This window comes from Lampris incognitus, chromosome 20, assembly GCF_029633865.1.
Source record: "Lampris incognitus isolate fLamInc1 chromosome 20, fLamInc1.hap2, whole genome shotgun sequence".
Classification (NCBI taxonomy): domain Eukaryota; kingdom Metazoa; phylum Chordata; class Actinopteri; order Lampriformes; family Lampridae; genus Lampris; species Lampris incognitus.
The window spans coordinates 14,497,546-14,567,896 of NC_079230.1; the positions used below are offsets into that span (position 1 = coordinate 14,497,546).

Genomic DNA, 70,351 nt, shown 5'->3' on the forward strand with positions numbered 1-70,351 from the left:
TATTTGCCTTAGATATCATTTCACCCAGTGGTGTGAGCAGTGAGCGTAAGAATTTTATCATTCGGTAATTCATTGGTACTGTTTTGATTTTGAACTCTGTACAAAAATACTTAGTATTTCCTGCTTCCTTCCCCTGCCCTCTTAATATTTAGACATTCTTTCCTCGAACTTGTATTTTTCTGTTGCCTGATGTCCCCTGTGTCTTTTTTTTTACCACAGCAACTCATACATCTTTTATGTATGTGGAAATAAAACTTGATCTTGAATTGAACGCTGGCCTTCTAGTTGAGAGACGGCGCCTCTCTGCCACCCTTCCACCACCAAAGACATTTCCGGGCACATCCGTTGCTGTGCGTATGTCTCCTGGGATCCCACCTGGTCGTGACGATGGTCCCCAGGTTGTGTATGGACTTCCTCAGTCCATCTGTCTCCATTACCAGATCCAGCTGGTCGTTCTCCTCCGGCTGACAAGGCAGACCTTGGCTGGCTAGCTCCCCCAGTTGCTCCCTGAGGTCCCGCTCGGCCTCCAAGCTCGCCACGCAGGTCTCCCCGGCCAGGGCCTCCTCCGTCTGGCCACAGCTGGTCGTGATTTCCCCCTGACCCCGCAGAAGGCTCTCCACCTGGGACTGTAGGACCTGGGGTTGGACATAGACATCTGATATGAATGCAGAAAGGGGTAGAGGTCCCAACTTGCTGCGATACATTAATGGTCATCTTCCAGACTCTGCTTGACATGGAGTTCAGAGGTCAGGGGTCATTTATGGTAAGTGCTTCTACACTTGCTCAAGAAAACCTCAGCACAGTGATTACTTTCTGGCGAAGACACAAACACTGGTGTGCCCTACATTGGACTTTTCAAGGGATTGTCACATTCTGCCTTATCAAAAATCTCGTTCTCAAGAACCTGGGACGGACCCAGTCCACCGGGGAAACACACACACACACACACACACACACACACACACACACACACACACACACACACACACACACACACACACCTTCTGTTTGAGTCCGTACGTGACCTCCAGCTCCATCAGCAGAACGCTCTTCCTGACGTCCAGCTGTTTGTGCAGATCCTCGAAACTCGACTGGATGTCCTCCTCGATGGACGTCCTCTGGTTGGTCAACTGCTGGAGTATCTCTTTAACAAAGGCCAGGGAGTCTGAGATCTGTGGGAGCCTGGAGAGAGCGGGAGGAAAGACAGGGGGCGAGAGAGAGAGAAAGGGTGAGATTAGGGAAGGATTTAAAATTTGAATCGAGACAAATAAGAGCGTGGCTTTATTTCTTTCAGCCAGTCATGTTCACACGAAGAGAAAAGAAATCCCGGCGAAACTCGGAGGCATCTTTGCTCCTGCTTATGTAGAACTGCACACAATGGAGGGTGTGTCTCCTTAAAACACAAACGGTCTCCGCTACGGGCCTTCAGCCATTACGCCACACAGGCTAAGGGGCTACAACAACCCCCCAAAACACACCCACCTGGTCATCGCAGCCCCCAACCTCTCCTGCAGAGCGTTGCGGTGCTGTTCCAGCGCCTGACTGAGGGGGGCGGTAGAGTGGTCCCCATGGGCCGCTGATAAACACTCCTCACACACGGCACCCTCACACACCAAACAGTAGAGCTCTGCCACCTGGGAATGGGAGGATGGAGAGAGAGAGGGGGGTGGGGGCGAGTGGATGGAGGGGTGACTAAAAAAAGTGAACAAGTGAGAAGTACCAGAATAGTGCTGCGCGTTTGTGAATGTGCGTGTTTGTGTTTTTACCCGCATAAACATTGATGTGTGTGTTTAAACAATTATAGTGCGTCTCAGGTTGTGCCTGTGTGCAAATGCATGTGCCTGTACTGTGTGTATGTGAGTGAGCAACTGAATGTGTACCCGTGGAGGATGTGTGTGTGTGCGTGTGTGTGCGTGCATGCATGTGTGTGTCACCGGGAAAGTGCAGGAGAGAAGAATGTATGAGGAGGTGTGTGTTTATAAGTTCATTCAGCGAGAGACGGTCGGTGCATGCAAGCATGGGTCCACATATGTGTGTGTGTGTGTGTGTGTGTGTGTGTGTGTGTGTGTGTGTGTGTGTGTGTGTTGTGTGTGTGTGAGCGGGTATTGACAGAGTGCTCCAGTTTATGTGCAGTGTGTGCAGAAGGTGTGGATGGATGCAAGTGTTGTCAGTGCTTACATGGCAGACCGACTTAACCACATTCTGCAAACAGCCACAGCTCCGCTGACGTTACACGTTTTACCTCGGCTGTGCTCCGTATCGACGCGGACACCCGCCTGGGGCCAAGCGCCGCCGCCGAAACGACATTTCTAACGCCTCATAGGTTCAAACGAACACTTGTTTCTCCTTGTTTGGATATTTAATCACGTTTACATGGCGGTGGTCACTGTGTCGTAGCTCGTTCTCCGTTGACTCCCTCGGCCTTCTTACTTTAGGTCTTCCTGGGCGCTGCTTGGCATCCTCCTCATCATGTTCTTCTTCTATCTCATAAGTCCATTATAATTCTGTTATCCTCTTACAGTGTTGTGTTCAGCTGCCCGTCCTGGGAGAGAGATCCCTCCTCGGTCGCTCTCCCTGGTTTCTTCCTATTTTGTCTCCCTGTTAAAAGGGTTTTTACGAGGGAGTTGTTCCTTATCCGATGGGAGGGTCTGACGACAGGATGTTGTGTTGCTGTAAAGCCCCCTGAGGCAAATTTGTAATACGTGATATCGGGCTACACAAATTGACTTTCTTTAAGATATGGGGGACATTATACCTCCTCTCTGGCTGAAGGTGTGTAGGTCAGTTACACTGGCAAAGGAAGACCTGTTGCCTGGGATGAAAATCCTGTGTCTCTTTGGTGCCGAACGATACAGGCCCCCTCACCACCGGGGTTAAAGTAGGGGTGAACAACTTCATGGGAATAGCGGCCTTAGAACATGTGTGTGTGTGTGTGTGTGTGTGTGCATGCACTATGTGTGCATGCACACACACACACACACACACGTGCATGCATGCACTATGTGTGCATGCATGTAAGTGTACATGTGTAGATGTTGTCGGCAGCCTGTGATGAATACATGTGTGCTTGCATACACCTGTGCATGGTAACGTCTTAACAAACGTGCACATCTTTCTTTTTGTGCGTTTGTTTCTTGCAGAAGGTCGTTATTCTGACGGGCTGCATGGATTCAAACATTTGTTTTTCTGCACGTGTGTGCTGATGTGTCTGCTTACGTATTACTGACAGTTCATGGCAGTGTTGTAGTCGCGTCACTGAACCTCGAGTCCGAGTCGAGTCTCGAGTGTTCAAGTCCGAGTCCGAGTCTGAGCCCCCAAAGAAGAGTCCGAGTCAAGTCCCCATTACCTGAGTCTGAGTCATCAAGGTTGAGTCTGAGTCGAGTTCCAAGATGGGCTCCAGGGCTCCACTCTGGCACCATAAAAAGAGCCATTGATCACCGGTGATCAATGTTAGGGTATTAATGTAGCTCTCAATAACTTATGCCACATTGTTAGGGCCTATTACAAAAACACTAACAAAAACAAAAAAACAGCCTTTATCAGTTAACAAGTCCGAGTCCTCATCTCCAACTTCCGAGTTCGAATGCAGTCAATGCTCGAGTCCAAGTCCGAGTCATCAGTGCTCAAGTCCAAGTCGAGTCCTGGACTCGAGTACTACAACACTAGTTCATGGTGTGCCTACTTTGTGTTTGTGTTGTTTTTTTTAAATTTTTTTTGGGATTTTTCTCCCCAATTGCGCTTGGCCAATTAACCCCACTCTTCCGGGCCGTCCCGGTCGCTGCTCCACCCCCTCTGCCGATCTGGGGAGGGCTGCAGACTACCACACGCCTCCTTCGATACACGTGGAGTCACCAGCTGCTTCTTTTCACCTGACAGTGAGGAGTTTCACCAGGGGGACGTAGTGCATGGGAGGATCACGCTATTCTCCCCCAGTTCCTCTGCCCCCCTGAACAGGTGCCCGACCGACCAGAGGAGGCGCTAGTGCAGCGACCAGGGCACATACCCACACCCGGCTTCCCACCTGCAGACACGGCCAATTGTGTCTGTAGGGACGCCCGACCAAGCCGGCGGTAACACGGGGATTCGTTGGTAGGCGACAGAGTAGACCGCGATGCCACCCGGACGCCGTGTGTGTGTGTTTTCATTTTCATGCCTGTTGGAGCCTTACCTTCCCTGCATGTTGCTGGCAGGAGTTTTTGCCTGGCGGGGCCTCCAGAACAGTACACTCCTCACTGCTGCTATCCGGGGAGTGTTGGTGGGTCTCCATCTGCGGCCAGCAGCCCTGCCGGAAAGGACCTAACCTCCAGTCACACCCCTTGCTCCTATCAGTAGCCAGGAGGAGGACTTTGAATATCCAGCCTCTGTTTTCTGTTCTGTCTCTGTTTTGAAAAATAGTCAAAGATTGAAAGTGGCTGGCTTCCACATGGGGGCCCGGTGGCACTTTAATCTCGGGAGACGCCCTTTATTCAGATACCATTCAGATGATCCGCTGTTCATGCACTGGAGTCAGTGCAGGAGGGAAAACCATCAAATTCCCATTTCTACACAGTCGCTGCTGAACAGTCACATACATGTCATGTTTTGAAGCTTTCTGGGAATTGTGTTTTTTTTTTTTAATGTGTCAGAGTTTCATCGTCTGATCCGTCTGCAGCTAAAAGGACGAAGTACGCTGTCGGACGAGCCCCTTCTTGCAGCCTGGAGTCGAGTGGAGAGGACAAATCCAGGAACCCTTCCTTTTTTTTGCCTTCAAGGGTAACAACATCCAAGATTTCCTAGATATTTTGTAAGTACGATTTCAGAATTTCCCAAAACCAAACATACTTCCGGCCTCTGAAAGTAACTCCTTCCTCGTCCCAGATTAAATGTGTTTGTTTTGGTTCAGGTTTTTTTTTTAAAGCTGTGGTTTATATCAGGGAAATTTCTGGACTCTGAAGAAGAAGAAGAAGAAGATGAATGAGTAGAGGAGAGGAGAGGGTTGTGGTCCAAGCCAGTCCTCCGTATGTAGGAGGAAGAGGCAATCTGTTGTTCGTGTAACTCCTCCGAGGCCCACTTCCTATGCAGAGTCAGCTGTGACCTGAGGTGAGGAGAGGGAAAATAGAAAATTGTAAAACAGAGAGAAGTATGGGCAGTAAAAATATGAATCTTTGATCTGCTTGATTGACCTTCCTTTTCCCCCAATTTTAGTTTTTATTCATTTTCAATACAATAATAAATACATAGTTATCATACCCCTGTTATGTAGCAGAGCTGCACAGGAAGACAAAATAAATGATGAGGCACGACTCAGCACGTGTGTGTGGTGGCCTCTTGCAGGTGTGCCCACAGGTGTGATCAGGTTGGGCATGGAGATCAGGGCTTGGCCTCCATCTCCTGGCCACATAGCCGTCCCTCCACCGGGTCATGGCTCCATATGTCACACCGGTATCACTTCTTTTACAACATGCGTTCCCAGACATCATGAAAACTGTTTGTGCATTCATCTAGCTTGGCTATTATTAATGCATGAGATGCATTAAGATGCATAAGTTGCGTGACCCCGAGCCAGTCGGATCCTTCCAGTTACAAGCTGTAATGAATCTAGTTAAAACCAATCTGGGAGATCCCTGGCAGGAAAACAGACCTTGTAATCTGACCTGGGGTAATTTTTGCAGGGGTTTCCTTAAACAACCTCCGAGTTCCCTCCAGAAGGGGAATACCAACTGGTGCTCCCAAAAAGCATGTGCAAACGTCCACTCAATGTCATGGTGTTTTCGCCCTCTTGTTGGGGTGCTCGGTTAACCAGGTGGCATTTAAGCAATTAATTTTGTTGCTTGAGCATGTGGCCTTCTGGTTCTGTGAAGGGACCGTTTGATGAACCTCTCAATTAAATCACATGATCCCGCCCCATGCTTCCATGCCCGGTGAACGAGCCCTCTGTTAACCACCAGGCCTTTCCTGACGCCCTTCACTCAAAACTCTAGTTTCAATCTCATCATCAACCACCTGTCTAATGTACATGATGATTATAATAACACAGGAAAACTTGCTCCATCTGTGGTGCACTGATCCGGGAAGGGAAGCTTGTTTTTTTTTCTGTCATTGCATATCCCAAACATTGTTGAATTGCGGCATGTTGTTCAATAATATCCAATTGCACTGGCTGGGTAGTTTATCGATGGGTAGTACTACCTACAGTAAGTATAGGCCGCTCATTCCTGCAAAGTAAACCAGGAAGTGGCTCAGCCATGTGCTCGCCCATTGATAATATTGGACATTTCGAGTGTCAACTTTTAACTTTCCCAAACATGTCTGATGCTCGTGGTCACACATCCAAAAAACGCTACGATGAAGCCCGGTGGGCACCATGATACCATAACCCTTCTTCTGGATCACCACCTTGCCATGGTGGACAAGCTTGCATGTACCAATGATCCCAAGAACTACGCCATCCAGAGCTTGGCTCCTGGTAGGGTCACCCAAGGCAGATAGGTCAAGGGGGAGGTTCCAGACAAAGTGCGATCCAACAAAGACCTCAATGGTGGAACTGGTGGAAGATTTCTCCGAGTCACAACGGCAGTGAAGGTGGATGAAGGCTGCAGCAGAGGGTGGTCCCCAATCGTCTTGGTTCTCCATGCCACTGGACTCTGGCCACCCCCTTGCCAAGGACCGTGCGGTGGCTGCAGGCGCATCGGCTACTGCACGTAAAAAGCTGTCACGCGCATGCGTCCTCCCATTATGCGGCTCCAGGATCAGCCTCTACACCCGCCTGAAGACCCAAAGGGAGGACAGTCATACTCGACCTCGGGCGACTGCCGATAATATCATAACCAATAGGTACAATGGCTAAAACTAAAAAAATGAAACCCAGTTTGTAAGAAACCAGAAATTCCCATAGCAGGTTTAAAATGTCTACCTCATTGCAGGTCTCGGCCGCTGCTCTGTAGGTAAAGGGTCGCCTACACAGTCTTCATGCTGACCGGCGGGCTGAAATGAACCTTATTTGGTGGTCACATTGCCCTGGAAGAGGTGCCACAATGTAAGATACTGAAAAACGAGACGGAGGGGGGGGGGGAAACCTTTCAAGACTGAATGTGGGTCACCGAAATAACTTCAGAGGGAGGTGGTGCAGGTTTCCATGGTAACAGACTGGAGGGGAGGGGTGACGCCGGCATGCAAAAAATGATTCATAAACCCCCCCCAACCCCCCCCCAAAAAACGAGGCAATCACATGCGACTTAATCCCACCAAATTTAGCTACAGCTAAGCGGCTCACGCTTTTCGCCTCCATTTTGTCTGCCTGCTTGTCTGTCTGTTCACCTGTCTGCCTTTCTGGGACAAACATGGCCTGCTTATTCGTCTCTCTGTCGTTTCGTTCGACTTCCTGCACCCTTTTTCCTCTGTCTCTTTTATTTACATATGTTGTATTTGTACTTAGCCCGTAAACCCCCTCCCGCCTGAAATTATAATTAATAATTAAATACTTAAATGAAATACTTTATTATTATATAACACTTCATTATATGGTATATATATATATATATATATATATATAATATTTACTGTATTTATGTAAATAGGAGACAGAGAGAAGTCATCTCTCTGTCTCCTTGTGAACCTCGGCCGTAGCACTGGGCAATAATTCAATATTATCGCTTATCGTCTTATGATGGCATCGTATCGGGAGTGTTGTTTGAAACCTAGATTTGTTTTGCTATTATACTTTACACCACCAAACAGCTCGATGGGTCGACTCTCGGTCGGATGCTTCAACACGGTATTTCTGCATGTGTAAGCAGATATTGTGACACGTATATGCTGGCGTCATGTTAAAATTTCCCAGCAACCATTGTGATTATAATATTTTGCATATCGCCCAACGCTACCCGACTGCCTGGTTGCTGGCCTGCCAATCTGTTTGCCTGTCTCTCTGCCTGATCATCTCACTAAGTGTAAGATAGCGAGTCCATGAAATAAAATGCCAAATTGACTGTGACTTAAAAGTGATCGTTCTTATGAATAATTCATGAGGTGGGAGGATTACGGATGTGAGAGGCCTGTGATCTTCTGCATAATTTGGATTCTAGCTCCTCCCCCCCAGCTTTGATGTTCGGCTCCAAGTTCTTTCCACTCAAGTTCTGTTAAGACTTTGAACGCTCCAGTAAACAGAACAACAACAACAGAAGCGTTGTGCCAGGGTGTATAAAACAGACAAGACGAACAATCATCGCAATACACAACACATAATCACAATAAACATGAGCTAAAATACACAAGCAGCCAAACAAAAGCCTACAACCAGAATGCACAGGCAGCAAGTACACACACACACACACACACACACACAACCTAGTACACAAAAATACATATGCTTCTGTTTATCCCCTTCTCTGTGATTCTCTGCAGTAGATGTACTATAGGATTGTGAGTTAGCAGTGAAAGGCTGTGTGTGTTTAGGTGAGTGTGTGTGTGTCTGTATGTGTATGTGTGTGTGTGTGTGGGGGGGGTCTTGTGACACTGTTGTGACTGTCTGTGACTGACACTTTGCACAGCGTGCCACAATTAAACTCTTTCTTTCTTTCTTTCTCTCTTTTTCTTTCTGTTCCTCTCCCATTTATACAACTCTCCCATTTATACAAACTGCACTTGTATTTCCCACACTTTTCTGTGCTTGTCTTTGTCAGCAACAGAGGCTTTTGTATCTTCTGCAGACATTTGCATGTGTGTGTGTGTGTGTGTGTGTGTGTGTGTGTGTGTGTGTGTGTGTGTATGTGTGTCTCAGTGTCTCATCTGAACAACGGCAACACACCATAGCCCCGCCCACTTGAAGGTCATCTAGAAGTCATCTCTTGTTTACTGAAACCTGATTTAACAAGGTCAAGACTGTGCAGACAGATGGCTGTGCCCTTTGCCCTGATCGGGACGTCTCGGGTTTAATACTACATGTCAGTAAATACTATATGTCAGTAAATACTATATGTCAGTAAATACTATATGTCAGTAATTGGATATCCTTATTCAGTCCTATCGCTCTGGACACAGGAGTCTGATGAAATGACTAAATTGTAAATGTGGAGACTGACACGTTGCGCCCCCGTCCCTCACGCTAAATCCACTGGCTATCATCTCCATCGCTGCTGTTCCCTGGCAGGTCGTTGATACGACGACTCGGATCCGTTTGCTGGAGTCCTGGCCAGGGGAGATGTGGGCAAATCGGCCGTTGCTAATTGGATCCAGGAACAGCAGCCTCCCGTGGGACTGAGCAGCCCAGTTACTTGATTTACTTTTCTTTTAGTGATACGCATTATTAATAAGGAATTACACTAATGCGCACCCCTGAAGTAGGTAGGGGGGTTGCAGACGTATGTTCTCAAGTCAAGTCAGGTCTTCAACTGCTCCACCGGCACCGCCGACAGATGTGAACCATGCAAGAGTCTTGACTCCAGGCAGATAATGAAAGTAGCGTTTTGCTTGCATGTGTGTGTGCATGCATGTGTATTTGTGTGTGTGTGTTTGTGTGACATTTACAGCCCCACAACAGTGAAGTGCTCCAGTGTAATGCTAACAGTATATCACAGTGCAATAAATTACTAAAGGCCTCAACTGTATATGATTTATATACCCTTTCTGTCTCTTATCCAGTAATTGACATATACATATTTTTCACTGTTTGCATCTATCTATCTATCTATCTATCTATCTATCTATCTATCTATCTATCTATCTATCTATCTATCTATCTATCTATCTATCTATCTATCTATCTATCTATCTATCTATCTATCTGCTTGTGTTTTGTCTTCATCTGTCTATCTCTTTGTGTCTTTCATGTACAACTGAAGGACAAAAAGTCCACAAAAAACACACACAAAAAGATTAAAATGCAACAAGCTATCTCTCTCTCTCTCTCTCTCTCTCTCTCTCTCTCTCTCTCTCTCTCTCTCTCTCTCTCTCTCTCTCTCTCTCCCTCCCTCTCAAACTGCTCTCCTGTTGATTTAAAACCTACTTACATCTCCGCTGTGAGCAGACCCGGCTCAGTCCATGACGTCCTTGTGAACGAGTCAACGTAAACGCAATTCAGTTCATTTCAATTCAGCCCAGTTCAGTCAGTGCAGGATGAGGATGTGCACATGCCAAAAAAGCGACTATTGGTCAAACCTGTTTCAAAAGAGCTTTTTATGCAGATCAACTGCATGACCGGTGCTGCAAGAGCATACAGACACTCAAGTACACACATGCACACACACACAGAGTGAAAGTGGCCTGTATTAGGCCCACATCCCATATGGAGGTAATCTGATCTTGTCCCCTTAACATATTCCTACGGGAATGCTCATATTCACTCCGTTTTTGTTGCTTTTCCCACTCCCTCCCTCTCCGTGTCCATCTCTCGGCCCCTTCCCTCACTTTTCTGTCTTTCCTTAGCTTGCCTGAAAGGCCGCCGTATCTTTAGTCGGAGAAGCTGTCCCGGTGGGCACGTGAATGATAAGTCCCTCATTAGCAATACTGTGCAAGAGACTAATTCCATTGGACATGCCGAGTGGTTTACATTACAGCCTCCAGGTGTGGGTTCCTCTCCATATCAGCTGTTGCTTGGTTAATGGGCTTGAATAAATGTAAAAAAAAATCCACTCGGTTCTTATTAAACTAACGATGGTTCGGTCTAAGCCAATTAGTCAGTTGCGGCTAATTATTATCACCATTGAGGTATTGTGATGTTTTTAAGTCAACCAGCCTTGTCGAATAAGTTGAATAACCCTGGTTGAATGTTGGCACAATGAAAATGGCACGATGTTTCCCTACAGGGCAATCGAACCTGCGACAGTGACTCGTGAAATACAGAGATCACTGTCCTGTGCTAGGAGCAGCCACTGTGTCTGGCATTACACTGCATCTAGAGAGAGAGAGAGAGAGAGAGAGAGAGAGAGAGAGAGAGAGAGAGAGAGAGAGAGAGAGAGAGAGAGAGAGAGAGAGAGAGAGAGAGAGAGAGAGAGAGAGAGGGAGAGAGAGAGAGAGAGAGAGAGAGAGAGAAGAGTGTCACCCTCCAGGTTCGATTAACCCTACAAACTGCACTCTGCTCCGCGATTTAAAAAGACTTGTGGTAAAAAAAATGAAGGACATTTCAAGAGAAACACTGTGACATGACAAAACATACATGTGCATACTACGTAAGCCGGAGTGCCGCCGACATTTTAGCTGTGCAACCAGGAGCAAAACCGGCATGAAAACAAGAACGGGTACAAGGGTCACCAACAGTAACTTCTGGAAACACTAGCGCCCGTGAACCTCGCGCCCAACGGAAGGGTCGGAGAGGTCGGTCCCGTACCTTCTGCCATGTGCGTTTGACGTCACACGAGTGGGCTGGACGATGAGTTTTCTGCCCCAGTGTCGTAAACACATTTTCCCGTGCAATTAATCTACTTAACGGGCGTCCGGGTGGCGTGGCGGTCTATTCCGTTGCCTATAAACACGGGGATCGCCGGTTCGAATCCCCGTGTTACCTCCGGCTTGGTCAGGCGTCCCTACAGACACAATTGGCCGTGTCTGCGGGTGGGAAGCCGGATGTGTGTATGTGTCCTGGTCGCTGCGCTAGCGCCTCCTCTGGTCGGTCGGGGCGCCTGTTCGAAGGGGGGGGGATAGATCCTCCCACGCGCCACGTCTCCCTGGCGAAACTCCTCACTGTCATGTAAAAAGAAGCGGCTGGCGACTCCACATGTATGGGAGAGGCATGTGGTAGTCTGCAGCCCTCCCCGGCTCGGCAGAGGGGGTGGAGCAGCGACTGGGACGGCTCGGAAGACTGGGGTAATTAGCATAGTACAAGGGGCATCCGGGTGGCGTAGCGGTCTATTCCGTTGCCCACCAACACGGGGATTGCCGGTTCGAATCCCCGTGTTACCTCTGGCTTGGTCAGGCGTCCCTACAGATACAGCTGGCCGTGTCTGTGGGTTGGAAGCCGGATGTGACTTAAAAAAAATGGTCAAGTACAACTGGGAGAAAAAAAGGGAAAAAAATCTACTTATCAAATTAAATGATATCAATTCTGACTGAGCAGGATAACATGAATATATGCACCAGCTGAGCCCTCGTTCAGCCCATAAAAATCCCCATGAACAAAGATTGCTCCAGGCAAGGACAAAAATGGCTTACAAACGCGCTGCTAAATCCCCACAGCCACAGCTGGACGAGGCTTACAGGTTGTTTTGCGATTATATTGAGCTCTCTGTTCCTTCTGCATGGTTTAAAAAAAACGACTAAATAGAAGCATCCCTTTTCTTTGCTTAAGTATTTACAACAATACTAATAATAACCCCCAATGCTGCCAACTGTCAGCATTGCAAAGTTAACACGTTTTACTATTGTACAGAGGGAATACAATACGTACAAATCAAGATGGCCAACACTATGACAGGCTGAGGGAAAACACCATTATATATTCACTGAAGATGCAGCGTCTCAAGGTGAAGATGGAGCCAGTGGACATGTACCCTGCTTTAAGTGTAAGTATTATTAGTCATTCCGCCTTTTCTCTGTTAGAACTTGTGACGTAGCTTTGGCCTAGCCTGCTAGCAATGGCAATGCTAACATGGAGCATGGAGGCCTGTACAGCATACACATACACAAACACATGCACACATACATACACACATACACACACACACACATATACACGCACACACTCAAAAACAATACAAGCCGATACACATGGACATGCTGAAAACAGCATCTACCTACACAAGTGCATCCGCCCACGCGCAGAAACCACGGGCACGCGCACGCGCGCACGCGCACACATATGCACTGACACTTAATGTGCGAATAAATACTAGCACATAACACACATGTACAGTATATGAAACACAAGCGGACCAGGACCAGTCTGTGCCATTTTCCATTAATCTTCCATCTCTCCCACCTTCCACAGCCCCTTCATCTGTTTATCTTCAGTTTGTCATCCCTCCATCTCCCATCCGTACATCCCCCTCTTCCACCCCTCGCCTCTCTCCCAGGAAAACACAGCGCCACAGATGCTGCTGTCATCCTCTCTCTCTCTCTCCCTCTCTCCACTCCCATCTCCTCTCCTCCCTTTCTCATCTATTCATCCCTCATTGCTCTCATCCGGAAAAAAAGGATAAAGGCTCACCATGTTTTCCTAAGATGCTGGTGTTGACGGTGTGTACGAATGCGTGCATGTGTGTGCGTGTTTCCATTTTCCCAGCACAGAGCTATCGTATCACAGCCGCGTCGTTTGCTCCCTGCGTGTGTGTGAGTGTGTGGGGGGGGGGTGGCGGTGGTGGAGGGGGTATTATCGTCACGGCAACACCAGCAGCTCGCAGCAGCACCAGACGGAGGAGAGAGGAGGGGCTTTCTGGAGGATGGACCAATGGGGGAAGGAAGGGACGCAGGAAGGAGAGGTGATTGGCTAATCTCTCTGTCTTCTGGATCTCTCTTAGTCTGGGGTGTTGGTTTCTCTCGCTCCCTGTCTCCGTCTGTCTGTTGCTCTCTCTCTCTCTCTCTCTCTCTCTCTCTCTCTCTCTCTCTCTCTCTCTCTCTCTCTCTCTCTCTCTCTAAATTCAAATTCAAAAGGACTTTACTGGCATGGGAAAACATACGTTTACAAATGCCCATACAATAACTAGAGATCTACGAATAAAAGAAATGTGTAAACAGAACGTGCCAAAACGTGTCTCATTGCAACATTGTAGGCAAATGTACGAATAGATAAAGGCAAATTAACTTAGAAATACAAACAGAAAAATTACAATTTCGCTGTTAAAAATATATACGCGCAAGTACAGATAGTTTGAAAAAAAATGTCAGGAAAAACATGGACATTGCGGTTAAAAAATATAAATACCCATCAGTGAGAACTGTGTCAAACACTGCAACATTTTCTGATCAAGTTAATTCAAGGAATCTGTCCTGCATGTGCAGTATGTCTGTGTACAGAGATCGGTACAGTGCACATGGTCAGTGCAGTAATACGCCGATGATTGACAGATGATTGACAGTCTTCACGGCGGTTGCGTTCTCTCTCTCTCTCTCTCTCTCTCTCTCTCTCTCTCTCTCTCTCTCTCTCTCTCTCTCTCTCTCTCTCTCTCTCTCTCTCTCTCTCTCTCTCTCTCTCTCATTGACAATGTCACTCTGCCACAGTGCCACTTATTTCCCCTCGTTTCTCTCTCTCAGCCTTCCTCTGACAATACGGTGATGTGGGGAAGGTCAGGGTCACAGTTAGGATTGCGCGCGCGCATTTAACTCGCAACTCTTTGGACACCGTTGCTTTGGTTCATTTTGCCCGCGGCCGTATTTCACAATAGGGTCTCCTTAAGTCGAAAGTGAAAAGGTTAACGCCCTACGGCACGAACGCTACTTCAAAATGCCGAAAATGGGCTATTTGTCAGATATACGAGACTGCTGACTTGCTTTCTGTAGTTTACAATCGTTAATCAAGTTTACGTAACTACTTCGTGGTAATGTTTTACGGACACTGGCCTTTACTATTCGAGGCTATGAAAACAGTAAAGCGGTAGGCAGCTCGTCTCCCGCAGCATGGCTCGACGTTTCCAGGGCTGCCTCACTGGTTTCATTATACGCCTCATTTGCACACCGTCTACCCATGGTAAGTCGGCGGCCCAACTCAGTCATTGTGAATCGTGTCGAGAAACTGTCGGCTGCATAGGCCTATAGGCTTTTTTTGGAACAGTGGTGTTGATCGTGTATTATTGTAAAGTTGGCCCACCGAACCCCCCCCCTCGCGTTTTGATCAATAACTCCCTCGAACGTGTGACGGAGGCAGTACCGTTAACAGGGCTATATTCTATTCTAAGAAGGTGACATAAGTCGACTGGATATCCGAAACGTGTTTTCGGTTTTTTTTTTTTTTGTCGTGCTGTTTGAGACATTGCGATCCCAACGTCAATTTCAGGTCATTTCTATGAACAACAACACAATATCGATCTTTATGTTCTCATACAGTTTAATTTCTCCATTACTCTCCGTTGCAAAAGTCTCCTTAGAAGGGTGTATAAGTGCAATGGCAAACTGGTAGAAAACAATATATTTGGGGGGAGGGGGGGGGGGGCAAAACAAAAGTTACTCCGGATGTGTGTCAGCATAGCGCCGAGACTGCCCCGATCTGGATGGCGAATGATTCCCTGTCGAGAGTACTGCTCCATTACTACAGGAAGTTGTGCGTTTGAGAATCGAGGTCCTGACATTCTCATTGAACGATTAAGAAATTGGGTTTGTGTCTCTGGGACTGCTTTGCCCTGTATCCTTATATCATATTATTACATTATTGCACAGTAAAAAACTGAGTGTTAATTTAACTCCGAGAGTGTCCATTTGTACACTCTCAGAGTTAAATTAACACACAGGAAGTTAAATTAACACTCAGGATTTTGCTGTGTGTATTGTATTTGACAGGTAGAACTTTTTGTCCGTGTCCATTCTGTGTCTTGTATGAGGCTTCGATTCCACAAGGCCTGATTCCAAGTCTGATCCTATTCTCCCTCCATATTCTATTATCTCTTGGTCAACTAACTGGGTGAAAAAGCACCTTTATCCATTATTTTTGTTTTTGTTTTGTCATTTAGGCAGAGTTGTAGCTCTAACTCAAGCCGAGCAATGTAAAGAAACTGGCCTCTCTGACAGCTGTTAAGAACCAGATGTTGACTGGATGTCAAAAAGTGGGTTGTTTTCTTTTAGTCACCATGACAGCAAATGCATGTTGCTGACTGGATGTTTGTGAACCCTTTAGAATTTTCTATATTCCTGCATAAATATGACCTAAAACATCATCAGATTTTCACACACGTCTTAAACAAATGAGAGAAAAATATTGTAGCGAATTTGGAGGGCAACGGTCACTTATTTATTGAGGAAAATGATCCAATATTACATATCTGTGGTGGCAAAAGTATTTGAACCTGTAGGATGCAGTTAATTTGAAGGTGAAATTAGAGTCAGGTGTTTTCAATCAATGGGATGACAGTCAGGTGTGAGCAGGGGCGGATCTACAGGGTGGCAAGGGGTGGCAGCTGCCACCTCTGGGACACAGTCTTGCCACCCCTTTGCCACCCCAGGAAAAAATCTCTAGATCCACCACTGGGTGTGAGTGGGCGCCCTGTTTTATTTAAAGAACAGGGATCTATCAAGATCTGGTCTTCACAACACATGTTTATGGAAGTGTATCGTGGCAAGAACAAAGGAGATTTTTGAGAACCTCAGAAAAAGTGTTGTTGATGCTCATCAAGCTGGAAAAGGTTACAAAACCATCTCTAAAGAGTTTGGACTCCACCAATCCACAGTCAGACAGATTGTGTACAAATGGAGGAAATTCAAGACCATTGTTACCCTGCCCAGGAGTGGTCAACCATCAAAGATCACTCCAAGAGCAAGGCGTTTAATAGTCAGCCAGGTCACAAAGGAACCCAAGGTAACTTTTAAGCAACTAAAGGCCTCACTCACATTGGCTAATGTTAATGTTTATGAGTCCACCATCAGGAGAACACTGAACAACAATGGTGTGCATGGCAGGGTTGCAAGGAGAAGACCACTGCTCTCCAAGAAGAACATTGCTGCCCGTCTACAGTTTGTTAAAGATCACGTGGACAAGCCAAAAGGCTATTGGAAAAATGTTTTGTGGACGGATAAGACCAAAATCGAACTTTTTGGTTTATATAAGTGTTATGTTTGGAGAAACGAAAACACTGCATGCCAGCATAAGAGCCTTATCCCATCTGTGAAACATGGTGGTGGTAGTAATTATGGTTTGGGCCTGTTTTGCTGCATCTGGGCCAGGACGGCTTGCCATCATTGATGGAACAATTAATTCTGAATTATACCAGCGAATTCTTAAGGAAAATGTCAGGACAACTGTCCGTGAACTGAATCTCAAGAGAACGTGGGTCATGCAGCAAGACAACGACCCAAAGCACACAAGTCGTTCTACCAAAGAATGGTTAAAGAAGAATAAAGTTAATGTTTTAGAATGGCCAAGTCAAAGTCCTGACCTTAATCCAATTGAAATGTTGTGGAAGGACTTGCAGCGAGCAGTTCATGTGAGCAAACTCACCAACATCCCTGAGTTGAAGCTATTCTGTACGAAGGAATGGGCTAAAATTCCTCCAAGCCGATGTGCAGGACTGATCAACAGTTACCAGAAATGTTTAGTTGCAGTTATTGCTGCACAAGGGAGGGGGGGGTGTCACACCAGATACTGAAAGCAAAGGTTCACATACTTTTGCCACTCACAGATATTTAATACTGGATCATTTTCTACAATAAATAAATGACCAAGTATAATATTTGTTAAATTGGGTTCTCTTTATCTGCTTTTAGGGACTTGTGTGAAAATCTGGTTATGTTTCAGGTCATATTTATGCAGAAATATAGAAAATTCCAAAGGGTTCACAATCTTTCAAGCACCACTGTAGTATGAAGCAGATCATTCTGGTCCTCAGCCTTGATTGGTTGAATCACATTTGAAGTTGTTGCAAAATACCCAGTATCTTAATAGTTTTGACCTATGACCGTCTCTCCAATTACAGCTCAAGTACAATATTTATTTCCATCAAGGTGAACATGGAGTCCATGGGCCCTCTCAGCCAATCATAGCACTAGCTGGTGAAGATGTGATCTTACCGTGTTACATGGACCCTACAGTGAATGCTGAACGGATGACGGTGGAGTGGACGAGGCCTGACCTGAAGCCTGAATACATTCATGTTTTACAGGAGGGACGCCTGGCTCTTTACAGCCAAAACCCCTCCTACAGGTCAGATTATTTGATTTCTTAAATATAGATTTTTTTTCTATAGTAGATCTTTTAGAATCAGTTAGTTTGATCTGTTGAATCTTTCATTAAATGACTGACTGACTGACTTATAAATAATGTTTGCTAGTCCTTTCAAGCCTCAGCCAGTGTGAAAACTACTATGTTTGGGCATTTACAAGCACCAATATCACTGTCAATAGAATAATGATTTACCATAGAAATATATGGTAGAGCATCATATTGCCAACATTCAGAATTGAACATCTTCAGATATCAGAACTATATCTGTGAACTTGGGCCTAAGACTTGTGTATTGCACATCTAGTTGGTGCTCTCTGGTTGATGCATCCATGCACACATGTACATGGTACATTGTGAAAGACATCCATCATAACTGGTCACTTAACCCCTTTTTTAGTCTTAAATATTATATTTTTGCAAGATATCTGCCTTAATTAAACTTTTTTTTTTCAAATGCAAGTTTCTCAGGTAATTTTTTCATGGTTGATTAATCAGTGGGTGGGCAGAATGATTAATAGAATAATAGGCATCTGTGTACACGTTCAAATGACAAGATACCGACAGGGGGCAGTGGGTATGAAGCAAATCTTTTTCAATCAATAAGTGAGCCAAACCAGACATGCTACGAGCTAGCCCCACTTACTGGAGATACACATTCTGACACATCCAGTCAGCGGACGGTTCATCCGTCCACAATTATCAAACCCTAACGCTAATCTTTTCAATGTGTACTATTATGACAATAGGCTATTTATAAAATGAAAGAAAGAAATCAACAATTATAGCACAAAAGTCAACTTCGGTCCCCAGAAATGATCAATCAGTTGTTCAATTATGACCCATCCCTACTTATTTCACAAATTCTCTGTAATTGCATCAATTTTCTTGATACCAGTGAAGAAATGTGCCCAATTCTGTCTTGTGTCTGTCACGGCCCTGGCCGTGCCTCCAATTATTCATTCATTCATTCTTTCTCTCTCTCTCTCTCTCTCTCTCTCTCTCTCTCTCTCTCTCTCTCTCTCTCTCTCTCTCTCTCTCTCTCTCTCTCTCTCTCTCTCTCTCTCTCTCTCTCTCTCTCTCGTCACCTTGTCATGGTGGAGACGCTTGCGTGGTCCTGAGATTCTGAGAGCAATGCCGTCTGGCGCTATGGTTCTGGTAGGGTCACCCATGGCAGCAAGGTCAAGGTGGAGTTGCCTGTCAAAGAGTAATCCAACCAAGACCTCAATGGTGGAACAGGTGGAGGATGATGGCTGAATTTAGGGAAGCATCACAACAGCTGGGAAAGTGGATGAAGGCTGCAGCAGAAATGGGCCCCAGTCATCTTGGACTCCATGCCACTGGATCCTGACCCAGATCTGTCAAGGACCGTGTGGTGGCTGTCTGTGCACCAGTCTACCCATGTTAAAACAAAGTCACGCACAGGTGTTCTCCATAAAGGGAATCCACCCTAACATCCCGGATTAAGTCCTAAGCTGACCGACAAGTGGCTACAGGGGCAGGAGTGTGAGACCTGGAAGCCCCTAGTAATAAGCCGGCACATCAGGCGGTGGTTGCTAGGTTCAGCTGCTGGGCTCTTGGAACGAGGTAGAAAGAGCCCTTCGGTTGCTGCACCCACGACTGAGTAACCCTCATTTGGATCCTCTCTGCTCACCCCACCTGGGGAAGGGGCTAGAAAAGGTGCCCTAAAAATAGCCTGCCTTAAACCTCCTGACTGGATTATCGCATCCAGAGGGATCACCACATGCAGTCAGAAACATAGAAACATGAACTTTGGAGCCTGGAATCTGCACACTGATGGATAGTGCAACCAGTGACAGACCGGAGAGGAGAAACGCAATCATCACTAGAGAACTGAAGAGATGCCGGATTGACATAGCTGCCCTTTCTGAAACCTGACAGGCAGACAAAGGACAACTGAAGGAGGAGAAGGATGGCTACACTTTCTTCTGGAAAGGAAAAGCTGCTGATTAGCCCAGGATCCATGGCGTTGGATTTGCATCAGGAACCAGATCATCAGCCACCTTTCTGAACTTCCTGTTGGGATCAGTGAGTGTCTCATGCTTTTCTAGTGCTTGCCAACAATCAGATGGCAACAGTGCCTATGCCTCTACTTTAGACTCTAAAGAGGAAGTAAAAGAGACCTTCTATGCCTGCTTAGACGAGGCCCTGTCAAGACTCCCCAAGGAGGATAAGATTATTCTCCTAGGAGACTTCAACACATTTGGAAGGGAACTATATGAAAGGAAGGCATCGGGAACATCAGCTCCAATGGCGTTCTGCTTCTTAGCAAATGTGCTCAGTACGACTTCACCATCACTAACTGTTTCGCCAGAATTTTTTTTTTAAGGCATCTTGGAGACACCCCCTCTCCAAACAGTGGCATCTCCTTGACTATGCCATTGTACGAACCAGGGACCGCCGTGATGTGAACATCACGAGGGCAATGATCGATGTAGATAACTGCTGGACAGATCACCGTCTCATCTGCTCTACGATGTTCGGCCACGGCCCCCAGTTTGAAAACCACTATGTAAACAACTGAAACAATTTCTCCAAGGAAACTATGGTAGATAAAAAAAAAGAAAAGCTAAGGTCAATGCTCAAGGCATTTCAATGCAAGAAAAACCATGGTATAGATGAAAAATATTGGTTTTATTCTGTATGTCTCTGAATGCTCTCATTCATCCAGGTCATGGTTATCCAAATGAGTTGAATCAAGTGCAACTGGACTTTTTATTCTGCATTTTATGATGCAAAGTGACAGACATGGTCAGTGACCAGTGTTTTGATGCATGCTCAATTATCGAGGTAAGAAAATCAAAGAAGGTTGAATCAGTTCATCTGGATACAATGTTTATCTTTTACTTTTATTAGTTTTTTGCTCTTTTTTTAACACTACAGAATGTGAGCAACATCTCATACTGCCACCTTAACCCTACTGTGCCCATCATCCGGCATTATTTGGATGAGACTGTTGACCTGCCCCTCAACCCTCGTCTCTCCCGCAAGTCAATTATTGCTCTCCAGTTAGATGATGGCCATGACTGGGCTAAGGGTATTGAAGTCCTTGTATTTCTGTTCTGGCTGGCACGTGCTGTATAGTCAAGTCAAGTCCATTTTATTGGTATAACCGAATATCACAAATTACAAATTTGTCTCAGGGGGTTTTACAGCAACACAACACCCTGTCCTTAGCAACACAAGGACAGTACACAGGAAATTTGACATCCCAAGGTCTACCATCTGTGACATCATTAATTGGGTCTGCAGGAAAATTCACAACGTCTTGGGATGGGTAATCCATTTTCCTAGTGCTGACCAGCTGGAAGGAAGAAGTGGGTGCTGGATTTGGTGAATTGGCTGGATATCCAGCATTCAATGTTGTGGTTGGCACTATTGATGGCTGCCATGTTAGAATCAAGCCACCAAATGCCAGTTCCCAATGCTGTATTAGGAAACTCTTTCACTCAGTCCAGCTGTAGGCAATTTGTGATCACCGGGGCAGTTCATAAACATGTTTGTTAGATTCCCTGGTTCAGTACATGATGCCTGTGTTCTGAAAAAAAAAGCCCTGTTTATGTCAAGCAGCTGTACCCACCAGAGGGAAGTGTCTTTTGGAAGATGGAGGATACCTTTCCCACATAGCAAAATTGCTGTGGCCCAGACCCTTCCCACACCCAACACTTCATCCGGCCCACATACCACGTGGAATGATGGCACTTGGGCGGCCTGCTCCTGTTTGCCAGATCTGGGCCAGAACCAAGCCATAGCAATGCCGCATGTGCCACATATTTGCCAAAGGTGCCCATATTTGTCTTGTGATATTTGGGCCATATTCACCATTTACCACACGGGCCACTTCAGGGTCACATCCAGATTATATATTGCTGAGAGCACTGCATCTTTGCCAAAAAAGGCCCACATTTGATTTGCCATAGTTGGGCCATATTTGCTATTATATGTGTGGGCCACTTCAGGCTCACATCCATTTTGTCAGGGCCAGAAGAAGGCCATCTGTCCTGCATCATTGCCTGAAGTGGCCCACATCCAGTCGCTATCTGGGTTGCCTGGCCAACCCCATCTGTCTGATCAACCCTTATCGTGAGCCTGTGCAGAAGAACCCTGCGCAGGCTCGGTTAAATCAGAAGCTGTCCCAGGTGCAGAACATCATCGAGCGAGCATTTGGGATGCTGAAAACCCGTTGGCGGTCCATTTTTTTAAAGCCCTTGAAGTGAGCCCCACATTTGCTGCAGAAGTCATTGTCTGTTGTGCAATCCTTCACAACATTTGTGTCGACAACAGCGATGGGGTCGAGGTTGACATATCAGAGCTTGCTGATGATGGTGGTGGCAAATAGCAACAGGAGATGCATTAAGGGACACACTTTCTGCAACTGTGTCATTTACTGAAGTTGTTGTGGTGCCCTGCAGGAGCACGACTATTTTTGAAAGGCCTTTTCTTGTCCTCCCTCTTGTAAAAGTACTAGCCCGTTTTAGACATTGTTTTGAATAGTTTCACATTTTTCTTTCTTATTTTTTTTTTAACATGTTCATGTAATGCTACCTGTCTATTCTCTCGTTAGGGTCCTGGCCTTTTTCAGTTTGTTGAGTTTAACAATGGTAGGTTTTGTAGTTTTTGACGTCAGAGGGGTTAAGTGATGGTTTCTTGAGAAGGTGGGTGACTCTAGCAGTCTTGAAGGCAGATGGAAAGCATCCTGCCAGGAGGGAGGTGTTGATGAGGTGGGTTAGATAGGGAAGGAGTTCAGGTGCTATAGACTGAGGAAGAGGGTGGGGGGACTGGGTCAAGGGAGCATGTGGTGGGGCGACGATGCGATGAGGTTTAGTGCCTTGACGGAGGAGAGGGGAGCGAGGCGGGATGGGTGGGATGTGGAGAGGTGAGGGAGGGTGTAGAGGGTGGGATAGTGCAAGCAGCACTAACCGGGTGGTGAGAGAAGGAGGATCTGATGTCGTTTACCTTCTTGTCAAAGAAGTTAGCGAAGTCATCAGGGAGAAGGGAGGAAGTAGGAGGAGGTGAGGGTTGAAGAAGTGTAGAGAAGGTTTTGAAGAGTTTCTTAGGATTAGAGGCAGAGGACAGAATTTTAGAGCAATAGAAGGCAGCCTTAGCAGCAGAAAGGGAGGAGGAGAAAGTGGAAAGAAGAGATTGGAAGTTGAGAAGGTCCTCTGGGAGTTTGCCTTTTCTCCATTTGCGCTCTGCCACTCTCAGGCTCCGTCTGTCAGTACATACTGAGTCGGTCAGCCAAGGGGCAGGTGGAGTTGGGCGTGCAGGCATGGAGGTTAGGGGACAGAGATTGTCCAGAGAAGAGGAGAGGGTAGAGAGAAGAAGATCAGTCGCAGTGTCAGGGGGTAGGAGAGAGAAAGATTCAGGTGTAGGGAGGATAGAGGTAACAGAGGAAGAAAGATCAGTGGCGAAGAGAGAGCGGAGGTGTCTACGGGTGGAAAGCATGTGGGTAGGGGAAGGGTCTGAGGAGGGTGAAGAGAGGGAGAGAGAGTAGGACATGAAATAGTGGTCAGAGAGCTGGAGGGGAGTAACAGATGGAAATAGGACAGTGTCTAGTAAAGATAAGGTCCAGCTGGTTGCCGGCCTTGTGGGTAGGAGGAGAGGGTGAGAGGTGAAGGTCAAAGGAGGAGAGGAAAGAGAGAATAGGATCTACCTTGTTAGTGTGGATGTTGAAGTCACTGAGAAGGATAAGTGCAGAGTCATCAACAGGGAAGTGTGAGGCAAGTGTGTTAAGCTCCTCCAGAAACTCACCAAGGGGGCCTGGTGGGAGGTACACAACCACAATGGTGAGTTTGACTGGATAGGAGACAGTAACAGCATGAAATTCAAAAGAGGGCAGAAAAAAATTGTGGAATGGAAACAAGAGAGTATTTCCATTTCAGGGAGATTAGCAGGTCAGTGAACCAGCAATTTAGAATCACTCCAGAAGTTAAAATGCACACAATGGGAGCAGGATAAACGGTTTGGATAATGGGTGGAAATGGGCTTCATTCAGACCTGGGCTGACATTATGTGCACTGCACCCACTGAGTCGACATTTTAGGTCTGATGGATGCACTTGAAAACTGTTTAAGTTCAACCTCTACCTCAGCTCCTTGGCATGGTTTGTCTTTCCTTACTCCACTTTTATTTCTATACAGTCCTTTTGCTCAACTAACATCTAAAAGAAATAATTTAAAAGCATCCCTCCTACAGGGGGAGGACCGCCTTATTCCCACCGGAACTGAAGAAGGGCAACATCTCGCTGAAACTCTCCAGTGTAAGAGTCTTCGACCAAGGAAAATACACATGTTTTGTTCCCTTACTGAACAACCAACGCAAAAACGCCATTGTTCATCTCATTGTTGGTAAGCATGTGAACCTGAAACATGACCAGATAAAGGCTCATTCAGCAGAATTCATCTGCGGGTTGATTTATTCACAAATCAGAGTCAGGGTTTTTTTTTTCCCCCTTTGTTCAAGGAATTTTTCTTGGTGGTTTGCTCACATAGATCACGTTAAACGTAGCACAGCAACAACATTACAAAACTAGTATCATACAATGCATGAGCAAAAAAGACGAAAGGAGATGACAGACGAGAGAAGAAAATGAGGAATGTTAGGAATGGACATTTAGTGGTTAGGCTGTCTTCAAACTCTAAATCCAAACCCGAGTTAAAGGGAGACGTGTAACGTGTAATGCAGTCACATGAACACATATCTGGTATACTGTCTGCAGCTATGCTACTGCACAACCCCATCTTTGTTAGGCAAAGGGTTCTGGGATAAGAAAAGACATATAAGTAGCTTTTCCAGTTCAGAATTAACTGAATCTGCTTCGTTAACCGTCAGACCATGGAGGTTGTTTTGTTTTTACAACTTGAGAAAAAAGAAAAATCACTGTTAACAAGAATATGGCAATTAAACTGTTTGTGTTGATGGAGTGGCTCGTGTTAAAACACATTAAAACATGTTAAAAACACATTTAAACACGTTTAAACACGTTTAATACGTTAAAAACACAAAACAGAAATTAGGAGTTCATTATGAATTTAACTCGATAGGACGATGATTTTAAACATGGAAAATAGGCTGTTTGTTACACTCATAATGCAACTTAATTCTAAATGGAGGTACGTTTTAACTTTTCAGATGTAACCGAACTGAACAAAATCAGACATTACAGCCAAAGCCAAACAACTCTATACCTGCTTAGCTTAAGTCTCTGTTTTGTGCACTGGATGTATAGGTGTGGTACATGGACCAGACCTTTCCATTATCACAGCTGAAAGTAGCAGAGTCACCCTGTATTGTGAATCCCATGGCTGGCCACTTGATCCCGAGGTAGGCTGTCTCAATACTATCTTACCAGGATTTCATTTACTGTGTCAATAAATGAGGGCATACATTTATCACAACTTGCATTAACACAACATCCATTGCATGTTGTCCGTCTTGGGGGAGGGATCCCTCCTCTGTTGCTCTCCTTGAAGTTTTTTTCCTATTTTTTCGTCCTGTTAAAGGTTTTTTTTTTTAGGGAGTTGTTCCTTATCCAGCGTGAGGGTCTAAGGGCAGGATGTTGTGTTGCTGTAAAACCCCTTGAGGCAAATTTGTAATTTGTGATATTGGGTTATACAAATAAAATTGACTTGGCTTGCAATCTAAGATGTCGTGGCTGGACAGCGATGGAAAGATCCTCATTGCCGGGGCCACGAAGACCGTCAAAGGTCCTGATGGCCTCTACACTCTCAACAGCACAGCAACTGTGGAGAAAACTGAAACCAACAGGTTCACCTGCAGAGTTCAACAGCAGGAGATGAACCGAATGAAGGAAAGACATATTTCTGTCCCAGGTGAGATTTGCTAACACACCTTATCCAAAATAAACTAAAATAATATAGAATATTTGATTTGGCAAAGATTTTATGCCGGATGCCCTTCCTGATGCAACCCTCCCCATTTATCCGGGCTTGGGACCGGCACTAAGAATGCACTGGCTTTTTCATCCTCAGTGGCTGGATTATGATGGTAGCAGATGTGATGAGATTAAAATCAATATCAATGACCATATGGGTTTGCGCAAACAAGGGATTTTACTTAAACAAAAGAACAATGACATAATGGGTAACACATTAAGAAGGTGTTAGAAAGAAAGTCAAGTGGCGAATTGAAGATCATAAACTGAAACTTGGGAAATAGGAGAACTTTCCTAAACATTACTGACATAACTGATTGCATGGAAAGGACACTGCCTTTATGTACCAGTAAGAGAAAACTAACCTCCGGGTGCCCCGGTTTCCTTCCACAGTCCAAAGACATGTAGGTCAGGTGAATCGACCATACTAAATTGTCGCTAGGTGTGACTGTGTCAGCCCTGTGATGGAATGGCAGCCTGTCCAGGGTGTCTCCCCACCTGCCGGCCCAATTACTGCTTGGAGAGGCAGTAATTGGAAGGCAGGTGAATTATTGCCTCTCCCAGCATCCCGCAACCCTACTTAGGATAAGCGGCTTGGATAATAAATATCTATCTATCTATCTATCTATCTATCTATCTATCTATCTATCTATCTATCTATCTATCTATCTATCTATCTATCTATCTATCTATCTATCTATCTATCTATCTATCTATCTATCGCTCTATCGATCTATCTATCTAGTCTGCCTGTCTATCTAATCTGTCTGCCTGTCTGTGTGTATGTCTTTGTGTTTCCTTAGGTAATTTGTTTGTCTCAGGGAAACCTGTACAGCAGTATTGCTGTCCTTTGGCAATTGGAAGTTTTGGTCTTCTTGCCCTGTTTGTGGGTGTGCTGTATTGCTTTCGAAATAAAATACTGGGAAGCATAAGAGGTAAGGATCAATATCAGTTGCTAGTCTTTGGTGTAGTCTTGCATTTACGTTGCACAAAATTGTTTATATCCCCCCCCCATGGGCTGCAGAAGTAATTGTTTTCGCATGAATAACTATTTATTACCTAGATCTAGGCCTTTGATGCCCCCCATAAACATACACACACACTGCATAATTAAATGTAGTTGATCTCTTCCCACCAGGGGTAAACAGTCAGAGCGAACCACTTCTGGACCCCAGCAGTCTGTACGATGAAATTCAGAATCTTTGTAACCAAGTGAATGCCCTGAAGAAGAACAATTTAGAACTGACTGATCAGTTAGCAGCCAAGGACACAGAATTAACCCAACTGAGGGACACAGGCAGGGGGTCTAAGCAGCGACCGACCCGCGTGCACTGGCATGATCACACAACCAACACAAGGTCCAGTGTTCTGGATCATGACTTTCCAGAGGTTAGTCCCAGCCATCGTTCTCCCAAACGTGAGATGAAGCAGAAAAAACGGCATCAGATGAAAAAATGTTCTTTATCAGCGCCCAATCTGCAGCTTTCAGCCAGTGCCAATGTCTATGATACGCTCAAGAATGACTAGCCACCCCGCACTTCCCAAGAAGCTGACCAGTGTCTCCCAATGAACACTAAAAGAAAGTAGAACAAAATTCGGACTCCTGTGAAGCCCGTATTTTGAAAATAGTTACTCATGGTTGACAGCTGGAGATGGAGAATAGTGATGTACCACACAGTATCAACCTGAGGGAGGTGTCCTCTGGCATCAGGAGGCTCAGGCAACATGCGGAAGAAGTGTCGCTGTTCTCCGATACTGAATTACTCAGCGATCACCTGGTATGAATGAAGGACTAAATCACATAACTCTCATTGTTGCTACATCAGGTCGGCCTAATAGCAAAATACATACAAAGTGTGTGCTCAAAATCTCAAAATGTGCTTCATTCATCTCTGTTGCCGCTACTCTTATTCTCAGCACAAGTCACTTCATCTCCTTTTCACGTCACCTGTTTCCTCATCTCACCAGTATATCACAGTGATGCATAACAGAATATGATTACACACAGCCATACAGACTTGCAAGCAAACACACACACACAAACACTCACTATGGCATACATTTGTTGTGTGTGCATGTTTACTATGTGGTGCTGATTCTACTAAACCTGTCAAGACTTAAAGAAAGAATCAAGTCCACAAGCAGCTACTGTAAGTGGTTATGTCTTACATCTTTACATTAAGTATGAACATGCACTAACATTACAGTTGTGTTTACTTTTACTCACTAAACAAACTATTTACAAACACTTTGTGCCTGCGGTATATATTGGTTGCTAAGTCATCTGTTATGAAGAATATCATTATTTTATGCAATTTTATGATACAATAAACATAAATCTATGGGAAAAAATGTAAATACTTTCTTAGTTAGCCCTGAACTGCAGTTTCAGTTCGAAACACATTCTTCTAAATTTTCAGGCCCATTGGCGGTGCTTGAGTTATAGCAATGAGTTCTGATATTCTGTCAGATTATTAACAGTGGCTAGTGGCTACTGCCAGCTGTGTTATAAAACCAGATCATTGGTTTACAATGACTTGATTGGTTTACAATATCTTTGGTAACATCATTTTAAAATGTATTGCTTTTTAATATCTGGATCTGTAAATTTTTTTTGCCACTCTAACATAAATTGTTTGTCTTATCATTGAATATATTCATTATTTTAAAGTTGATATACCTTGAACTTAAAAGAAAACAGAAAACCAGAAGGTTTACAATGACATCGACATTGATAACATCTATGTTTTTATGTTTGAGTGCTTGTAAGAAATGTTTGGCACTGTAATAGACATTGTCTATATCATCATTAAATATATACATGAATTTAAACTTGATATCTTGGACTCTGTAAAGTAAATCGGGTGACAGTAAGTCATCACAAAAGACTTTTACTTTGACAAATGCTTATATTAAAATAGGAAGTTGCACAAATTCGTGTGATTGGCTGGAATTTTGGAAGTTTGGGAAAAGACGTCGGAGACGGCACACGAAATTAGAAATGGCAATGAAGACACGAGAGGATTTGAAAATAACCAAAGGAGGAATACATCAAATTGCTCAAGTGATGCTAGTCTGTCATTGGGAACAGAGGAGACATCTCGTTGGGGTGATAACCGTGACAAGAGAAGACGGGATTTTCAAGGACCCACGTGGTCAGAAAGTTTGCAGGGGGAAAACTTGGAGATGTACGATCGATCAGTATAATTAGAAGTGGGATGGTTAACATTGATTGTATCTCAAAGCGTCAAGAGATGGAGCCCTTAAAGTCGAGATATTAGGAAGTCTCTGAGTGACTTGCTTCCCATCCGGATTAAAAGCAAGAGCGATAGAGTCCTTAAAGTACATCAATTATCCATCCATTATCTTAACCACTTATCCTGCTCTCAGGGTCGCAGGGATGCTGGAACCTATCCCAGCAGTCACTGGGTGGCAGGCCGGGAGACACCCTGGACAGGCCGCCAGGCCATCACAGGACACACACACATTCATTTCTAGGGACAATTTAGTACGGCCAGTTCACCTGACTTACATGTCTTTGGACTGTGGGAGGAAACCAGAGCCCTCGGAGGAAACCCTCGCAGACACGGGGAAAACATGTAAACTCCACACAGAGGACGACCCCTAAGATTTGGACTACCCGGGGACTCGAACCCAGGACCTTCTTGCTGTGAGGCGACCACGCTAACCCCTGCGCCACCGTGCCGCCGTCCTTAAAGTTGAAATATTAAAAAGTCTCTGGGAGACTTGCTTCCCATCCAGATTAAAAGCAAAGAAGAAGGGAGTGATAAGTGGCGTGTCACTGTCAATAGATGCTGAGTCATTTAGGGATGTTGAAGGTGTGCGGGGGGCAAGAAGAATGACTGACTAGATTCAGTGAAGAGGAGGAGGACAGCAAGTCTGTGTGTTTGACCTTTGAAGGGGAAGTGCCGGAAAGACGGTGGACCTTGATTATGTGAATTACTGGGTGAGGCCATATTAGAGAGCTCCTCTCAGATGTTTTTACTGTCAAGAATATAGACATGTTGCAGCAGTATGTAATGGAGTCAGAAGATGTGGGAAAGACAACTGCAATGTGGAAGGTTGTCGAGTTGAGAAAGCACAGGTCAAGTCAAGTCAATTTTATTTGTATAACCCAATATCACAAATTACAAATTTGCCTCAGTGGGCTTAACAGCAACACAACATCTTGTCCTTAGACCCTCTCATCGGATAAGGAACAACTCCCTAAAAAAAAAAAACCAAACCCTTTAACAGGGACAAAAAAAATAGGAAGAAACCTCAGGGAGAGCAACAGAGGAGGGATCTCTCTCCCAAGACAGTCAACGTGCAATAGATGTTGTGTTGACACAATTTACACAATACAACATTGAAAGAGGATAACCAGGATTATAATGGACTTATAAAAATTTATGAAGAATATGATGTGCAGGATGCCAAGCAGTGTCCAGACGCCATTGGAACAGTCCAGGACCCAAGGCATGTGACCAGCATCACCATGTAAAAAACAATTATATAGAATTATAAAAAGAAAATGTGATGAGGGGAATCGCAGACAGCATCCAAGTGGCGACCACCATCACCATGGAGACCTGGGAGGAGAACCGACTGCACGTGCAGACAAGGGAGACTCACATGACACCATTCACACACAGAAAAAAAGAAAGGAGAAGACATCATTCAGAGAGAGAGAGAAAAGGCATGTGAGAGAAGAGAACAGTTTGCAATAGTCATTAGTTATAATCAATTAAGTCATCAATTAGTCATAATCTATATGCTATAATCTCATCAGCAGAACAGTGCTTGGTAAATTCATTGAGACAGAAAACTGACCCGCCATGCAGTACAGGTTGTGAAGCACTCAACTTAAAAGCAACTAATTGTTGTTTAAGGCAAAAAGATAAGTTTTAAATTTGGATTTAAAGGACTCAACAGACTTTGATTGTTTGATAGCAGCAGGCAGGTTATTCCACAAGAACGGAGCCTGATAGGAAAAGACCCTGCCGCCAGCTGACTTCTTTTTAACTTTGGGTACACACAGGAGCCAGCAAAGTGCCAGCACTGCAAGGGAAATCGTGATACGGGGTCAGCCCAGTGTCCAAAAGGAAATAGAGGAGAGAAAATGAATAAGATGAGAGCAGAAAAGGGATTGTCGTATGCTGAAGCTGCAAAAAGAATGTCGATAGACAATGAGAACGACGTGAGACAAGAAGCTAAGGAGAACAATGTCAGGAAGCATGCCGAGTTTTTCTTTAAGGACCAGATGACATTTTTGGCAATTGTAATTAATTGTACTGCTGGAGCAGAAAGAAAATCGGAGAGAATTAAAACAATTATAGCTGCAGTAAGGACATGTCTGGGTGTTGCAGGAGTTTCTGGAGAAGGTGTGCAGCAGCTGCTGAGAGAGGCTTTTAGTTCCTCTCACAAACCTGAGAAATCCATCCATCCATTATCCAAAACGTTTATCTTGCTAATTTAATTGAGAAGACACGAGTTTTAGTTTTTTTGGAGGGGGGGGGGGGGTTTTTTAGTAAATTGACATTCTAGTTCACTCACCATTCCAGTAGATGGCGGGGATGTGCCAACTCGTTGTTATTCAACCTCCAATAAACAAGGAAGAAGAAGTAAAAGACCAAGGAAGCGAAGAGGAAGATCGTTCATTTCCGTCGCTGTGATTTCGTCAGCCGGATGGAGGGATCGAAGCGCTTGGTTACCCTGTTCGGGAACGGTAAATATGATCCAAAATGTTATTCAGGTACTAAAATAACAAGTTTCCTCTAACAATGATAGCTGGTGAAATCATGTGTGCTCACATTTTTGGTCGATTATTTCGTATCACGGTGGATGTTTGTAGATTGGAACAACGCGAGGGAGACTTCATTTCCAGGTAGTGTGCACACGTTTGGAACTGAACAGCAAAGTTTAGTGTCCCTATTTATTTCAGGTGCAAAGTTAATGTCTCTACACCGGCAATCCACAGGATTAGGAACGTCGAAGCTCATCGGGACATTTATGGAACTTGGTGAAAATTTGGATCAAAATGGGTCCAGTTTCGTTGCGCCGCGGTCTGTTGCGCTATGTAACGGGAGTTTCACAGCGTTCAACCTGACCATGGAATTCTGAACTCCCTATGCGTTGTAAGGTTGCCACAAGATGGGGACGACTCTATAAAACGTGAACAAAAGAATAATTTGGCCACGAAAGTTTTTTTTAAGTCTAGTCACTCCTGTGATTGGAAAAGTCGCCGTTTTAGAGGCGAAAAATGTGTTAAGAGCTCGTATATTCCCGAGCGGACGGGTAGACAGACAGCAGCGGACACGGTGGGCGCGTGGTAGGTCTGTTTAGGGTACGGTCACGCGCGGTTAACGTTGGCGAATGTGCGCCTCCCGTTCGTTTCCATTCTGTGCGAGCGAAGGGGCGAATAAAACATTTAGCTTCCGGTGGCGAAGGAAATTCTTATCACTTCACTTGGAGTTCGACTTTGGGGAACTCTGACCGGCGAATTCGCAGCCTCAACAGGTAGCAAAGAAGTGTGTGTGTGGTTGACCCCACTTGGCGTCACATCCTTCACTGCCCACATTCGACAAGATACCAATTTCGCCTCAGCAGGCCGCGGTCACAGCGAGCTAGTTTGGAGGACGTGTTGTTTCACACGTGTAGAGCAACTCCTGACGGAGCGCTGCAAATTATGAAAATGGCTTCGTGAATGGAAGAACTGCTTTGTCTGCTGTACTTAGCGGTGGGGGAAAAAAGCGCGGAAAGCAAGAAAGTGGTGTGTGCGGCCTTAAAGATGGACCCCTTCACACAGCCTCTCTTAAAATTGTGTCCGTTTTGGTTCCCAGCGCATGCGCAGTTGGTGTCCTTCTAGCATCGTGGCCGCGCCGACTCAGAATCTGACCAGGATGCGAACATCCACGGACTCGGATAGTGACGACGTTTATATCATGCGGACGCGGAAAGTATAACAAGGGCCTTAGTGATAGTTTCCACCCCCATCCCCCCAGCATTGACTGACATCGACGTGGTGTAAGCCTCTTAGAAAAGTTTTGAGATTTTAGATTGCCGTATAACTATCCATGTTCACAAGTCTTTCTGATTTCAGACCCAACAGCCATCGTGTAATAAAGGCTGCATCACCTACCCCATTTTCAAAGTGAAATGAACTAAATTTGCAGTAAATTTATACAATGCGGTATAACTAGACCGTATTGGTCATGATGTATGATCTCACTGCACTGGGGTCAAACATTTTTCAGTTCAGTCTAAATGCATCTTCATTTGTGAATAGAGTCATTTGCTGTGGTTTTAATAGTAGATTGAGTCTATGGTGGCCCATTGATTAGCACTGTTTCCTCACAGCAAGAAGGGTCTGGATTCAAACCCCAGGCAGTCCCAGGTCCTGTCTGTGTGGAGTTTGCATGTTCTCCCTGTGTCAGCGTGGGTTTCCTCCCACATGTTATGGTTGCTACTCCTGTATTAACCATACACATTAACCATTAACTCCCCTGACCAGGGCAATAGGGAAAAGAACTGGAGTTGGTCCCCGGGTGCTACACCACAGCTGCCCACTGCTCCTATACAGTAGAATGGGCTCAAATGCAGAAAACAAATTTTGTTGTTACCGAGCAACTGTACAATGACAAAATAAAATGACTTTATTTTCTCTTTCTGGTCTTACCTACATTACTCATTTCTCTGGTACACTGTGATGATGTTTATTCTAGCCATTCGTAGTTTCCACCAGAGGTCGACAGATCAAAGATGGTCCAACTCCTTCCTTAGATGTCTGAGTGTCCAGAGTAATAATGACTAATTAAAAAGTGTTAAAAGTATTTTACAGGCAACACTAAATGGCTGAATTTTAACCCAAAAGTGGGGGGTAAAATGGGACAAGTGATTGTTTTAAATTTGATAGTAGCCTCGGGGTTTAGCTTCCCAACTTTCAGAGCTTTGGCTGAGCATGATGCCATGTATAAATGAAGTAAGTTAAGCTGAGTGTAAAATGCCCTGCTGTAGTCTAATCATCCCTCTTGTTGCAGATCTGTCAATCACCTCGTGTACCTAGATGCCCCTCCCAGGCAAACTGCCTGGTGTACTTGTCGAGGTAAGGAGGACATCATGTTCATGTTCCCATATTGAGCCTTCAGGTGAATAACCACAGAAGCACAGTTATTCAGTCTTTGAGATTATTGATTTGTAAAAAGTTTTAAACAGCGCTTTGATGGTTCTATCTCTGAAGGTCTCTGCTATCTCGCTGTGATGATGTTTATTCTAGCCATTCGTAGTTTCCACCAGAGGTCTTACGACCAAAGATGGTCCAAACCTTCCTTAGATGTCTGAGCGAATCAAAAAAAGTTTGTCTTGCTTCTCGTGTCATTGCCTTCACACACAACTTTAACGTGACTCTTATTTTCAGGATGGGTCTCAAAGGGAACCATTTGATACTTGATCTTGGTCATGACACTTTTGACATGGCGGCCTGAATGATCTGTGGAACAGGTATGTAGACTGAAATTTTTTTTAAAAAAAAGGCTTGCATTAGTATTAAATTGATTGTCCATTATCTACTTCTTGGGTAAGTGTATCTAACTCAGCCCTGATTAATGGTGGCTTGCCCTTTTCGCTGTGATGATGTTTATTCTAGCCATTCGTAGTTTCCACCAGAGGTCTTACGACCAAAGATGGTCCAAACCTTCCTTAGATGTCTGAGCGAATCAAAAAAAGTTTGTCTTGCTTCTCGTGTCATTGCCTTCACACACAACTTTAACGTGACTCTTATTTTCAGGATGGGTCTCAAAGGGAACCATTTGATACTTGATCTTGGTCATGACACTTTTGACATGGCGGCCTGAATGATCTGTGGAACAGGTATGTAGACTGAAAATTTTTTTAAAAAAAAGGCTTGCATTAGTATTAAATTGATTGTCCATTATCTACTTCTTGGGTAAGTGTATCTAACTCAGCCCTGATTAATGGTGGCTTGCCCTTTTCGCTGTGATGATGTTTATTCTAGCCATTCGTAGTTTCCACCAGAGGTCTTACGACCAAAGATGGTCCAAACCTTCCTTAGATGTCTGAGCGAATCAAAAAAAGTTTGTCTTGCTTCTCGTGTCATTGCCTTCACACACAACTTTAACGTGACTCTTATTTTCAGGATGGGTCTCAAAGGGAACCATTTGATACTTGATCTTGGTCATGACACTTTTGACATGGCGGCCTGAATGATCTGTGGAACAGGTATGTAGACTGAAAAAAAAAAAAAGAAAAAAGGCTTGCATTAGTATTAAATTGATTGTCCATTATCTACTTCTTGGGTAAGTGTATCTAACTCAGCCCTGATTAATGGTGGCTTGCCCTTTTCGCTGTGATGATGTTTATTCTAGCCATTCGTAGTTTCCACCAGAGGTCTTCTGACCAAAGATGGTCCAAACCTTCCTTAGATGTCTGAGCGAATCAAAAAAAGTTTGTCTTGCTTCTCGTGTCATTGCCTTCACACACAACTTTAATGTGACTCTTATTTTCAGGATGGGTCTCAAAGGGAACCATTTGATACTTGATCTTGGTCATGACACTTTTGACATGGCGGCCTGAATGATCTGTGGAACAGGTATGTAGACTGAAAAAAAAAAAAAAAAGGCTTGCATTAGTATTACATTGATTGTCCATTATCCACTTCTTGGGTAAGTGTATCTAACTCAGCCCTGATTAATGGTGGCTTGCCCTTTTCGCTGTGATGATGTTTATTCTAGCCATTCGTAGTTTCCACCAGAGGTCTTCTGACCAAAGATGGTCCAAACCTTCCTTAGATGTCTGAGCGAATCAAAAAAAGTTTGTTTTGCTTCTCGTGTCATTGCCTTCACACACAACTTTAACGTGACTCTTATTTTCAGGATGGATCTCAAAAGGGAACCGTTTGATACTTGATCTTGGTCATGACACTTGACATGGCGGGCTGAATGATCTGTGGAACAGGTATGTAGACTGAAAAAAAGGCTTGCATTCGTATTTAATTGATTGTCCATTATCTACTTCTTGGGTAAGTGTATCTTAACTCAGCCCTGATTAATGGTAGCTTGCCATTTTCGCTGTGATGATGTTTATTCTAGCCATTCGTAGTTTCCACCAGAGGTCTTCTGACCAAAGATGGTCCAAACCTTCCTTAGATGTCTGAGCGAATCATAAAATGTCCCGTCTTGGTTATTTTGTCATCACCCTCACACACAACTTTAACGTGACTCTCATTTTCAGGATGGATCTGAAAGAGAACCCTTTGATACTTGATCTTGGTGACGATACTGCATCGATTTAAATGGTGTGCGATGATCTGTGGAGCAGGTATGTCTTACTGACTGAAACGAGGCCAGCATTAGTTGTATTTTAAATTGATTGTCCATTATCTGCTTCTTGGATAAGTATATCTAACCCAGCCCTGATTAATGGTGGCTTGCCATTTTCGCTGTGATGATGTTTATTCTAGCCATTCGTAGTTTCCACCAGAGGTCTTACGACCAAAGATGGTCCAAACCTTCCTTAGATGTCTGAGCGAATTTATAATTGGAATGTTGATCATCTTCTGTTTCACCCATCACCCTTTTTAGACATTTTATTTAACTTGCTTTCAGGGTGGATTTGAGTGGATGATGTCACTCACCGTTGTGGCATTTTCAGCGTGGCCCCCTGGATGACAAGTCACTACAAGGATTGAGACAATGGCGCACTGAGTTGGTATGTCTTGTTAAGTGAAGCTACTAGGAATGCACTAAAATTTCTGCAGTCATCAGGTATCGACTAAAATGAACACATTAATTTATTAGCTGGAGTAATGATTCTGAAAATGTCTAGTCTAGATTTATTGCCAATGAGCAATAATAGCATGAGACTACTTTTTCTTGCTACATGTTCATTGGTTATTCCTCTGGTACACTGTGATGACGTTTATTCTAGCCATTCGTAGTTTCCACCAGAGGTCGACCGACCAAAGATGGCCCAACTCCTTCCTTAGATGTCTGAGTGTCCAGAGTAATACACTAATTTGTTCAGGACTTCACAAAGTCAGAAGTCAGAACAAACTGCTTTCCGCACTGAATAGCTAATTAAAAATAAATAACAAGTACCAATAACATGTTAAAATACGAGTCAAATGCTTTACAATTAACTTGTTGAAAATGTGTGTATATACATATGTGTGTGTGTGTGTGTGTGTATATATATATATATATATATATATATATATATATATATATACTTTTCTTTTGAGGGGGGGTCAGAAGTTGAATTTTGACCTTGGAATGGTTTTGAATGACCTGCCTCAAGGTCTTAAGCTGAGCTAGACACCATGTACAACGATGCAAGTCAAGCTATTTGGTTAAAGAAATTCTCTGCCTTTGTCAAATCTCCCGTCTTGTTGCAGATCTTGTCTGCCACCCCGTGGATCCAGATGCCTTACCCAGACCAGCTGCCTAGTGTTCTCATTTAGGTGAGGAGTATATCGCGTTCACGCCTCCATATCGAGCTTTAAGATGAGAACATGTCTCTGGAATGTAAGGCTGATGAATTCAGGCCATTTAATCTTTTTGGACTTGCTTTATGAAGTGTTACATTGGGTGCGACTGTACTCAAAAGTACAATACACTTCTTACTCAATGCACCTTTACCTATTTAATCCATAGTGAATTAAGTTGGTTGCAGCCATCAAACAACCTGTGACTTTATGCTCATTTTATATGGTATTGGGCTATTAATGTGTGAAAATAAGTTTTCAAACAGTGCTTAGATTAACCTTATCTTTTAGGGCCCCTGGTACACTGTGATGACGTTTATTCTAGCCATTCGTAGTTTCCACCAGAGGTCGACAGACCGAAGATGGTCCAACTCCTTCCTTAGATGTCTGAGTGTCCAGAATAATAATACACTAATTAACAAGAATAAAAGCATTTACAGGCAACGCTAAATGGCTGAATGTTCTCTTAAAAGTGGGAGGGTAAAATGGGACAAGTGAATGTCTTAAACTTGACCGTAGCCTGCAAGTCAAGCTTTTGGTTGAAAAATGCCCCGCCTTTGTCAAATTTCCCGTCTTCTTGCAAATCCTGTCTCCCACCTCATAGATCCAGATACTGTACCCAGACCAGCTGCCTGGCACCGAAGTGTTCTCATTTAGGTGAAGAGTACATCACATTCACGCCTCTACATCGACCAGAGCCAGGGTGAATGTTGGGAATTAAGCAGGAGGAGGTCACCCAGCCATCTCTTTTCTGGGGTATTCAAGACATAACCAACTGAGAGTGGGCCCAGGAAACTTGGAGGGATTTTTCAGCCTGATTAACATGACCCTGGCCAACAAAAGGATCTCGTAGAATAAATGGATGGAATATTTTTTTAAACTTTTGCTGTATTTATCATTAAAATTTAATCAGTGTACTGACTACCAAATGTAGTGTGGCTTTGTTTTACATTTTTAATAATCTCACTTTTTACGGAATAATTATGTTGACATAAATGTAGAGGACAAATATTGGACGTGAATACTGTTATCGGTTAACGGGATCAGCAATGGGTGAAAATAGGGGATTCAGAAACGAGGGTAAATGATAACATTTCTAAGTAAAGGGTTCATGGGGAAACCAAATGATGAGATACTTTATTGCCTAAACTTCAGAACACACCAGAGAGTAGTTTAATGTATTGATCGGTTAAATCCTGACAATTTTGACAAGCTGAGGCTTCAGGACCAAATTTTGGCAAAGATCAGTTTGGAGAAGGTTTTACATAGCTAATTCTTTTGATGGAAAGTGACGTTTACGACACATCGAACTGGGAAGTGACGTTTACGACACTTCAGACTTGAAAGTGACACGTTAACGATACTTCGGACTGGAAAGTGACACGTTTACGACACTTCGGACTGGAAAGTGACACGTTTACGACACTTCGGACTGGAAAGTGACACGTTTACGACACTTCGGACTGGAAAGTGACATGTTGAAGACACTTCGGACTGGAAAGCGAAACTAAAATATAACCACAAACTGCTGTGAAATGTTGAGCTGAACAGGACTTCACCCCTTCCACATGGTGTGATCCAAATCAAGACCACCTAGCCTTGTGCCCAAACAGGAAACTTGACGCCCCCAGAAGTGATACACGGGATGCGGAATTGAGCAGCAAAGTGCAAACATCCTAGATGAGAGGCGAAACGTCTTCACGGATATATACCAAGTCCAGTTGCACTTGATTCAACTACTTTGGATAACTATGACGACCTGGATGAATGAGAACATTCACAGACAGGCAGTCAACTACAGTACAGCAGAGCTAAAGAAAATACACTATGTTCCCGGAAAACAACTAAGTTATGTTTTTCGAGGTAACCCGTCTTTAAAAAAACACATCGGGATATAATTTACCTGGCATTTGTCGAAGTAAATTGCAGAGCCACTCCTTGCCTCTCAAACAATAATAGCTCCATCCAAATGTAGTCTTGTTTAGTGTACGGTGTTCATTATAAACCCTGTGTTTGTAAACTCACCACGTGTCGGGACGGGGGGGGGGAGTTTGGCCCTGCCGTCACTCCGTACAGCCTACGTCATCGCGCAGCTGTCAAACTGCTATGTGTTAGCAGGCTAGCCAGCGGGAAAAGAGGAGATGGCAGGTGTGCAACCGCAGGTAAGGTGCGAATGTGGATGTTCAGCGATAGCTGTTGACTCCTTCGTTGCGTAACGGAACACTCGGTATCTTAATTAAAAAAAACAACTACAGCCAAGCCCGCCAGCTCGCCCACCAGGTGGGTCCGTTGAGCTCTGGTTGAATTGTCAGTAGCCGAACAGCTGATCGAGACGTGGCAACGCACGACTGGTATCCCAGGCGGTTTGCCCGTCGGTGGTCGTTTTGCTTCGTACTCGCGAGAAACGGCACGACATGCACTTACATCGCTTTGTATCAAAATGCGAAAGCTCACTGGATTCCCACTTTGCTTGCTGTCTCTTGCTCTTAACAGGACGATCTCATGAGAATGACCAACAGGGAGAGCTGGAAGTGAGTGCGTTCAGTTGTTTTCCCACATCTGACTAAAAACATTTAAACTTAAAAACTGAATCAAGTGTTTAGTAACACCGTCCCCCCCCCTTCTCTCCCGGGCTTCCTGGTCTTGCTGCTCCCCTTCCCCACCCTCCCCTCCTTTTTTTTTGTTCACCTGTGTTTTTCCTATACTTTTTTTGTTGCCCTCTTCTTTCCATCCCGTCCCTTTTCTTACCCCCCCCCCCGTTTGCAGGGCGCAACATGATCATCTCCACATGAAACACAGGGGTCATGAGGCCATGCACGCAGAGATGGTCCTCATCCTTATTGCCACCCTGGTAGTAGCTCAGATAGTCCTTGTGCAGTGGAAACAGAGGCACCACAGATCATACAATGTGAGTGGGGCCTGAGAGAAACTGGAGGGCCAAGATATGGGTATCCACACGCACTGAAGACAATAGGGTTCAGGCACTTATTACAACAGAAGCTGTTTCTCAAAAGGCCATGCAATGTGAGTGCCATTCTAAGAAACTGTAGAGTCAGAATGGGGCTGAGAAAATGGCTGGGCACAAAATGTCACATGAATAGAGGTCGGAGCTTGAGATTCACTTTGTATTAAGACAACAAGCTTGGTCACTCACTAGTCTCTGTAGTGATGTGATTCATAGCAATGCATCACTCTGTGTTAATATCACATAGTGGAGACTCGATATCCACAGATTTTCTCTTGTACCAATTTTCTGCTTTAATTTTTTTTGACTTGACACTTGATACAAAAATATTCTTAATATCCTCAAATTATTTACTCCCTCACTCACTTGATATTACCTGATATTCGGATTCTTTTCGGTTCTTGTATACTCTCTAGATATTCTTAGACATTACAAGTCTTCTTACTTTAAGAATGCTTTATTATCACCTTTGTATTTCTTATGTTAACGTGGATCCCGTAGGTAAAAGGTCTCTATTCATGTTCTACTCAGTGCAATTTGTAATGAGGGCAAACTAAATTAACAGCATTTTGCCAAGCAGTTTGATGTAAGGCTTTCTTCCATACATGTAGAGGATGTAGAGGAAGGCATTGATAGAAGTTTGGTTTCCCCTGGCTCCTAGAGAGGCTTTCACAGTGATGTTTTTTTGGTTGTTCCTCATTTTCTGTGTCTGGTAAAAGCAAGCCTAACAAACAGTTCTAGTTCAAATTTATTAAAGCTGTCAACTGACCAATGGGTAAGGTATGACCCATAAAAGAAAGTGTTATTTAAGTAATCAACAACATTATTTTAAGAGGGAAAGTGCAGGATGCAAATATCAATGTTTGTGCTCAAATCAGTTTAGTATAACTCACTTAGGGATATCATGAATTTAGATTAATACACTGCTTGTAATCTGCATGCTGGAATAAGGTCATTTTAAAGTGGCATTGTTTGATCCCCAGTTGGTGACCCTTGTCCAGATGTGGGTGGTTCCCCTCTACTTCACCATCAGACTCTACTGGTGGAGGTTCCTATCCATGTGGGGGATGTTCTCTGTTGTCACCAGCTATGTCATCTTCAGAGCCACACGCAAACCCCTTTCCTGCAGGACTCCCAGGTGGGAACTGAGAGTTGGAGGAGGAGGAGGGGCAGGAAGAGAAAAATGCTGAGCTCTCACTTGGCACCTCTTTCTCTCAAGCCCCAAATGTCATTGTGATGCATGGTAGGCAGGAAAGAAAGAAAATGGCAGGCCAGGGCCTTTGCTCATTGTATTTGGGTTATTGGAAAAGTTGTGTGACATGGCCCTCTGTAGGAGGTGCCCTTGGTTAACACAATCTAAAGTTCCTTTGGAAAGAGCTGCCAAAATTTTTACATTTTCATAACATCCAAAGTTGAAGTTCTTTGTATAGGTATAGAGTAGTTTATTAGAGAGAGAGACTAATTTGTTTTGGCTACTATGGTAACTGCATTGTACGTCATGAAAAGGTTGGGGCAAATTATATAAGGTTTTATTATTTCAGGTTTTCATAATCCATATTGTCTCACTGCAAATTCACACACTAGTAGCTTGAGAAACGATCTACTGAATGTCCATCATCCACCAATCGTCCTAGTATATCTTATTGCCGCAACAAATATGCCATGGAAGTGTTTGTTTGTGTGTGTGCGGGTGTGTGTGCTTCATGGCAAGGTATGCAATTGGACTTTACTGAGATCAGTGAACCTATTCTCCCATCAGGGATGTTTATTTTTGCATTTAATCAAAGATCCCTTTTACATCAGGTGTTGAAAGGCATCTTGGTTGTGTGGTTAGTGATCCTGTCCCACTTATTCGTATATGAATCCATGGATGAATCCGCACGAGATACATTGGGGATGCGTTGCTATTGTGGAGGATTTGCTTTTGTTTTCTTAATTCCGTTTTGGTGTATTGTCCTGTGACTGTCTCAGACCTCTCGTCCTGTCCTCTCCTGATCTGAATTTCCTCACCCAGTGATCTTCCTGACCCCCATATTCTTTCCCTTCATCTACATACCCATTTCCATTCCATTATCCAAGCCGCTTATCCGAATTTGGGTCGCGGGATGCTGCAGCCTATCCCAGCAGTCATTAGGCGGCAGGCGGGGAGACATCCCGGACAGGCCACCAGTCCATCACAGGGCCCCTACACACACACACACACACACACACACATTCACACGAAGGAACAATTTAGTACGGCCGATTCACCTGACCTACATGTCTTTGGACTGTGGGAGGAAACCGGAGCACCCGGAGGAAATCCACGCAGCCACAGGGAGAACATGCAAACTCACCACAGAGGATGACCTGGGATGACCCCCATGGTTGGAATACCCCGTGGTTCGAACCCAGGACCTTCTTGCTGTGAGGCGCCCGTACTAACCACTGCGCCACTGTGCTGCATCTACATACCCTCTAGTCTTTTATTTATTTTCACACCCTGGACGAGCCTATCATCATTCTTCAGTTCAACATACATTGTTAGAATTGTGCGCTATCTTTATACGCTGGCTGTTATACGTGCCTATATGATAAGCTCTCTCTAATGATGGAGCACCAGAAACGGGCCGAGGAGCAGCTTTTTCCTCAACATTATCCAACCACTGAAACCACCTTGCCAAGTTATTTGAGGTGCATTGTGACTGCAGGTTTTTTGGGTGTAAATAGAGTTGTTTCCCCAGATCATCTCTCTGCTCCTCCTCGACAGGTAAAATGTAGACTACATTCAGAAACATCTTCTTTTATATTGCCTTGGAAAGCATGGGGAAGTGCAATCAAATTTCTATTAATGTGGCTAAACTGGATGTGGACACAATCTGGATACAAGTTGCATAAAGTGCAACATTTAAATGAGGGTGTCTGTTAATGTGTGTTAGTGAAAGTTTTTAACTGCTTTAACATTTTGATGGTAAATGAAATCTTGTGCAGGATGGTGTGTTGACAGCGCTCGCTGATTAGTAATTAAATACTACATTTGGTTTTGGTTTCAGGATGGTGTATAAGTGGTTCCTGTTGATCTACAAACTGAGTTATGCAGTGGGGGTCCTCGGCTACCTGGCCATCATGTTCACCATGTTTGGTTTCAATGTCTTCTTCAGGTGATTTGCCTTTTAAAGTAGTCGTCACATTTGTGTTGTCAGAGATAGACAAGTGGTCTCCCCCCTTCCACATCCACATGTGCCATCATACCTGTACTTCATACCCGTCTGTCTGTCCCCCACAATACCTCCCATTAAATTTTGCAGCTGAGGGCGTCCGGGTGGCATGGCGGTCTGTTCCGTTGCCTACCAACACGGGGATCGCCAGTTTGAATCCCCGTGTTACCTCCGCCTTGGTTGAGCGTGTCTGCAAGTGGGAAGCTGGATGTGGGTATGTGTCCTGGTCACTGCACTAGCGCCACCTCTGATCGGTCGGGGCGCCTGTTCAGGGGGGAGGGGGAACTGGGGGGAATAGCGTGATCCTCCCACACGCTATGTCCCCCTGGTGAAACTCCTCACTGTCAAGTGAAAAGTAGTGGCTGGCGACTCCACATGTATCAGAGGAGACGTGGTAGTCTGCAGCCCTCTCCGGATCGTCAGAGGAGGTGGCGCAGTGACCGGGATGGCTCGGAAGAGTGGGGTAATTGGCCAAGTACCATTGGGGAGAAAAAGGGGAAAAGCCAAAAAAAATAAATTGTAGCTGTTCGATAAAAGAAAGATGGTTTCCTTCAAGCCAAAAACCATCAAATTCCTTCTATTTTGGAAGGGCAGGTAGTGGAAGGAAACCTGCGGCAGCTTAATTCGACATTTTCAGGTGTGTCTATTTCAGTCAATTTAAGTTTTAGTATAGCAAGATGGGGAAATTATCTGCCATTAGCCAAAAGGCTTATAATTTCTGCCTCCAACTGGTAGGTTATTCTACTCTACCAGTAACTTTGTCCTATTTTTCGACCACAATTAGTTGTCTTGTTAATATCTCATTGGCTGGTAAAACAGTGAAAGTGGCTAGTGAGTTCAGTCGCTGTAAGCGGTGCACAAGAAAAGAAAAAAAAAATCTGCTGGCTTGCTGCAGGATATATAGTGCATCTGGAAAGTATTCACACCCCTTCACTTTCCCTACATTTTGTTATGTTACAGCCTTATTCCAAAATGGATTAAATTCCTTTTTTTTCTCATCAATCTACACACAATACCCCATAATGACAAAGTGAAAAAGGTTTTGTAGAAGTTTTGCAAATGTATTAAAAATAAAAAAACTGAAATATTGCATGTACATAAGTATTCACACCCTTTGCTATGACACTCAAAATTGAGCTCAGGTTCATCCTGTTTCCACTGATCATCCTTGAGATGTTTCTACATCTTGATTGGCGTCCACCTGTAGTAAATTCAATTGATTGGACATGATTTGGAAAGGCACACACCTGTCTATATAAGGTCCAACTGTTGGCAGTGCATGTCAGAGCAGAAACCAAGCCATGAAGTCAAAGAAATTGTCTGTGGACCTCCGAGACAGGATTGTATCGAGGCACAGATTTGGGGAAGGGTACAAAAAAATGTCTACAGTTTTTAAGGTCCAGAAGAGCACAGTGGTCTCCATCATTCGTAAATGGAAGAAGTTTGGATCCACCAGGACTCTTCCTAGAGCTGGCCGCCCAGCCAAACTGAGCAATCGGGGGAGAAGGGCCTTGGTCAGGGAGGTGACCAAGAACCCGATGGTCACTCTGACAGAGCTCCAGTGTTCCTCTGTGGAGATGGTAGAACCTTCCAGAAGGACAACCATCTCTGCAGCACTCCACCAATCAGGCCTTTATGGTAGAGTGGCCAGACGGAAGCCTCTGCTCAGTAAAAGGCACATGACAGCCCGCTTGGAGTTTGCCAGAAAGCACCCAAAGGACTCGCAGACCATGAGAAACAAGATTCTCTGGTCTGATGAAACCAAGATTGAACTCTTTTGGCCTGAATGCCAAATGTCATGTCTGGAGGAAACCAGGCACCTCTCATCACCTTGCTAATACCATCCCTACAGTGAAGCATGGTAGTGGCAGCATCATGCTGCGGGGATGTTCTTCAGCGGCAGGAACTGGGAGACTAGTCAGGATCGAGGGAAAGATGAATGGAGCAAAGTACAGAGAGAGATCCTTGATGAAAACCTGCTCCAGAGCGCTCAGGACCTCAGACTGGGGCGTAGGTTTACCTTTCAACACAACAACGACCCTAAGCACACAGCCAAGACAATGAAGGAGTGGCTTCGGGACAAGTCTGTGAATGTCCTTGAGTGGCCCAGCCAGAGCCCAGACTTGAACCCCATTGAACATCTCTGGAAAGACCTGAAAATAGCTGCTCAGCGACACTCCCCATCTAACCTTACAGAGCTCAAGAGGATCTGCAGAGAAAAATGGGAGAAATACCCCAAATATAGGTGTGCCAAGCTTGTAGCTTCGTACCCAAGAAGTCTTGAGGCTGTAATCGCTGCCAAGGGTGCCTCAACCAAGTACTGAGTAAAGGGTGTGAATACTTGCGTACATGCAATATTTCAGTTTTTTATCTTTAATAAATTTGCAAAAATTTCTACAAAACCTTTTTCGCTTTGTCATTATGGGGTATTGTATGTAGATTGATGAGAAAAAAAAGGAATTTAATCCATTTTGGAATAAGCCTGTAACATAACAAAATGTGGGGAAAGTGAAGGGGTGTGAATACTTTCCGGATGCACTGTATATTAGAAGATGTCTTCTTATACCAGATATAGTTCTAGATTATTCCAAAGTGCACTTCGGAGATGATCCGTTGGCCAGTGTCTCCTTGACCTACTGTAATTTAGTTTTAAGGCATCTGGTGTGAATGTGTTTCTTTTGCAGTTAACCACAACACAGTAACAGGAAGTCATGTAAGCTCTCACTCTTGCTCTGTCTCTGTCTTTGTTTTAGAGCAATTCAGTGAGGCATAGTTGATATTAAATACATAAGTAGCTATTGCCATAGAAAAAGTGAACCAATTGGTGGACACTTCTGACCTTTCTCTTCGTCTGCCTTCCATCGGTCTCGCATTCTTCCCTCTTTCCCCCTCTTGTTTGTCTTCTCTCCCTCCAGAATCAAGGCAGAGGATTCCATGGATGTAGGAGTGATCATGCTGTTTTATGGCCTCTACTACGGAGTCATGGGGAGAGACTTTGCTGAGATCTGCTCTGACTACATGGCCTCGACCATAGGGGTAAAATACTTGTTTTGGTGACATTTTTTATAGGGAAGAAACAAGCCAACTTGAATTCCCTTTTCTTGATTGGGCCTATAATAATAATAATAATAATGATAATCATTACATTTATATCGCGCTTTTCTAGACACCCAAAGTGCTTCACATTTGAAGGGGGTAACTCACTTCAAATGATTGGGCCTATAATAATAATAATAATAATAATAATAATAACAATCATTACATTTATTTTGCGCTTTTCTAGACACCCAAAGTGCTTCACATTTGAAGGGAGTAACTCACTTCAAACACCACCTATAGACTGTAGACCGCCGGTAGCCATACCAACATGTACTCTGGCTCTGCTGAATGACAGAAGCTAAGCAGGTGTGGGCTTGGCTAGTACTTGGATGAGAGACCTCCCGGGAAAACTGAGTTGCTACTGGAAGTGGTGGTGTTGGTGGGCCAGTAGGGGGCAGTCTTCCCTCTGGTCCTAATAAACACAACAAATATCAAATGCCAATGCCCCAGTGCTGTGATGGGCACACTGTGCTGTAGGAGATGCTGTCCTTCGGATGAAACGCTAAACCGAGGTCCTGACCCACTGTGATCATTAAAGATCCCATGGCACCTATCACAAAGAGTTGGGGGTTCCTCGGTGTCCTGGCAAATTCCCAACCTGGCTCTCTCCAGCTGGCCACCTAATCATCCCCCCATGTCATTGGCTCAGTGATTCCCCCCACGCTCACCACACATCAGCTTGAGGGGTCAAGGTGATGTGTGGTGAGCGTTCTGGCGTAAAATGGCTGCTGTGCATCACCCAGGTGGGCGCCACACAATGGTGGTGGTTGAAGTGAGTTACCCCATTCAATGTGACGTGCTTTGGGTGTATAGAAAAGCGTTATATTAATGTAATGATTATTATTATTACATTATGCCTGGTTATCATGGTGGTTGAATCTGTGACCCCGGTACTGTGGGGCCATTCAGTTTTCTGGTTTTTAATGCTTCAAGCAAGATCGGCTTCCACTGTGCACGAGAGCAGGGAATTGTGTACATATAGGTGGTTTTAAATGTGTGTTTTGTGTGTGACCTCTGGGTTTGTGTTTCATCATGTCGATTTTAGTACTACAACAAGGGGGGCATGCCCAGCAAGAGTCTGACAAATGACATCTGTGCCGTGTGTGGCCAGAGAATCCTGGTGGACGTAGACGAGGAAGGCTTCATAGAAGACACCTACCAGCTCTCCTGCAACCACATGTATCCTAAAGGCTCCGGTGTCCCCTAATGAGAAACTGGTGGTCGTGTTTTAGAGTGGACATTTGACAGTCTGGCAGACAGAGCCATTGGAGATATTCTGTGTGACATTTTTAAAAATTTTTTACTTAACCTTTATTTGCACAGGGTAGGTTGAGCACGCAAGCTCTTTGACGGCAACGTCCTGTTTTACATTCAGACAGTTACACCACATGGGAGACAGACGAAGCTTGCAAGGGTAACACCTTATTTTAGGGGGTCGGAAATTACCTAGTAATACGGTGGTAATTATCACGTAATTTCTTAGAAATAAGGTTGAAATTAGGGGGCAGCTACACAACAGCCGCGATGAATCTCAGCCTCTGTCTTGCTCAATGACACGCGCAGAATCTATCCAACATGGGGTCTGCGGCACCAGAGCTGCTGCTGTGTATGTTTAGGTGTGAACACACGCGTAGACGTAGTAGAGGCATATCTAAAGGCCCCACATGATGAGGAGACCCAGGAAAGTGGCTGTATGCAGCAGGTGCTTTTACGTACGCCACAACAGATAACGTTGTTTGAATTACTTCTGGGGTTTGAAGTTGAGACTAGGATCAGGGTTAAAGTGCAGCAAATAATCCTGGAGGGGAATACCAAGCTACATCTATGGTAGTGCTCTTATGATTGGTTAGACTGAGGAAGAGGCGTGTGTGTGTGTGTGTGTGTGTGTGTGTGTGTGTGTGTGTGTGTGGGGGGTTAGACAGGAAGAGGTGTTATATGTGTGTGTGTGTGTGTGTGTGTGTGTGTGTGTGTGTGTGGGGTTAGACTGAGGGGGAGAGGCGTGTGTGTGTGTGTGTGTGTGTGTGTGTGTGTGGTTAGACTGAGGAAGAGGTGTATGTGTGTGTGTGGGGGGGGTAGACAGGAAGAGGTGTGTGTGTGTGTGTGTGTGTACCCATACTGAGAGAATGAAAGGAAGAGATCAAAAAGGTGGCAGAGGGGTGGAGAGCCATAGAGTAAGTGACAGAGATATGTGTGAGGTTTAAATCCAGAAGAAGAGTCAAGTTGCTTGCATCGCCATTTCTGTCCTGTTCTTTGTGTCTCCCAGGAAGTGAATCCAGGTTATTGTATCCACAAGGGAGAAGGCCCCAATTACTCAGACCTCTGCTTTTCACAGTGCAGTTAAGTTTATAGAGGGGGGCCAGCCGTTAGTCAGCAGGATAATCATCTAAAATAGACCTAAGAAGTCAGCAAGTGGATTGCTGGTATGCATTTGTGTCCCAGAAGAAGGAAAAAATCTCTCTGAACAGAAGATGTAACTGTCATGGATGTGCTTTAAGGGTCCCAGAAATGAAAAATGTATTTTCATTCTTGTTGCCTCCATTATCTGCAGTTAATTTACATCTATTCAGTACGATATTCTAGAAACACAATTGTGTTTAATAATGTTTTCCTCTCCCTGACAGACACATTTTGTTACGTTATCCTGCTCTTGCAGGCGTACACTAACAAAATGTCCAGTGATTGAGAGCAAGTTTGAAAGAAGATGAGTGATCTCCTACCACACAAACTGAAACTAGCCAATTGCTTATCAGTGTCCACATTATTGGCTGTAACTCAAATCAACCCCCCCCCGAATCCAGCCCAATTGTTCTGTTTCATCCAGAGATACATCAGATTGTGGACGTTTGTGGGGCTCTAAAAACCACTCCATGGGACCTCTTTTCACAGGCGTGTCATGGCTTTTTTACGATACATATTTACAGCTTCCTTAAAATGATGTGCATTCATTATTGTAACAAAAATAGACCCCCCTCCAGATGAAAATGCATGCTGGAAAAAAAAATCAGGTTTGGTTGACTTGTCTCTCTCTTCATATGTAATAATTCAGTCCAAACATTAGAATTGTGTTTCTCCCCTTTGGTCATTGATTTTAATATTGATGTTGTATTAATGGTGCACTGTGACCTCCTTTGCAGTTTACAGTCTGTATCAGATTACAGTGACTGTATTGCTGTGAACTAATGTGTAGTCACCATTGGAAAACTCCTTTCTGAGTACTTAATGAAATGTGATGCCACTGCATAAATTACTTGGACAGCAGACAACTGGATGTAGCCAAAACAGCTCAGAGGACTTACTCTTTCTGTAGATGAATACTTAGATTAATGCATAGGAATCAGGGCAGTGTAAAGTATGCTCGTAACAATAACAGCCTTAACACCTTTGACCCTCAGATTCCATGAGTTCTGTATCCGTGGCTGGTGCATTGTGGGTAAGAAGCAGACATGTCCATACTGCAACGAGAAAGTCGATTTAAAAAGGATGATGAACAACCCGTATCCTTTCATTGATAAAACACTGATCCATGCTTCATCTGTGATTGGCTGAGACCTGAGTTATGGAAAACTATGAATGGTCATGATGACTGATACGGATTTCAAGGAGTGATGAATGAGTGGTTTGGTATGTCTGAAAATAACAAACCGCTAGGAAGATTGGAAGTGAAAATCTGTGCATCAGTGGAAGGTGTTTCTGCTAAACATTATGTGTTGATAGATGATGTAGTGTGGATGAAACTAATTAAAAGTGAAACATTTCCACAAACCATAACCTGGCAATGTCAGTGAGTGGGTGGGGAGAGAAAAAGTGTGAGAGAAGACCTGTGTTTGTGGACCCAGCCCAGATGTGGCAGTCATCACAAGTCTGATTCACCCATTATGACTGGTTAGCCAAGTAACTATTGCAATATTGAAGGAGACCCAGCCTGTCTCTCCTGTATGTTGTGCACGTTCCTTAATTCCTTCCTCTTTCATCAGCTGGGAGAAAACTCATGTCTTATATGGACAGCTGCTGGACTGGCTCAGGTATCTTGTTGCCTGGCAGCCCATCATCATCGGCGTTGTCCATGGAATCAACTTTTCCCTGGGCCTTGAATAGCACCTTGGGGTACTCCTTTAAACGTCCAAGTGTGAGAGAATTTAGGAGAATGTTTAACAAGAAAATGTCAAGCCGGAAGCTACCAGGAGCAGCATTATAAATCCTTTTATTCTATTTCATTATTTATTTTGTCATATAATTTTAATCATTTGCATACTTACCTGCAGACTGTTCCCAGGTGGTCTGGGTTGACTTTTTATATCTGGATTGCTATTCCAAATGGTTGCCAACTCATGCAGAACAACTACTACCAAAAAAAAAAAGTTGGTGACAGTTTCACCCATATCAGCCTCTGAATTGCAAAAGCCGAAGTTCAGGGAGTCTGTTGATAGAGCTTCTCTTCTCTCTGTTTGTCATACTGAGTTGCTGGACCTTTACTGTGTGAGGGAGAAAATGGCTTTTGTCAGATTTATTTTTTTTCCTAGTTTACAACCTCAGCAATCACATACTTGGCAGTGACCGTCTCCTTTGATGTGTATGCATTGACATCGCTTCATACAGGTTGCTTAATTACACAAGAATTACACAATAATCATCACAATCAGATTATTTCTTGATATAGTTTTTTTTAAACCGTGTTACAGAGCATTTTACAAACCAGATGGATGAAAAAAAAGTGAATAAACATTAGAAAATATTTCTATGGTACAACATTGGAAGGACTTTGTATAGAAATATATTTGCGTAAATTTCAGTGAGGCTTTAGTTTTGACCTGAACCACTGATTTGAACCCTTAAAAATGCAAAGAACTTTACCTTGAATGACCATGACGGTGCCAGTGCAACATGTGCAGCTATACAAATAATTGACAAACCACATCTTCTCATAGTTTAATTTTGTTCAAACGATGAGACCCAGAAGTGAGTATTTTAGGGGAGAAAAAAATGAACCCAATTGAATTTATACAATTTCAAAATTATTATATTTCTTGATCATATGATCAGGAATGATCCAATTGTTTCACAGTATGCTTACATTCTGTTTTTGTCTCAATAATACTACTTGTGAGACGATGACAATAGTTGCTTCAAGCCAGTGAACTTGTTAGCAGAACGTTTTACAACTTACCATGCCAAAACCAAATCCTTTTTGCCATATTGTGACAGGTGCTTGGCAAGACTACAGATGGCAGTACTATTAATAAAAATGCTAATAATATTAAAGTACTATCAGTAGCCATGATGAAGAATGTTTTGAAGTGAAGTGATAAAATGAAGACACAAAATTTGAACCGCACTGTAGAGAATGCTCTACAGTTAGTCGCTGTCAGTGGAGTCACTCCAGGTATTTTGCTGCAAAATGCAGTGCCCTTCGAGAAAACGCCATTAAACGCTGAACCACTCCAGCATCAGTGCCCGTCCGCGTGAGAAGGGTCTGTCTGCAGACTGCAAGATGGGGGTGGGGGGGACGCTTGTTCTTCTACTGGGGGGCACTTCTTGAACTGGTAAGTAGGCGTTTCTTGTACTGATGTGGGCGTGTGTTTTACTTTAGGGGCGTGTCTTCTACGTCACACCCGTCTTGCAGTCCACAGATGGATGCTGTTGATCCGCGCAAATGCTGGCAGCTTTAAATTAACTTGGAAACCAAATAGCATGACCGTATCTCTGAGTGATGCTTCATTTCCTCAAAAAGGACAAGCAGTTGACTTTGTCCAGTATTTCAGTGTTTTCTTTCTGTGACCGTTTTGAGTGTTGGAGAGAGAGAACGAGCGTGAGCTGGGGTTTAATCTCATGCAGTAATGTGCATGTGGTGCACTGCTCATAATTAGTGGCTGATCCCTCAGAATGCCTCTGACAGTAGTCCTTTTGTACCTTATGGTTGGAAGATGTTTTTGTTCGTCTCACCATGACACATGTGACGTGCTGATCTGTGTGTTGCCATGACAAAAGATGTGAAATATCTTTTGATCATTAACAGTTTTCTCTACTAAGGCAGTAGACCATACTTTTTCAACACACACACACACACACACACACACACACAAATAAATAAATAAAAGCGCTGCACTCCATCCAGAGCCCATTGGTACATTTTCTAACCAATTCCTATCAAGCCCCACCTCCAGTGTAATGTTACAGGGAGCCATTTTGATCAGGAATCATGAACTACTTCTACTAGTTTCGGCTGCTCCGTTCGGGGTCGCCACAGTGGATCATCCGTTTTCATCGCTTCCTGTCCTCTGCGTCTTCCTCTGTCACACCAGCCACCTGCATGTCTTCCCTCACCACATCCATAAACCTCCTCTTTGGCCTTCCTCTTTTCCTCTTCCCTGGCAGCTCCATATTCAGCATCCTTCTCCCAATATACTCAGCATCTCTCCTCCACACATGTCCAAGCCATCTCAATCTTGCCTCTCTTGCTTTGTCTCCAAACCGTCCAACCTGAGCGGTCCCTCTAATATAATCATTCCTAATCCTGTCCTTCTTCATCACTCCCAGTGAAAATCTTAGCATCTTCAACTCTGCCACCTCCAGCTCCACCTCCTGTCTTTTCATCAGTGCCACTGTCTCCAAACCATACAACATAGCTGGTCTCACAGCCATCTTGTAAACCTTCCCTTTAACTCTTGCTGGTACCCTTCTGTCGCAAATCACTCCACTCTGCCTGCACTCTCTTCTTCACCTCTCTACTGCACTCCCTGTTACTTTGGACAGTTGATCCCAAGTATTTAAACCCATATGCCTTCGTCACCTCTGCTCCTTGCATCCTGACCATTCCACTGTCCTCTCTCTCATTCACGCATAGGTATTCCGTCTTGCTCCTACTGACTTTCATTCCTCTTCTCTCCAGTGCATACCTCCACCTCTCCAGGCTCTCCTCCACCTGCACCCTACTCTCGCTACAGATCACAATGTCCTCCGCGAACATCATAGTCCACGGAGACTCCTGCCTGATCTTGTCCGTCAACCTGACCATGACCATTGCAAACAAGAAAGGGCTAAGAGCCAATCCTTTATGTAATCCCACCTCCACCTTGAACCCATCTGCCATTCCAACCGCACACCTCACCACTGTCACACTGCCCTCATACATATCCTGCACCACTCCTACATACTTCTCTGCAACTCCTGACTTCTTCATACAATACCACACCTCCTCTCTCGGCACTCAACATTCTCAAAGCAAACATCTTATCTGTGGTGCTTTTTCATGGCATGAAACCATACTGCTGCTCGCTAATCGTCACCTCTCCTCTTAACCTAGCTTCTATCACTCTTTCCCATATCTTCATGCTGTGACTGATCTACTTTATACCTCTGTAGTTGCTACAGTTCTGCACATCACCCTTGTTCTTGAAAATTGCTACCAGTATGATATAGCCCACTACAATGATCTGCAAAATGTTTGAAAACGTGTAGTATCAACATTTTTTGTAAAAAGTTTTGTCTGAAACAGCGAAGAGCTTATCAGGATCAGAACTGGTGCCTTAATTTCAGCATGTAGCCTGAGCTGATGTTTTTAAAATAGCTTGAATCAGTTCATCTGGATACAGCGTTTATTGAGAGAAACGTTTCATCCCTCAAGTGACCTCTTCAGTCTAAACTGACTGCAGGTATCCCCACCCTTACAAACAATACAGTTGCATAACCATCGAAACCGACGACCAGTTTCATATGTAAATATGGGTGTGACCATTAACTAGAGTTTCAATGGCCATGTGTACTATTCAGAGGGTTTGGGAATGTTTGTCATCACAGCATTGTAAGATGACGCCAAATGTACCTTGAACCAACACATACTGATCAGTCCTTAAGGTTTGACTCTCATCATCTACTGGAGCACAAACTAGGAGTCATCAGGACGCTGTACCACTGAGCTGACAACGTCCCCACCGACAAAGCAGCCGGGGAAGGGGAGAAATCCCACATTAAACAGGCCCTGGTTAATTGTGGTTGTCCTAATTGGGCATTTGTCAAAGCCAGGAAAACGTCCAAACACGGCACCAGCTGATTGAAAAGAAAAGGACAACAGCTGCCTGAGCATAAACCAGTGGTGATTCCGTATGTGGCGGGAGGGTTGGAAAAACTGAGACGTGTATTTTCTAATCACTGTGTCTCATTTGCTTTCAAACCCCAAAACATGCTGTACCAGAAGCTGGTCCACCCCAAGGATCGGGTCCCCGGGTACAAACAGAACAATATAGTGTACGCTGTTAAGTGTCAGGAGGATTGCCGTGACTTGTACACTGGGGAAACTAAACAGACGCTGGCCAAGAGGATGGCACAACACAGGGGAGCTAACACATCAGGCCAGGACTCCACAGTCTACACCCATCTACAGGCCAGTGGCCACTCTTTCAGGCCAGTGGCCGCTCTTTCAAGGATGAGGATGTGCACAGCCTTGATAGGGAGGAATGCAGGTTTGAACGGGGAAATCAAAGAGGTGATCTATGTGAAGAGGGAATGACCATCCCTGAATCGGGGGGGGGGGGTGCCTAAGAGTACATCTGTCACCATTTTACAACTATTCCCAAATCCTCTGTGAATAGCACACATGGCCATTGAAACTCTAGTTGCTGGTCACATGCATATTTGCATATGAAACTTGTTGTTGGTTTCGGTCGTTATGCCCCTGTATTGTTTGTAAGGGTGGGGATACCTGCAGACTGAAGATGTCATTTAGTTGAGTGATGAAACATATCTGTCAATAAACGCTGTATCCAGATGAACTGATTCAACCTTCTTTGATTATATAACCTGAGTCGATGGTCCAGATGTGTTAGGTTGAATTTTTATTTGTCGAGCGAAACCTCAGGTATTTACAGATGTGCCATGGGGATGTCAGTGACTCGTCCTGAGTCTATTATCACAGGACACTTATTTCATCTTGTAGAAAAACTTCTCGACTGAGGAGCTGGAGCAATTTGCCAAGGAGTTGAGACAAAAAAATGCATCACATTAGGATTCACTCAAGCTGATGTTGGCCTTGCCCTGGGTAACCTTTATGGTGAGTGCAAATCAAATCCTGCACTGGGCTTATATAAGTAGGACCCACGTTTCTGTGATGTAACACACTGGGGTTTGCTGCTCAAGCCACATTTTGTGAACAGCCATGGTTATTTGTAGGTTTTGGACGGTTCTATTTTATAGCAAAGTTAAGGTGAAATTGGATTCATTTTTCCAGGTTTGGCTGTTTCTTCTCAGCAGTGTTATGCATTCATTTGAACTTGACGATTTGAGATGGAACAAAAATGTCTGCCCCCTGAAGTCATCACCTTTTTTGCTGCACATCTTGGGTGGAGACTCCATAGATGCTAATGCTTTTTACAACGATGTGTGTGTGTGTGTGTGTGTGTGTGTGTGTGTGTGTGTGTGTGTGTGTGTGTGTGTGTGTGTGTGTGTGTGTGTGTGTGTGTGTGTGTGTGTGTGTGTGTGTGTGTGTGTGTGTGTATGTGTGTGAGTGTGTGTATGTGTGTGTGTGTGTGTGTGTGTGTGTGTGTACAGGGAAAATGTTTAGTCAGACCATTCTTTGTCGCTTTGAGTCTCGAGCTGAAACCCCTCCTTCAGAGATGGCTGAATGAGACTGAAAGCTCAGAAAACCCCCAAGATGTGAGTTTACAATTTGCCCACTGACTATTAATGCTTTTGGATTACACCCACTGGTTTTGTTTTGAAACACACAAGTTACATATCCAAATAGTTTTTACCACTTTGATTAGATGTGCTTGCTTGCTTTTATCCACCCAATGTATTTTGTGAGCTTCAGGGCCACCTGGTGGCAATGGGAGAATTGGGTCCTAGTAAATGGAGAATTATTTTGAAGCTGGGCCTCCAAAGAAATAAGACAAAGCACTCGGTCATACAACATTAAGAAAGAGTCATTGTAGTGTACCACACAAAGCATAAGCAATTCTTAACTTGCTTCCACACCATGGCTGCCATTCAAAGTGTGACTGTGGCCATTACCGACAAGACTCTGGTTTCACAGATGTACAAAACTGAGCAGGTATTCATGGACACAAAAAAAATCAAGAACCAGTTTTGAGGGCACTGAAATCTGCTCTGGAGGCCTACTTTATCAAGTGTCCAAGGCCAAACCCTCAGGAGATCACTCATATCTCAGAGGACCTTGGCCTGGAAAGAGAGGTAAGACATGGTGACAAATGGTTCCATGTCAGTTGTCATTAGACTATATATATATATATATATATATATATATATATATATATATATATATATATATATATATATATATATATATATATATATATATGTTTGCTATGACAAGTTGGTCACATTCAATTTGGGTTTTGTGTTGCAGGTGGCGCGTGTGTGGTTCTGCAATCGCAGGCAGAAGAGAAAGCCCCTGGCTTTGTCGCTGGATGAGGAGTGTGAGGGCCAATACTATGAGCAGAGCCCTTCTCCACTTGACATGGCCCCTTCCCCCATTCTCATCCAGCGCTATCCTGCACCCAGTTATCCCAGAGCCCCACCTACACTCTACATGCCCCCACTTCACAGGCCTGAAGTTTTCAAGTGGGCCCTCCACCCCAGGCTGGCAAGCCACCTGACTGGATAAACATGTTCATATTGCCAGCCCAGTAGATTCACTTCTCACTTCTCACTTCTAACCAGTTGAGCTCGGTCAAACCCCACCTGAGTTGAGGATTATCTCATGTCAGTCTGTGGGGCGGTCATTTCTGGTTGATGAAGTGGAAACGTCCTAATTGAGGAGTGTTTGTTAATAATGGCTGTATTGAGATGGATCAAGGCTAAGCTTTTTGTTACTGTTTTAAACAGTGGAAACAATTGAAAGACTACCTTACTCCACCTATTTTGCCCCATTATGTTTTGGTGTCTGTTGGCTATATATCCACTGAAATTACTGTTTTGTACAGGCATATGTGCACCACTGAGGAAATTGCTGTTGCAACTGGGAAATTCTGCGGCCACTTCACCTGGTTATTTTCTCAATACCAGTCTCAGTGACCAACACTGTTTGCTTTAAACAACAAAGGGTAACACGTTTTTTTAACCCCCCCTTTTCTCCCCAGTTCTATCTGGCCAATTACCCCACTCTGCTGAGTTGTCCCGGTCACTGCTCCTCCCCCTCTGTCGATCCGGGATGGGCTGCAGACTACCACATGCCTCCTCCGATACATGTGGAGTCACCAGCTGCTTCTTTTTCAACTGACACCGAGGAGTTTTGCCAGGGGGATGTAGCAAGTTTGAGCCTCACGTTATTCCCCCCAGTTCCCCCTTCCCCCCAAACAGGCGCCCAGCGTATAAGGTATGTGTCCTGTGACCAGGACACATACCCACAACCACCTTCCCACCTGCAGACCAGGCCAATTGTGTCTGTAGGGATGCCCGACCAAGCCGGAGATAACCTGGGGATTTGAACTGGTGATCCCTGTGTTGTTAGGCAACGGAATAGACCACCATGCCACCCGGGTGCCCAGCAATATGTTTTTTTTATGATTGTTGTGTGGTGTCCAGTCATATGTCATGAGGGCTGTGCGTATGTGGGATTTTATTCCAACCCAACACTACAACGGCTCACAGAAAGTTGAAACTGTTACTTGTTCAGCATGCATAGAGACAACTGCTGATTTCACTGAGTTTAATATACCTTCAACCAGACTGGGGAGGCCAGACAGAGGAGGACTAATCTGTGAAATCAGCTGGTTTATTTTTGTGATGGAATAAAAACTTGCATATACATGGCCCGCCATGTCACGTGCTGGGGTACCACAGATTTAGGTTTTTCATCATTAATTCAATCTCTTAAGTATGATATTGTGCACAGTAAAGGCTGCGACATAGTGTCACACAAAGTGTTGAGTTTTCTGAGATGCGGGTAAGTTTATCTCTTAACCATGGTATGAAACATTGCACATGCTTTCTAACACTCAGGTCAGGGGAGTTATTCAAGAGGAATGTAAACGTAATTAGTTTTTGGTTTTAACATTGGTTTTTATCCATCCCCCAAATGCAGTTGTTGCTTTGAATTTTTATTTGCTGGTAATGTATATGCATATAGGGCAATAAAAAAAAAAAAGACCAGTTGACGGCTGTCCCTCAAGTTTAGTCAACAAACAAGGAGAGGGAGCCCCACCATTTAGAAATCCAATGTTCTTCCACAAAACTACGGGTCACTAAATGTTCATCTCACTGCACATTTCAACTTTCCAATATGGAGGAGCCAACTGTGACACAAAACAAAAAGCTTTGTTATCTTACATGACAGATGACGCTTCAAAAGTAGAATAGATATAACTACTGCTCATGAAAAAGGGCAAAACTTGACAGCTCTAAAGGCATAAAAACCAACATCGGGCCGCCATGCTACTGTATTGTCCTTAAATATATAGCCATGTGGTGATTACCACTTCACTTGACATTTCTGTGGGAATGCTGTGTTAACTAGCTTACAAAGTTGTAAAATGTCATTAACAGTTGTAATTTTCGGGCCACCATTGCTCAAGGGGACAGATCATTAGGGAGGGGGTTTGTGACAGACACTTGTCTGAGAGAAGTCTAAACTTGCTGAGGTTGCTGCAATCCTACTGGTTATCGATGTGGTTACTAGAAAAATTCTTTACTGATTATACCTTTTAAAAACGGCTAGATCTTTTACATAGTCCTCACTGCTATTGCTCTACTCTCCCCTCAGTCCTCCTCCTCATCTCCTCTCAAGGCGTTGCGGAGGTTTCTCCAGAATTCGGCTCTCCTCTCTTCTTCTTGTGGCCACTCCAAGTAGGTGGTCGAGCCCATGAGCTTGCGCAGCTTGTAGAAGCGTCTGGGGATGTCGTCCTTGGACAGTGGCTCCAGCAGGACCAAGATGGCCGCGTCCCCATTGGCATCCCCATCAAAAAGGCGGAAGTGGGAGAAGTCCAGTTCATACCGGCACCAGTCAGAGCGAACAAAGTGTTCTGAGAGGACGAAGATGGTGTGCCGGCTTCGCTCCATAGCACTCATGATGTTGTCCACTATCCAGTGTCCCGGGAGGAAGTCCCGTTTGTGGAGGCACAGGGAAAGAGGCTGCAGGTTTTCGGCATTCTGGGCACCTTCATCGTTCTGCCTAGAAGTAATGTGAACCAAAAATAGGTCTGTGTATTAGCAAAATGATTTGGCTATACAATTCATATCATGATACAAGTGTCATGATTCAATATATTGTGATATTTTATACTACAAACACTAGACGCATAGCAATATTTTGCCAAAATTTTTTGAAAAACGTCAAAGAAAACGCATCAAAACGAATTAAATCAGAGAAATTGGAGCCACAGCTAGTGTGGCATTCAATGTTGAACAAGTTTAGAACTGATACTGGATTGATAACAATCACAGCACCACCACTGATATTGTTATCCAAATGGAGTGCTGCTGACTGGTTTTGGATTAGAAATAAATGCTTTTCAGAGTAAAACAAGCCACACTGAGCAGCATTGCCATTGTTGTTTTCCAAATTCAGTGTGGTTAACTGTTCATCATCTAAACCCTCCCAATAAGTTTGCTGATTGGACGGGCTTCCGGCTGCCAGACACAATCAATTCTCTATGGATCCTTACCAGACATGTATGCAATGAAAAAACGGAGCGGGGGCGATTTAGGCTGGCTGTGTGAGGCTATCTGCTAGCTAGTAGCCTTACTTTCCCATGGCCTATCTATACATTAACCCGTGCAACTCTTAAGTTTGGACAAAAATTTAAACCATATTTTCCAACATCACTTTAATCATCATTCCTTTTGTATTGGTCTTAAAGGTAGTTTTCAGATGTTCTCTTTTTAACAGAGCTCCCCCTAGCTTCTTTCAGTTGATCTTTCTTTTCTGATACTCATGATGTCACCAGACACTCATTAACATACAGCCAATCAGATCAAATCATCAAAATGTGAAACCCCGCCTAACCTTACTGCCAACCCTCGCTTGTACTTGTCACTCAAAGGTCAGTCATGAAAATTAAGAAGGACGAGGCCGCTCCCTCACAGTTCTTGAGATATTCGAGCACAGTTACGGATAAAGGTATGAAAAACAAAATCTTTAGTTTTTTTTTTTTTTTACAGATAAATTGTTGCTGAACGATTTATTATGCCGTGTTGAAGGTTTTTGGACATGAAAAGTTAAATCTGATGACTGATTTCGGTCTGACTTTATCTTGACTTAGATACATTTTCTGCTTAGCAGTGGCTCTTCACCCCTTGTGTTTCTTGTGTTTGACCATCTTGGGAACGTTTTGGCCTTACGCCCCTCAGGCTGGTGTCATTATAGAGTATTTCCTTCTCATCCCATTAAATTACCTTGGCTCCTCCAACTCGGGGACCAGGAAGTTCTCCACCCAGCCGGCGTCTCTCTCGCAGTAGGAGACGAAGGCGTCGAAGCGCAGCAATGGCTCCACAGCTGTTCCATCTGCATGGCGACGGTGTCTCCGGGAGGCGGAGCTACGCTTGGCCTTTAGCCACGCCCACATCATCTTGACATACCAGAATGCATGAATGTGCCACAGCAGGACTCCCAGGAGAATCCCCAGGACCAGTGCCGTCCCGCAGCTCGAGGACACCAACAGGACCAAGTGGCACTCCGATAAAGTGAAACGAACCCGGCTCACCAGCTCCCCCCGCAAATGCAGAGGGGAGTCGCAGATATAGCTCTCATCTCCGTCTGTCAGCCTCACCTTTTCCTCTCTTCCACTGTCACGGTACGACTGGAAGAAGGAGACAAAATTGCAGGAGCAGACAAACTTGTTCTGACCCACCTGGAGGTTCTGTAGCCTTCTGTAGGACTGAAGGTCTGACCGTCCGAACATATTCAGGGTGTTTGACTGTGGAGGGACGAGGAACCAGAATTAATGGGTTTACCAGCTTTAAAACTGGAGACCGTAAACCTGAATAAAACTGTCAACCCCCCCCCCAGCAAAACCAGCGAGTAAACGAGGGATACAAAGAGGCGCTTCCAGAGCAGTGTGGTCTCTCAGAAAATTCAATATGTAATGCTCAAAGTGTATCACATTACTCTTAATCTCTCGAATGTCTGCAATCCGCTTTGTTTGAATCAAGCGTGAAGTGTGATGGTCGCACCGTCATGATCAGCGTGTGCAGACTGGGGAACATCCCTCCAGCGGGGAGGCTCAGGAACTTGTTTCCGGAGAGGTGGAGCTCTATCAGGGCAGGCAGGGACAGAGCCACGGGGAAGGCCTTGAGGTTGTTGTGGCTTAAATCCAATACCTTTGGATATCAGACATCCTGTTATTTCCAGATAATATCCACTCGATCGGAAGCAGTTGAAAAAAACTGTGTGGAAATTATGAAAAACATAATGCTGATCTCTGTTTTTGCGTTTAATATTTTTCTTTTAACAGTGTGTTTTGGCTCCCCTCGTCCAGTGACACTTTAAATGAGTGTGCAGTAAGATATGAATTGTCTTTTTATACCCCCCCTTTTTTCCCCCCTCCCCAATTTTACCTGTTGAATTACCCCACTCTTCCAAGCCATCCCGGTCGCTGCTCTACCCCCTCTGCCGATCCGGGGAGGGCTGCAGACTACCACGTGCCTCCTCCGATACATGCGGAGTTGCCAGCCGCTTCTTTTCACCTGACCGTGAGTTTCGCCAGGGGGGACGTAGCGCGTGGGAGGATCGCGCTACCCCCCCCCCCCCAGTTCCCCCTCTCCCCGAACAGGCGCTCCGACCGACCAGAGGAGGCGCTAGTGCAACGACCAGGACACATATCCACATCCGGCTTCCCACCCGCAGACACGATTGTGTGTCTGTAGGGACGCCCGACCAAGGCGGAGGTAACACGGGGATTCAAACTGGCGATCCCCGTGTTGGTAGGCAACGGAATAGACCGCTACGCTACCCGGACACCCCAATATTCATTGTCTTGCTTGAGGAAACTGGTCGTTGTCTGTGTGTGTGTGTGTGTGTGTGTGTGTGTGTGTGTGTGTGTGTGTGTGTGTGTGTGTGTGTGTGTGTGTGTGTGTATATATATGTGTGTGTGTGTGTGTGTATGTATGTATGTATATATGTGTGTGTGTGTCTGTGTGTGTGTGTCTGTGTGTGTGTGTATATATATATATGTGTGTGTGTGTATATATATATATATATATATGTGTGTGTGTGTGTGTGTATATATATATATGTGTGTGTCTGTGTGTGTGTGTGTGCGTGTGTGTGTGTGTGTGTGTGTGTGTGTGTCTGTCTGTCTGTCTGTGTGTGTGTTTGAGAACTTCCCACCTAAATGCCATGGGTTAGCCTACGGGCTGGTCTATTGAAGAACGACTAAGTATAACAGCATAACTGTCTTTCCGTATTGAAATACGTAAATGCGCACTCGGTGAGTGGCAGCGAATAATCCCCGAGTATTATAAACTAAGATGGGAGGAAAGAGTTAAGAAGGGAACACGACAACGAGGGAAACAGGTTGGATTTGATGAAACATTTGCAATCTGCCCACCCAGGGACCATTAATTTCACGAGAATAAAACTATATCGATTCGATAATGAAATCGATACCAATAAACGTTGTACATCTGTGAATCGCAAAGCAAATGGTATTGAGTGAACACGATCTCAGTCATGTCTCCAAAATCTCCAAAATCAGGCGTCAACAAAGTAGTTTCCTCCCGCCACGCAACCCTAAGGTGTCTGGCACTTCAGGGAAAAGGAGGCTGTCGTGCCCTCGTTTACCTCCAGGGAGGTGGGCAGGCAGGGCGTGACGGCGGTGAGTTTAGCCCAGGAGAGGTTGAGGTGTCGCAGTGTGGGGGGCCAGGAGCAGCCCTGCGGCATGGAGCTGTATCCGTTCCCGCTGACGTCCAGGTGGGTCAGTTTAGAGAGCTTCGTCACCAGCCAGCTCAGAGTAGACAGGGACTGGAGACGACAAGACGGAGAGAGAAAAGCACGCAAGGTCAGAGGATGCAAAGGTGAGAGAAAAATCGACCATCTCCAGCCACAGTTGTGTGCATAATAAGCGACAACTCACGCCATCACAGTCCAACCCTTAAATGCTCACTGTCACTGTTGCAGGTAAACACAAGGGTGCAGCATTGCACCACTATAGCCATCATTCAAAACACTTCTTCATCCATCTTTCAAACTGCTCATCCTGCTCTCAGGGTCGCGGGAGCCTATCCCAGCAGTCATTGGGCAGCAGGTGGGGAGGCACCCTGGACAGGCCGCCAGGCCATCACAGAGCCCACACACATTTACACCTAGGGACAAGTTAGTACGGCCAATTCACCTGACCTACATGTCTTTGGACTGTGGGAGGAAACCGGAGAACCCGGAGGAAACCCACGCAGACAACATGCAAACTCCACACAGAGGACGACCCCCCAAGGTTTGGACTACCCGGGGACTCGAACCCAGGACCTTCTTGCTGTGAGGCGACCGCGCTAACCCCTGCGCCACCGTGCCATCTAAAGCACTTTTAAACAACAGTGATCATCTTTTTTGCTACCTTTGCCAGGTTTCTCTTGTTTCACTGACTGTTCTTAGATGAAGCGAGTGGGTCCCGAGACCCCCCCCCCCGGATGTCTCCCTCATTCCTCCACTATCACCTCCTCTCCTCTGCAACCTGAAAATAGGTGTCTACGCTGCCAGGTTGTCTGCTGTGCCAACACTGTAGGAGATGAGAGCAGCTGATAAAACAGCTCCTGAATACACATGTGTCCTACCCACGGAGGTATTTCCTGTACTCAATATCTGATGCCATACTGAAAATGTGGCGGCTGAAAAACTTAGCAATGGAGATATACTATATACGCGTGTGTGTGTGTGTGTGTGTGTGTGTGTGTGTGTGTGTGTGTGTGTGTGTGTGTGTGTGTGTGTGTGTGTGTGTGTGTGTGTGTGTGATAATTTATGTAGGGTGCCCTTTGTATGACTTAAATCACCTGGTTGTCAGGAATGCAGACAACCACTTAAAATGTCCCATTTCAGTCTCAGTATGGATTAATTGGCTCCGTTGGTGTAAAGGTCGGTGTTGTGTGTGATGGACTTGTTTCAGTTCCAAAGTGTTACATAAACAATGCTGCAACGAGAAAAAATGCTGCACATGGGCCAGCCACATTTGGCAGTGGAGGTGAAGGAAAATGGCTCATTCATGAGCGCCGTCTCTTAACGCGAGCATTCGTCCCCCCCCCCCAATCTTCTACCTGCTACAGTGTTTACATATCGTTTGATTCATTAGAAATTAAACTAATAATAACATTCCCAATGGAAAATATATTGTAGCGAATTCGGGGGGCAGTCTGGGAGACCGTCGCCACGGCGCGAACACATGGCTCCCGCGCCGCCATTTTTATGGAGGGTCCGACCCGTTGGTCAAGGACCAACGTGTCTACTTATCCGTGCACGTTACAATATTAAACAGCGCTGCAAGAGGCAGACGCCAGACATCCATACATGCCAAATAAATAAATCTGCAGCCCCCCCCCTCCCTTTGCAACATGCATGTCCTGATTTCGATATGTTGACCTTGGGCCCCAACCCTACCTCATCTTTCACATCTCCCCCAGCAAACGTCATTCATTCAGACCTTCAGAGCGTTAGTGCTGACGTTTAAGACCCGGAGGTCCTTCATCGAGCCGTCTCCCTGACACAGCGACTCCACCAGGGTCAGGTCTGTCAGGAGGTTGTCCGACAGATCCAGGTACTGCAGGTTCACCAGGAGGTGGGAGGTCAGACAGGGCATCACGAACACCTGAGGAAACACAGCGTGGGCTACTTTTTTTTTAAGGTCATCAATTAAGCTTCCCCAGGTTTCGAGTGAACACTTGGTATGTTTCTCTTACTTACTCATTGATTATTAAACCAGCTTTAACATGGAGAAGAAAAAGCGTGTTTGTGCTGTTATTTTCCGGATGTTATTGATTACAAGAACTTTGAGAGAGAGAGAGAGAGAGAGAGAGAGAGAGAGAGAGAGAGAGAGAGAGAGAGAGAGAGAGAGAGAGAGAGAGAGAGAGAGAGCAAACAAAAGACGTGCTTCAACCATTCTTTCATTTTGCTTGTTGTTCTTCAGATTGCTGGACGTTAGGGGAAGTCCTCTAGACGTCCCCAGGACGTCACGGGGATGTTATTGCAGGTGGTTAGGACATTACAGGGACGTTACGGGAAAATCTTCTAGTCCACGGGACGTCCCTGTAATCTCCTCGGAACGTCCTGCAATAACGTCCACGGGACGACAGGGGACGCCTAGAAGACTTCCCCTATCGTCCCTGTAATGCCCCCGCAATAACGTCCCTGTGACGTAATGAAACCCCTACACGATGACATTTACCGGACGTTCAGAGAGGACATTTGGGGGACGTGCTAGGACGTTTTTTTGTTTGTTTGCTGGGCTCTCTAAACTTGCTACATTCCATTTAACTGATTTCGAAGTGTTATTCTCTAACCTTTTCTTTCATCCCACCTGATATATTCGAAATATTTTCCAGGGTTATACTTTTTATGAGGAGTATATATGCAAGGGTAGTGACATAATAACAAACACCGCCCGGTAGTTCATGGGATCCCTATCCAAACGCATCCCACTAAACAGGCCCATCCAAACCAATAGAATATTCTCAAACAGGGCAATTTTTAATATCATACTTCTTCCATCACTCATTTAGCTGTTTATTCAGATTGTTTGTCTACTTTCCCTTCTATTTATTTATTCATGCATTTTTATCCAGTAGTTCATTTAGTTGTTTAATTTTTTTCATGTATCCCTGGTGAATGAAACTTCTTGTTATAGATATGTAACCGGTTACTTTCTTGCCCGGTGCGGGATTCGATACGGAGTGTATTGCACCTCAAGGCGACATCACTAACCGCACGGCTAAAGGGTCAGGCACGTTAGCTAGGGACTAACGTGTCTTATTAGTAGTTTACAGATATATTGGGGATAGATGTCTTAGCCCATGCCTCTATAGTACCGGGACCAGACTACACGATTTCGACACGATTATGTCACGATTTTGTCGTCGCCGACAAATTTCCCGCGTCGGGCCCGATTATGAGCGTCGGGAACCACGAACGGGCGTCTTTATCCCGTGTAGTTTGATATAATCGAAGAACAGCGACTCGACGTCTAGTACGCCCCAGGACACCCCGACGAAAAGTCTAGCGCGTCACGATTTTTTAGTCATCTCATATGACGTGTTCCTTGACGTTGACCAATAGGATGACAGAGTCCTCTCTCGCGCACGTATGTAAACATGCCAAAGATAGCTGCTTTTGCTGCTGTCAGGTGGACCGACGAAACCGAGGGAAAGTTCGCTGAGCAGCGGCAACAGTACCGCTGCCTTTCTGACGTTTCGTCGAGGGAGGACCGCGACAGAGTCAACAAAGACAGGCTAAATGTTGGCGAGAAATAGCGGAGGCACTTCAGCAACCCGGTGAGTAGCTGCTTAAGCTATTGTAAACTACTGATAAGACCCGTTAGTCAACGGGTCTGACCTTTTAGCCGAGCGGTTAATGATGTCGCCTTGAGGTGAAGTACTCTCCGTATCGAATCCCGCACCGGGCAAGAATATAACCGGTTACACTATGCTTGGTTAGCGTTCCCCACTAGCACTAGCCGCAACAGCGTCCACAAATTATTATTTTTTTCTTTTCTTTTTTCGTGTGGGAACACAAGACCGCTAGCATCACACATAGTGGTTCTGTAGCCATGACTGACAATTTCTTGACCCGACGACCTAGGTCCTAGGACCCCGTGCGAGACCACGAAAGGCAGCGTACGATGACTGGTCGTGGTCGTACTTGTCGTGTTGCCAGTATCCCGGCCACTGTGATTGCCTATGGCGACCATCGTGAAAGACAAAAATATCGTGGAGTCTGATCCCGGTTTATGATAGACTTGTGAATGGAGAGCCGTTGTCCCCTACCTTGGAACCGATCACTGACACCTTCCTGGGGTACGCGAGCAGAAAGCCGAGGTCCAAAAGAGAAACAAACTTATAGACATCTAGTATCTCTGCATTGCGTATGAAGAACTCATCGATGCTCTTGTGGTCGGTCCAGTTGGCTCTCTCCCACCTGGAGCCACATGTAGACGACAAACACAAGGACCAAGAGAGATGTATTATAAGACATGTTCATTATGGGGGGAAAAGTGACCACGATTCCACTAAACTGACAGCTGGTCTAAGGGTAAAACTTATCATGGATGGTATTTGGCCTTTAGCTCAAGGAAACCAGGGGTAACAACTGTTTAAGAACCATTCAACAGATAAATGTTAATTTCAGCACATTTATTCTTTAGACAGGGGCAAAGATAAGGGCTTACATTTGTATAAAAAAATCACAACCTCAATCGCGTGCTTTGCTGGTAATATGAAGAAACAGATTATGTGAGTTGGTCTTGGTCTTCTTAAAAATGCAAGACTCTGTATTCAGCTAGCTTTAAGCAAAGTTTAATAACCCCTAATGTAACACATATGTTCCACAAATAACCAAGAAAGCTGGGCACGTTTGACTTCTTGATGACAAGGAATACTGTTTTGGTTTAGGGATGATGGCAAAGCAGCCCATTGAAAACATACAGAGCAAACTGCCTGTGTAAAACAACCTCCCAGCTATATTTGTCTGTCAGTGATTGACACATGACACTGTATGCAGGTTTCTCACCTGCCCTCGCCTGTCAGCGTAATGTCGTCCACTATGAGAGAGGTGACAGGCGCTCCACTGGACACCAGCAGGAAGTTAACAATCGCCTCGTCGGATAGGGAGAAGTTCCTGAATGTTAAGGACCTGAGGGGTAATATCAGAGGATGAGCAACCGACCGAATTCACTGGTTGGCTGGTTGATCTTCCAGAACAGTTACTGTAATGCCACCTTATAGCCAACGTTTTCCTGTCAGACAATAGCAGCTGCAATTAAATTTGGTTCCTTGAATTTCCGAACAGTAAGATCTGTTGACCTTTTTTTCTAATCAATCAATCAATCAATCAATCAATCAATCAATCAAAACAGAGAATGTGTGTGTGTGTGTGTTCTTGTAATTTTATATTTGTGAGGACCAGTTGTGAGTTTTTGATCATCACAGTGAGGACCTTTTGGCCGGTCCTCACTTCTTTAGGGTTAGGATTTGTTTAAGGTAAGGGTTAAGGTTAGACTTATAGTTCTGATGGTTAAGGGCTAGGAATGAATGTAGCCAGCGAAGGGTCCTCACAAAGCTAAAAGTACAAGAAAGTGTGTGTGTGTGTGTGTGTGTGCGTGCGTGCGTGCGTGCGTGCGTGCGTGTGTATACCAGGTTTTTCTATCCTTCCCCATTAGGATGGAAAAACCTGAAACCACCTACCTTGTGGGGACCTTTTATGGGTCCCCATGAAGAAAATAATCTATTTTAGGGTTAGGACTTGGGTTTAAAGCTAAGGTTAGAATTAGGATTAGATTAAAGTTAAGGTAAGGGTTAAGGATGGGCAAGTAGTTATGATGGTTAAGGTTAGGGTTAAGGGCTAGGGAATGGATGTAGTCAATGAGGGGTCCCCAGAAGTATAGAGAGACACGGTGTGTGTGTGTGTGTGTGTGTGTGTGTGTGTGTGTGTGTGTGTGTGTGTGTGTGTGGCCAGACCTGATTCTGCTCTTGGCTGCCTCTCTTAAAGGCTGAACAGACTCGTATCCTATCAGATGCAGGTCTGAGAGAACCATGGGTGTCTCGGGGTACGACACGTCACGGAGCACGGCCGAGGCCAGGGCCGGGTCGCTTAAGAAAGGACCATGGAGACTTAAAATGACACGACCCAAAGGCCACATGTCCGCCAGAGAACCTGCCTCATACCTGGAGGGACAGATAAACAGAGGACAACAGAAAGGGAGATGAGAATGAGGGTGATAAGGGAATATTTAAGAACGTGGCAGAAGACGTGAAAAGACAAGAAAAGGACTGAATGTTTGTTTTTGTGTTTTTCATTCTGCTTCTTGGTTGTGGAGACTAGCTAGTGGACCAGCTAGCACAAGCGACAAGGTGAATGCAGAGACCCTACTGAAAGCAGCCACTTTATTATTTTTTTGCTTGTGCTCAAAAACTCAGTCAACACACACATACACACACACACACACACACACACACACACACACACACACACACACACACACACACACCTCTTCAGGTTGTTGGCATGCAGAGTGAACTCCTCCAGCTGAGTGACTCCTGCCAGAGCTTCTCTCCTCAGCTCCTCTAGAGCGGCTCCTCCCAGCGCTAGCCTTCTCAGCCTTCTCAGCCCCTGAAACACTGGAGGTGACCCCAGGGCCCTGGAAGAATCAGGAGGAGGAGAGAGAGGAGACTGCGACTAGGAGGTGAGGCACTTTTTTTTACATCGCTTTACTTAACTATTATCATCCTCTCATGGGAAACCTGTCTTGCAGCAGCTAGTTAGTACAATACAACAAAAAGTCATTAAAACTAAAACGTGAATAAATAAAAAGTGATCGTCAACATAGAGGTGGGATGCTGATGTCCAACAGACAGCAACTGCAAAGCAAAAGTGCAACTTAAAACCTCATGGAACTAAGCACTGGAACCGAATAAAGTATTGTACTGGTTTATCAAGGTAATTCCATAAGGTAAAATGAGTTTTTATATCTGTTACTCTTTAATCCAGGCAACTTAAACCTGCATCCTAAAGGCAGCTACTGAAATTCCCTTCTGTCCACAATACACCTGCCCCTGTGGAGTACCTGCTACTCAAAAATAACGGTAAGATGACACTGTTCACTTAAGATCTTACCAGCCAGTTTCACAACAATCTGCAAACTTTGTTTGTTTTGTGCAGTCAAAACTCCAAATTAAGCAACTATATGGAAGGTGAGAACTGATTCCATAAAAGACTTGTCAAACTTTACCCTAATTTTCCTGTACACATTAAAAACATTCAAGC

At 44.7% G+C, this 70,351-nt stretch overlaps 4 protein-coding genes, 1 long non-coding RNA gene and 1 pseudogene across 14 annotated transcripts in view; 4 read left to right on the plus strand and 2 right to left on the minus strand.

The window, feature by feature from the left end:
- Positions 1 to 4,267, minus strand: part of trim2b (tripartite motif containing 2b) — a 13,174-nt gene extending 8,907 nt beyond the window's left edge. Inside the window, exons 1-4 of the mRNA XM_056300324.1 lie at positions 4,169 to 4,267; positions 1,483 to 1,634; positions 1,002 to 1,182; positions 376 to 635 (exon numbers count right to left, since the gene is read on the minus strand). Coding sequence (XP_056156299.1) covers positions 376 to 635; positions 1,002 to 1,182; positions 1,483 to 1,634; positions 4,169 to 4,267 — 692 coding nt within the window. The remainder of the gene's footprint in view (positions 1 to 375; positions 636 to 1,001; positions 1,183 to 1,482; positions 1,635 to 4,168) is intronic.
- Positions 4,268 to 14,138: 9,871 nt separating this feature from the next.
- LOC130130749 (butyrophilin subfamily 1 member A1-like) lies at positions 14,139 to 28,503 on the plus strand. Of its 8 annotated transcripts, none has more exons than XM_056300559.1 (8): positions 14,139 to 14,593; positions 15,570 to 15,662; positions 17,554 to 17,752; positions 23,987 to 24,138; positions 25,020 to 25,114; positions 25,437 to 25,623; positions 26,489 to 26,620; positions 26,824 to 28,503. In XM_056300559.1, exons 2-8 carry the CDS (start codon positions 15,653 to 15,655, stop codon positions 27,210 to 27,212), a joined length of 1,164 nt encoding a protein of 387 aa, XP_056156534.1. In that variant the 5' UTR covers positions 14,139 to 14,593; positions 15,570 to 15,652; the 3' UTR covers positions 27,213 to 28,503. The 8 variants fall into 8 exon arrangements, with proteins under 8 accessions (XP_056156534.1, XP_056156533.1, XP_056156531.1 ...); XM_056300557.1 differs by lacking the exons at positions 14,139 to 14,593; positions 15,570 to 15,662; positions 17,554 to 17,752 and adding exons at positions 17,769 to 20,339; positions 20,463 to 20,581; positions 21,362 to 21,574; XM_056300555.1 differs by lacking the exons at positions 14,139 to 14,593; positions 15,570 to 15,662; positions 17,554 to 17,752 and adding exons at positions 17,770 to 20,365; positions 20,463 to 20,581; positions 20,675 to 21,574.
- A 2,827-nt stretch (positions 28,504 to 31,330) lies between these two features.
- LOC130130644 (uncharacterized) lies at positions 31,331 to 38,106 on the plus strand. Of its 2 annotated transcripts, none has more exons than XR_008812174.1 (11): positions 31,331 to 31,413; positions 33,725 to 33,789; positions 34,102 to 34,184; positions 34,471 to 34,553; positions 34,840 to 34,922; positions 35,210 to 35,292; positions 35,576 to 35,657; positions 35,934 to 36,020; positions 36,308 to 36,410; positions 37,096 to 37,161; positions 37,790 to 38,106. It is a non-coding gene; the product is annotated as an uncharacterized LOC130130644 (long non-coding RNA). The 2 variants fall into 2 exon arrangements; XR_008812175.1 differs by having other exon boundaries at positions 31,357 to 31,440.
- Positions 38,107 to 39,282: 1,176 nt separating this feature from the next.
- On the plus strand, positions 39,283 to 51,909 carry rnf175 (ring finger protein 175). Of its 2 annotated transcripts, none has more exons than XM_056300453.1 (9): positions 39,283 to 39,347; positions 39,679 to 39,716; positions 39,952 to 40,093; positions 41,134 to 41,288; positions 43,183 to 43,290; positions 46,263 to 46,383; positions 47,492 to 47,625; positions 49,839 to 49,940; positions 50,421 to 51,909. In XM_056300453.1, the coding sequence occupies exons 1-9, from the start codon at positions 39,327 to 39,329 to the stop codon at positions 50,539 to 50,541; spliced, it is 942 nt and encodes a 313-aa protein (XP_056156428.1). In that variant the 5' UTR covers positions 39,283 to 39,326; the 3' UTR covers positions 50,542 to 51,909. The 2 variants fall into 2 exon arrangements, with proteins under 2 accessions (XP_056156428.1, XP_056156429.1); XM_056300454.1 differs by having other exon boundaries at positions 39,323 to 39,347; positions 39,679 to 39,720.
- Positions 51,910 to 54,896: 2,987 nt separating this feature from the next.
- Positions 54,897 to 57,061, plus strand: LOC130131011 (POU domain, class 5, transcription factor 1-like; annotated as a pseudogene).
- Positions 57,062 to 59,072: 2,011 nt separating this feature from the next.
- Positions 59,073 to 70,351, minus strand: part of tlr2 (toll-like receptor 2) — a 12,945-nt gene continuing 1,666 nt past the window's right edge. Inside the window, exons 3-11 of the mRNA XM_056300049.1 lie at positions 69,576 to 69,725; positions 69,046 to 69,252; positions 68,099 to 68,221; positions 67,357 to 67,507; positions 65,022 to 65,186; positions 63,176 to 63,355; positions 61,567 to 61,713; positions 60,790 to 61,310; positions 59,073 to 59,566 (exon numbers count right to left, since the gene is read on the minus strand). Coding sequence (XP_056156024.1) covers positions 59,155 to 59,566; positions 60,790 to 61,310; positions 61,567 to 61,713; positions 63,176 to 63,355; positions 65,022 to 65,186; positions 67,357 to 67,507; positions 68,099 to 68,221; positions 69,046 to 69,252; positions 69,576 to 69,725 — 2,056 coding nt within the window. The 3' untranslated portion in view covers positions 59,073 to 59,154. The remainder of the gene's footprint in view (positions 59,567 to 60,789; positions 61,311 to 61,566; positions 61,714 to 63,175; positions 63,356 to 65,021; positions 65,187 to 67,356; positions 67,508 to 68,098; positions 68,222 to 69,045; positions 69,253 to 69,575; positions 69,726 to 70,351) is intronic.

Bases quoted from the DNA above. Each gene is read 5' to 3' on its own strand.
- LOC130130749 (XM_056300555.1), top strand. From the start codon at position 21,288: ATGTTTGTTAGATTCCCTGGTTCAGTACATGATGCCTGTGTTCTGAAA. The intron at 21,575-23,986 runs GTGCCCATATTT...TCCCTCCTACAG, and splicing joins GTGCCACATATTTGCCAAAG to GGGGAGGACCGCCTTATTCC. The intron at 25,624-26,488 runs GTGAGATTTGCT...GTGTTTCCTTAG, and splicing joins AAGACATATTTCTGTCCCAG to GTAATTTGTTTGTCTCAGGG.
- rnf175 (XM_056300453.1), top strand. From the start codon at position 39,327: ATGGCAGGTGTGCAACCGCAG. The intron at 41,289-43,182 runs GTGGGAACTGAG...TTTTGGTTTCAG, and splicing joins CTTTCCTGCAGGACTCCCAG to GATGGTGTATAAGTGGTTCC. The intron at 46,384-47,491 runs GTAAAATACTTG...TGTCGATTTTAG, and splicing joins ACATGGCCTCGACCATAGGG to TACTACAACAAGGGGGGCAT.